Source organism: Drosophila guanche, unplaced genomic scaffold, assembly GCF_900245975.1.
Source record: "Drosophila guanche unplaced genomic scaffold, DGUA_6, whole genome shotgun sequence".
Lineage (NCBI taxonomy): Eukaryota > Metazoa > Arthropoda > Insecta > Diptera > Drosophilidae > Drosophila > Drosophila guanche.
Genome location: NW_022995746.1, coordinates 7,456,501 through 7,527,067, shown reverse-complemented (window position 1 = coordinate 7,527,067; position 70,567 = coordinate 7,456,501). Strand labels below are relative to the sequence as shown.

At 44.0% G+C, this 70,567-nt stretch overlaps 5 protein-coding genes across 9 annotated transcripts in view; 3 read left to right on the top strand and 2 right to left on the bottom strand.

Annotated features, from left to right (window-relative positions):
• Positions 1–19,790: 19,790 nt before the first annotated feature.
• LOC117582520 (serine/threonine-protein kinase MARK1) lies at positions 19,791–24,707 on the top strand. Of its 2 annotated transcripts, none has more exons than XM_034270318.1 (7): positions 19,791–19,994; positions 22,548–22,647; positions 22,713–22,830; positions 22,885–23,041; positions 23,108–23,216; positions 23,277–23,519; positions 23,586–24,382. In XM_034270318.1, the coding sequence occupies exons 3-7, from the start codon at positions 22,775–22,777 to the stop codon at positions 24,380–24,382; spliced, it is 1,362 nt and encodes a 453-aa protein (XP_034126209.1). In that variant the 5' UTR covers positions 19,791–19,994; positions 22,548–22,647; positions 22,713–22,774. The 2 variants fall into 2 exon arrangements, with proteins under 2 accessions (XP_034126209.1, XP_034126208.1); XM_034270317.1 differs by lacking the exon at positions 19,791–19,994 and adding an exon at positions 20,002–20,098 and having other exon boundaries at positions 23,586–24,707.
• A 500-nt stretch (positions 24,708–25,207) lies between these two features.
• On the bottom strand, positions 25,208–27,586 carry LOC117582121 (cysteine protease ATG4B). Of its 2 annotated transcripts, XM_034269699.1 has the most exons (5): positions 27,039–27,586; positions 26,634–26,976; positions 26,494–26,573; positions 25,881–26,426; positions 25,208–25,702 (listed from the first exon to the last, which is right to left on the bottom strand). In XM_034269699.1, exons 1-5 carry the CDS (start codon positions 27,220–27,222, stop codon positions 25,638–25,640), a joined length of 1,218 nt encoding a protein of 405 aa, XP_034125590.1. In that variant the 5' UTR covers positions 27,223–27,586; the 3' UTR covers positions 25,208–25,637. The 2 variants fall into 2 exon arrangements, with proteins under 2 accessions (XP_034125590.1, XP_034125591.1); XM_034269700.1 differs by lacking the exon at positions 27,039–27,586 and having other exon boundaries at positions 26,630–26,754.
• A 645-nt stretch (positions 27,587–28,231) lies between these two features.
• LOC117582136 (protein asteroid) lies at positions 28,232–30,992 on the bottom strand. Its single transcript, XM_034269718.1, has 2 exons — positions 29,911–30,992; positions 28,232–29,850 (listed from the first exon to the last, which is right to left on the bottom strand). Exons 1-2 carry the CDS (start codon positions 30,883–30,885, stop codon positions 28,288–28,290), a joined length of 2,538 nt encoding a protein of 845 aa, XP_034125609.1. The 5' UTR covers positions 30,886–30,992; the 3' UTR covers positions 28,232–28,287.
• Positions 30,993–31,837: 845 nt separating this feature from the next.
• On the top strand, positions 31,838–62,348 carry LOC117582530 (protein Star). Its single transcript, XM_034270335.1, has 5 exons — positions 31,838–32,923; positions 50,218–51,311; positions 60,091–60,566; positions 60,632–60,796; positions 60,856–62,348. Exons 2-5 carry the CDS (start codon positions 50,318–50,320, stop codon positions 61,081–61,083), a joined length of 1,863 nt encoding a protein of 620 aa, XP_034126226.1. The 5' UTR covers positions 31,838–32,923; positions 50,218–50,317; the 3' UTR covers positions 61,084–62,348.
• A 3,822-nt stretch (positions 62,349–66,170) lies between these two features.
• The window catches only part of LOC117582529 (receptor-type tyrosine-protein phosphatase N2), a 32,815-nt gene continuing 28,418 nt past the window's right edge, over positions 66,171–70,567 (top strand). The window contains exon 1 of one of the 3 annotated variants that reach the window (XM_034270331.1): positions 66,171–66,301. Coding sequence is in view for 2 of the 3 variants with exons in the window: in XM_034270332.1 (XP_034126223.1) it covers positions 69,922–69,946 (25 nt within the window). In the remaining variant the exon portion in view is untranslated. Of the gene's footprint in view, positions 66,302–69,673; positions 69,947–70,567 lie in introns of those variants that run through there. The other 2 variants (XM_034270332.1, XM_034270330.1) reach the window with 2 other exon arrangements.

Below are 70,567 nucleotides of genomic sequence, written 5' to 3'. Positions count from 1 at the left end.
TAATTGTGTCTGGCGTGGGACCTTCGTGCGTATGCGTAATATGTGTGTGCCATAACTGTAAGCTCATATATGTAATTCCCACCCGCCACACACCTTTCTCCTACAACTTTTCTCCTTCTCCGCCTGCCCCCTGGGTCATATATTTTTCCGGTGTGCTGAGCATCGGCATTGTATTTTGCGGTTTAATGGAAAAAGTGTGTCGTGCCGGGGCACATCAAATGGGTTATTATCCGTTTTGCCACACTGGAAATGGCCATTTAAATTTATATGCTCATTGCTGCCACACGAGCGTGCGGCACGAGCACTAGGATATAATGGTTAACTCATGATGAGGGCTGATATTCGTATAAGCGTTAGTCCAGAAATTGTTATTATATTTATTTTTGTATTTATGCAGTTTGCGGATTACTTTGTGGTTGCGGCTAAAGTAATTGTTATATTTACTGGGAAATACTACGAAATTGAAGAGGAAACTCTAGGGAAGTGTTAGCCATTAGAAATATCTTTCAAAGATTTCATTTGGGTTCATTGGTTTTGTGTTTAAATTTTAGTCAAAATTGTGGCTGCCCCAGGGTTTGTTATTCATTTGTTATTTGTATTCAAGGTTCTCAATCTGTTTAATAAAATAAGCAAAGGAAAACCAAAGGAAAATTCATACACACCCGCACACATCTTGTATATCCAATGGCATCGTGTAGCCTTTGCTTTGTTTTCTCGTTTGTGGTTCCCAGAAGCGAGCTCTATTAAACTTTGTTTACAAAGCAACCTCTTAGGAATACCATCAAAACACACACACACACACACACACACATTTAAATAGGCATCGAATTTCCAGCATTTCACTTTAATTTAAGTACATAAATAAATACATATTTACATATGTATGTTTTATTATTTGCCCTACGGGGCCTCAACTGGGATGCAACTGTGAGACTGCCATCCTACCGTAGTAGACTTCTCTTAATAAATCTTCCATCCTTAGTTAGTCGTAGAAAAATGCTTGGTGTAATTTTTATGCACAACTTGATCAAGGGGGATATAGACAGCCCTGACTTGCTGAGCCGCATAAACTTTACGATTCCCATTAGACCCACTAGAAACTTTATTCCTTTGTTCCTTCCACTATGTAGATCGAATTATGCCTCACACGAACCCTTTAGGGTTTTATGCTCGGATTATAATTCCCTCTACCACATTATATCCTCAACTAACTCCCTTCCTCTTCTTAAATCTCTTATACTAGCCTACCTCTCCCGTAGTTAGTTTCATTTTAGTTTTGTCTTGTCTCTGATTTTGGTAATTTCTGCTTGCTTAGCTTAGTCTAGTTATGATTAGATCTAATTTTCCTCGAATATTAGCCTAACATCTATCTTTCCTGCATGCTCGCGACCGGTTCGGTTAATCGCGCCGCGCGTCATGCGGCAGCGCCCCTCGGTCGGTTGGGCGGGAGGAGGGCTGCGTTCTGCTAGGTTCCGCGCGTAACAGGCTTTGGCTTGGTGTCGCATGGGCCACTTGATGGTGCAGTCATTGCATATCAACGTCCAGAATNTCGCTTGTTCGTCCGATTTTAGAATACGGCTCATGTGTATGGTGCCCTCAGTACAACATACATCAGGACCGTATTGAATCAGTACAGAAAAACTTTTTATTATTTGCCCTACGGGGCCTCAACTGGGATGCAACTGTGAGACTGCCATCCTACCGTAGTAGACTTCTCTTAATAAATCTTCCATCCTTAGTTAGTCGTAGAAAAATGCTTGGTGTAATTTTTATGCACAACTTGATCAAGGGGGATATAGACAGCCCTGACTTGCTGAGCCGCATAAACTTTACGATTCCCATTAGACCCACTAGAAACTTTATTCCTTTGTTCCTTCCACTATGTAGATCGAATTATGCCTCACACGAACCCTTTAGGGTTTTATGCTCGGATTATAATTCCCTCTACCACATTATATCCTCAACTAACTCCCTTCCTCTTCTTAAATCTCTTATACTAGCCTACCTCTCCCGTAGTTAGTTTCATTTTAGTTTTGTCTTGTCTCTGATTTTGGTAATTTCTGCTTGCTTAGCTTAGTCTAGTTATGATTAGATCTAATTTTCCTCGAATATTAGCCTAACATCTATCTTTCCTGCATGCTCGCGACCGGTTCGGTTAATCGCGCCGCGCGTCATGCGGCAGCGCCCCTCGGTCGGTTGGGCGGGAGGAGGGCTGCGTTCTGCTAGGTTCCGCGCGTAACAGGCTTTGGCTTGGTGTCGCATGGGCCACTTGATGGTGCAGTCATTGCATATCAACGTCCAGAATAAAAAAAAAATATATATTTACATGCTCATCTTTCATCAATGGCCTAGCTGCCAGTCACAGAATTCACTCGAGAGGTCTTTGCCTGTCGGCGCCTTTCTTGGCTCTTATCATTTATCATAGCCCAAAAGTTTCAGTCAGCTGAATAAACTGTAAAAACTGAATAAAATGTCTTCAAAAATATTTATTTATTGCATATTTAATGGGCAGCCGGCAGGCAGCATTCCAGATTATTTTCCATTTCAATGTCATTATGAGGGAATTACGGATTTCATTTTGCATTGTGGCCCAAAAGATAACAAGTCAGCTGAAATGCTGTCACTGAACAACAGTTCTTGACTGCCCCTCGACAGACCACCACCTCGCGTGAGTTGTGGCCATTATCTGGATGGATGACCGGAGTGTTCGGTGGGGGGTGGCAAAGTGGAAATCCAGTCAAGTGCGAGTGCAGGCACAGATTATGCTGTTTTGCCAGCCCACTTTTGGGAGGAGGGGTGGTGGAAATTCCCAGTAAACTATTTATGGCACTCCCACACTCACGTTGCTCCGTTTGTCACTCGAACGCCTGACCTGAGTAATTAGTTTGGCCCCGAAAAACAAGCACAGGAGAGCTTCGTGAACATGAACTTGGAATGTGAAACAGAAGTGAAGACTTTGGGGTTATATTATTTTATGGTGGATATTTAATATATTTAAATCATATAAAATTAATCATTTAAACTAATTACTAAATATTTTTACTGGATATTGACAAGCTCCAATGCTTTTACCTTATTAAGAATGTTTATAAATCTCTATCATTAAATCAGAATAAAATATTCTTGACAAAATTCGGAATATTCAGATTAAGGCCAGCAGCAGCTCATACTTACTCCTGCAGGTCGTGTAGCTCTGATCGAAGTTCCACTGTAATTAGGCCTCTAATAATAAGTCAAAGCTTGAATAATGTTGAGCAAAGAGCTTCGACTGCTGTCCTGCTCGCACGCCTGGCAGCAGCAGCACTCTTCGGATCAAAGCAAACAAACAAACGGTAAGGCGGAAGCTTAGCGTTGACTCTGCCTCGCTCGCGCTCTTCTACTCTCTTAATCTCTTTCCCTCACTCTCCTTCTCGCTCTCTCTCTTCCCTACTCAGCCTGTGACTGCATTGATTTCCACTTTAGCAGTCCGGGTGCCGGGGGGGCTGCGCTCAACTATTTCTCATTCTCGTTCTCTACACCATTGCCGTTATTTATGAATACGAATTAATGTACCGTTAGCATGCACAACAACACTTTGCACCGATTTCCCCCTGGGCAGACCCCAGTCCCTTCTCTACTGCTCGATTCAGGGCCAGGGACAGGGCTACAGCCCGAGCAACACTTCACTTTGTTTGGCTAAATGCGGAGCTGTCGTCCATTTCGGGTGCCATTATTACGACCGTTTCCGCTCAGAGATTTCCGGTGATTATTTCCATGCTGGCCCAGGCCCAAAGGCAAACTCAAACAGTAACCGAGCAGAGGGCCCGGCCCAGGCACAGACCCCGTCCAAGTTGGTGACGCTCGGCCACGGCGACACACTGTGGACGGCAAAGCTTGATTGAATTAAGCCCGCAAATGATCCTGAATCCTGGGCCCAGGCTATGCATAATGACACGCAGCTTAATTACGACCTGCCCTGCGTGTGACTGTAGTTGTGGTTGGAACTGTAGCTGGTCCGGGGGCACCTGCCCCACTTACCCTAATTGAAATTGATTGTGTTGTAGGTTCTGTGGGGCCGCGCACACAGAACAATCAGCCATCCATTCAACCATTCATCCATGCAAGTGTGTATATGACAGATTGTAACTTGTTGGAGAATCAAAATTCAAACGGACAGCCGAAAGCAATCTATGAAAATGAATTTCGTGGCGTACTTCCACCATGCACCATCCACGTATCGATTAAAGTTGCGAACCAGTGCCAAAAAATATAAGTGGGGGGGGGCCTGCCTGGGGCCTCTACAAATTTTTATCGTTTTTTGAAATATTAAACTCATGTCAAACAATGCGCCAAAGGCGGCTCAATACATGTGTGTGGAGCTGTTTGTGGTGGGCAGAATGAAAGCAATTGGAGGTAACGACCCACGAAAGAACAAACAGAGAGAAAGACAAAGATAGAGACAGCGACAGCGAAAGGGAGACAGACACACACTCAAAAGCAGAAGCTAATGCAAAAAGGCACAGAATATCCGAAGCTGCCGGAAATACTAGTGGAAAACAAATAAAAAGAACGGGAAATAGCTAAAAATTAAGTTGACTTTTTTTTTGTTGGGTTCAAAACGAAACATTGAATACACTTTTAAAGTTTAGGCAATGAAAACTACTTTAAGTTATGATTTTTAAATGCATTTTTACTACTACATTTTTACCTGAAAAAGTTCCTCTTGAAAGAATATTTTTTAATGATAAAAAGCGCGATATTAGCTGAGACATCTGAGAACAGACCAAAGGAGCTCTTGGATTGCTCTCTGGCAATGGCTTTTCTTTGTATTTTTGTGGAGAGTTTCCTTAGAAATTACACATCCAAAGAGGTGCCCAAGGAGCATTCGAGAGTTAAAGAACAAATCTAGAAACTTCTATCCCTTCAGCAGCTGCTTTTGCCATTTCTGAATCATGATTTATTATTGCCTGTCTCCACCACTAGCAAGTCACTGTCGTATGCAGAAAAATAAGCTGATTTGCAGTTTATGTACATGATATCCAAAAAAAAAATAAAAAAATAAACCCCATGACATTGATATGTTTTTTCATTGATATTGAATGAACATTTCGATAAAAAGAAATTGTACATCCACTGAAGGGACTCGCTTTAAATGCAGTTTTATGCAGCCCCAAACACTTGTGCACTTTTTGCATACATATAAATTTACATAAATATTTGTTTTGCACTTAAGTTAAACCTCTCGTTGGGCCACGCATCATTTGCATTTTGTTGCGACTTTCATTCAGGGTCGAGCTGAAAGTTCTTTTGACACTTGCTTACACAAATGTTTACATGGCCAAAAGCAACATTGATGCAGTCTCTGACGGGGTCACACAGAGGTTAGAGTATATGAAAATGCTTATATGATAAATTAATCTCGATCATAAAGTCTTCAATCTGCAGACAAAGGGAAAACAGCAGGAAAGTAAAAATTGTAACAAGTTGAACGTGCTGAGCTCTGAGCTCGGAGCTCGGAGCTGCTGAGCATTAATAGGTTTTTGACTTGCCATAAAAAGCAAACACCCTTCCCTGGAACCCTCTTCCCCTTCATGTAGAAGCGCTTGGGAAACAGAAGCCACAGAAACTCAGTTGGCAGTTGGAATGATAGCCGCCAAAAGCCCCTCCTAAGCTCAAGAGTGGACAGAGTCTTGGCAGGGCTAAAATTGCTCGTTGGCCTTTCAAAAATGATTTGTTCAAATTCAGTTCAGGTGGAACACACAATTTTGTTTTTTGGCAGCTTTTGGGGGTCTCTTTTTCCTCTGTGTGTCTTGATTAGGTTTTCGTTTTTGGCCATTGAAGTTGGTCTTGTAATTGGCCTGTTGTGGGACTGGACTGTGGCTAATAGCATTTGCCCGGTAATTGGCCAGCAATGAAGATGCGGGCGTGGGCGGGGGTAGAGATGGGAAATTAATGCGATTCTCCAGAGCGGACACTGCACCGTAGACGTCGCCGTCGCCGTCGCCGTCGCCGTAACCATTGGCATTGCCGTTGCCGTTGCCATGGTGATTAATCATTATCATGGGATTTCATCGTCTGGTGTATTCATCAAAAAGAATTGTCGCTCTGCCAATGGGCAATTAGACGTGGGGTTTATTCACATTAAATATACAATTTCCGACTGTGTAACAGAGACGCCAAAAGACATATTGAAGGGGAAAGTTTGTACAGGCAAATAGGTGGCTAACAGAGACATTTTTGTGCTTAACTTGAAGAAATGTTTCACGGGGCCATAGCGTCTCAACAGGGAAATCTTAAAGTAAAACTATAACTAGCCAAGAAGATTATAAAATCTTGTTAGCATCCCCAAGCACATAATCCTCATTTAATTGCGATCAAATATGCAAAATTCATTTAGTCTTGCAAAAGTTTTTTGGGGCAACTATTTCTCGCACAGTTGACAACCTTCAGTGTCCTTGAGATATGCAGAAGAAAACTTTGCTGCCATTTGATAAGTAATTCAATAGAGTCCCCCAAAGTTCGCTCGCAGCCGAAAGAGAGTGAAAAGAGGAGAGAGGGCAGGTACGCCGCTCTTTCTGCTTGCGGTACTATACGTGTGTGTGTGTGTGTGTGTGTGTGCGTGTGTAGTTTCAGGGTCGCTGGGCTATCCTTCTACCTGTTACATGCTCAGCACAGCACTCTCTTTGTTGCTGCTGTTGTTGTTAGGCCTTGTGCTGCGCTCTGTCGGGTAAACAAATTTGTTATCAGTTTTATTTCTGTGTTGTTCGGGTTTTATTCCATTCATCAGTCTATTCATTTGCTCACAGTATATACTCGTACTACCATAAGTATATAAACTGCCACATACTTATATAAGTAACTGTAACTGTGTGTGTTTGTGTATGTAGTTTTCTTTTCTATTGAGAAACCATTTACATTCCTTCACAGTGCAATCAATTTTCCATGCTATCCTCTGTCCTTCATTTATCTATTCAATCAGAAAGTCGACCTCAGTCATTCAGTCACTCTGCGCTGTTCTCTCCTCCGTTTCCCGCTGCCCTTGCCCATTTCCACTGTTTCCTCTTTGCTTGCCTTACACCATAGCTGACAACTGAACATTTTAAGCTTGTGGAATCGCCTTTACCTTGTCCCAGCCCATCCTTTCGCACCCCGAAAAAAGAACTTGTTGAAAAATTCATTTTTCTCAACATTCTCTATTTACTCAATTGCAGAGCAGCACTTGGGCTTTAACTCTGTGGGTACCCTTTAAAGGGAGTATTAGGATTTGGGTGTGGCTTTGCAGAGCACAGACGAAATCCGTTAATTAGTGATTTGCATCAATCATCTGGCCTGTCAGTCCGTCTGTCTGTTTACGCATTCTATCTGAAATGTTTCCTTATTACATTTCGCTTCTCAAAGCTTATTAGCCCCCAAATAATGCGGGTTATGTGGTCTTTTATTTGGTCCTGTAACTGCCATATAAATAATGGGCAATTCCCTTCCGCTGGCAATCCGTTCACATAATCTTACATTTCCCATAGCAATAACAACTCCTCCAGGGTATCAACAGCTTCTGCACTCAAACTCTCGACTTTCTATCTGTTTTCTGTGTGTTTTGCTTCCTCTTTGCCCATGCACCGTTTGCATTCCGTTTCTCGATTTACATGGCATTTCTTGTTGCTCTTCAGCCTTACCCACGCTCACTCACTCCCGCTCCCGCTCCCGCTCTCACTCTCACTAACCCTCTCTCTGTGCTGCCAACGCTCTAGGAGTGTTTCTCTCTCCCACACTTACATTTCACCGTTCGTTCGTTCGCTTGCTATTTTATTTGCTGATTTAATCGCGTCTTGAAGCTTCCTTCCTGTGACTGTTGCTGCTGACGTTGTCCGAGTGCCCAAGACGCTGCTCTCTCAGGGGGCAGGGAGGGAGGCGGCGCAATGGCAGAGACACGAGCACATAGACCCATAATCAAATGTAATGTTCCGTGGGGCAAATCCCCATAGCCACAGGCCACGAGCCATGCAACAGCTTGCCCCCAAAGAGGAAATGTTAGAAAGACAGTGGCGGGGAAAAGAGAGAGCGCGAATAAGGGCATGAGATTAAGAGATAGCTGGCAAAAATAAAAAAACAAGCAAAATGATTGCGAAACTCAAGTGGCAAAAAAGTGGCCAAACGAGACTTGAAGATGTCTTTGGGCCATAAAAAACTTGCCTGTTATCGGCTGCTCGGACTTGACGGTTTTTTTCATGAATGATTCTGCGAATTTTTGTAGTTCTAGGAAAATAATTGATGTAAGTGATGATTTAATTGGCTAAGTGGAAATTACAGGGAAATTGTGTCGGTGTACATTTTATGGAGATTTTTAGCAATGAAACACGCATTTAATATCAATTTCTGCAGCTTCAAGTGACAAAATCAAAACACAGACAATGCTAACTGCTCGTACAATCGAGTCTGAAAATATGCTAATTCCGCGTGTCAATAGATTTTGGTTTATATAAACAAAGTCTAAAGATATTAGAGGCGAGCCTAATGATTTGAAAATAAATTCCTTAGATGTCTGTTACCGAAAACTCTCTTCATTCAGACTTAATTTAATCAGTCAAAATATAAGGGAATTCTATTTTTTTGTAATAGAAAAGCTCAGATTTTATCTATGGAAACAGCGAAGATCTTTTAATTTCGAAGCACTTCGCATTCAATCAATCACTGAGTAAATCTGAAATAATTTAATTTGTCAAATAAGTAATTGTATTATTTAAATAAGGGCAACAACTTGGGTCTTGGGCAGACACTGGTACACCTTTAACTTCACCTCAATTTACTTCCCAAATCAAATCAATAAGTAATGCCTCAGTTACAAAATCAATTATCGATGCACTCAGCAGGTGTTTTGCATACGCAATAATGCCATTTAACACAACAGTTTATTTGTGTTTGTTTTTTTCTGCCATTACCCCTATTGTATTTGCGCTTTTGTTTGTGCAAAAAAAAAAAAAAAAAACGATTCCATAATCTAATTAAACAGATCAATAGTCGCAGGAATAAAATGCAAGCGGAAAGTGAACAATCGAATTGACTGAACATTTTTCGTGGCAACAATAAATAGATAGGAATAATAATGCCAAACAAGCTACGACCCTCGAGACTTGGGTTCTCTGCAAATTGAGTAAATTTCGAGGCTGGTCAATGCCCAGCAGCAACGGACAATGGAAGTCTTTGACTTGTGTGGGCTCGCTTTCGCCCATTCTGTTTATTTATTTTCACTTTTCACAATTTCCACTTTTCTATTTGCTTGTCTGTAGCCGGACGGATAGACTATAGCCAGAGTGTATTACGTGTGCACAGACATATGGATGTAACTGTGTGCTCTCTCTCTCTCTCTGTCTCCCTCTCGGCATGTCGTCAATGCGGGTGGCCACGGGGCGTATGCCTGTGTCGATGGAAATGTCAATGTGGATGGAATAGATGAATGTTGCTCCATGTGGCTGCCACGCGATTCGACGACAAGTCAAGCGAATGTGTCAAACAGTAATAATCAGCTTCAAGGCAAAAGGCATTGACAAAGCTCACACAGAAGCACCAACAGACACAACACTCAGCTAAAGGATTATGGCTCATCCAACGTTTCCCTGAAGTTTCCCCACTGTCTGCCCGCTACACGTGTCGTATACGTTACAGTCTTTTGGCATTTTGTGCGCATTAAACTCACATTATCGGAAAACTCCTCTTGAATGCATCGAATTTTCCGCCTGCCCAACTGCTAACTGCTAACTGCTGACAAGAGGTTAACCCGGGGTTTGACATAAGCCCCACGGTGATTGCCGCTCGGGGCCAGTCGCCGACGCATTAACATCTGTACGTCAGAGCAGTCTCGTTGATGCTCTGCTCTGTCGTCTCAGTGTCTCGATGTCTCAGTGTGTCTCAGCGTCTTATCAAGCGAATTGAGCTCTCATTCGCACGCAGCGAATATATTTACGAAGAAAATACAAAAAGAAGAATCAGGACTGGGCAAGTCGAAGTGGAAGATACGCTGCTGTGCCATTATTATTGGATTTATGTATGGATGGACTTTTAAGCAGCAGGAAGTTCGCGTTGCTGAGTGAAATGAATTCTTTATTAATCCATTAGCAAGGCCAGAAATAGCCAGAAAGACAGCAACAAACAACATTTTGCCATGTAGCCATTGAAACATAAGTTTCTACACATTAAAGATAATTTCTACGCACATTTAAACAGCACAAAAGTTGCAGCTAAAACTAAAACAAGTCATAAAACTCAAGCGAGAAGAAGTCTGCACAGAAGTCTGTGCAAATAGATGAACACATAAAGGAGACAGCAAAAGCAAAGAACAGATAGACGAACATTAATAGGGATTAGCAGGCAGAAGGCAAAGAAGCTGCAGCCACACATTTATATGATAAAATCCTACGGCACTAAGCCTGGCAAAACTCTTACTTAAGCTTTAGTACCGCACTTTTGAGTGTATAAGCAGCAAAGGCAAATATTTACTAGACACATGTAAAGCCAGAGGGTAGGCTCTGCCATGAGGGTAGTCAGCGGTATTGTCGCTCGTTTGACTGCACTTAATGAAGTCTGTTCCGCGCTGACTAAATTGACTTTATTGTTGTGCAAATAGGCAAGCTCCGAGCAGCAGCCTCTTCACTCGTTAAGTATGTATTATAATAATATATTTACATACTTAAGAGGGTGGCTGGGGGTCTGTCTGCTCTTTGTAGTTAAATGTTATAAATAAATAAAACATGGGCACTACTCTACCTACCTAGCGACACCACACACTTTGTAGACTATAAATATTTCATGGGCCTAACCCCCCTCCATTCCTCACTGCGTCATTTAAATAAATAATTTTCAATAAGGTTTCAATAAATTAAGTGCAAATTGAATTAAATGTGTGCGCTGGCCTGCACTCTGGCTGTGTCGTGTGTGTGGCTTTTGTCGCTTTTGTCGCTGCATCACGCGAGGCACAAAACTAAGTTATGGCTCAGGCCTTTCATGTTTTTCCATTTCCCCACTTTTTTTTTTGCCCCATGTTGGCATGAAAATTCCATAGAAAATAGAGCTTAAAATTGAAGCTTCAGCGTTTCGTCGAAATTTCATTTTGCTGGTTATTGAAACTTGCAACAAAAAACGATGGCAACTATTTTCATAATAAAATTGTATTTATGTAGGTGCAGGGGGAAGGAAGCCAGGCAAATATTTAACTTGTTTAGCGTACAGCGGAAAACATTGATTGAAATGTAGTAAATATAAATATTTTACATTTCATTGTGCAAACATGGAAATTAATTCCATTTTTTATGCTCATGCAAGCGAGAAAATATTTGGCATGTCAAATGATTAAATTGCGAGCATGGAGAGCACAGAATGGTGGAATATATTTATGTTTAAATACATTTTATTTGTTGGCGGTAATTAACGTGGAAGTACATTTTGTGGTAATTAAACTGGACGTGTAGTTTGTGGGTAACATGGATGGGAAATAATGTTTCTGGTCGCCATAAAATAACTTTTAAAGGGTTTTGGACAGGACTGAAAACACTCTAAATGATTCGTTTTCATTACAATTTGATCTCAAATCAGTTTCGTGACTTCATGACAATGTAATTCTATCAAATTTTTCTTCAATTAAATGTTTTATAATTCAACAAAAACACATTTTATATCAACATTTTTTTTACCCTCAAAAAGTCGGCCATTTCCTTATCTAAATTTTATGTTTGATATCCGTAAATCCCCAACCATTTGATATTTACTTTTTTGGCATTATTTTTGGCGCCTATATCAGCTATCCAGGCAATAACACAACAATGTCAAAGCACATCAGATAAGACCCCCACAACCCACTGCCATTTATACACTCCGCTTATCTAAGAGTAATAAATTAAATGGAAACGCCTTTTGTGAATGAAATACATTCAGCGGGGCAAAAAAAAATATATTCTGGGATGGAGAAATGAATATCATTCATTGATCTGGAAATTGTCAATGGAATTGCACATGAAGTCATTTTATTTATAAATAAATAAATATCATTATTGCTAAAAAAGTTACGGTGCGAGTATGTTTGCAGAATGCGGAAGCGGGAAATAATATTTTAACGGTAGGTGTCTGTTTGATTTATTTTATAATCTCCACCCAAATATTTGGTGTAGATAAATTCAAAGCGTGTCCCTTTTGGGTGAATAACTTCTCAGTTTTTTGTGCCCTTACTACATTTTGTCTGCCCAAAACATGTCTTAAAACCAGATGTTCTTTAAGCTTACGGCCTCCACAGATGTTCCTTGTAAATCCATCAATAAATACTCAACAAATTGATCATCTTGCACAATAAAAAATTCTCCATCCGTGAATAAGCAAAAAAATTTGAAATGTTTGATTTAAAAGCGATACATAAATTTAGCCATTTTTTGAGAGGATTATGATGAGTCCTGACATAGGGATATGGATACCACAAAAGAGGTCGGCCGTCCCACGTACAATTTGTGGCAGCAGTCATTAATCTTGAGCATTTCAAATGAATTTTCAGACATTTACAGCCACAGCCAGAAGCAGAGCCACAGCCCGAACCCTTATCAGGAAACATAATCTATAATCCGCAGTAACCCCACAGCCCCCCGTTCACACGTCACAGCTCTAACTTTTCACAGTCGTCGCGACGCTTCGTTCACACGTCAATGCGTGAGGCAAAAGTTGGCCGAAATTGAAACACTTTTCGGTTGAGCTGTGCGCAAGCTTTTAATTAATATTAATTTGCATTCCCTGACACTGACATTGTGACGTAATATGGGCGCGTGGAGAGGAGAGCGAGAGAGGATGAGTGAGGGACAGCTGTTGACCCAACGAATCTATTTGAAAAGGTGACGGAGGTGAAACAACAAAATGATCAATGGACCCAATCACTCTCCTCAAATGCCTGCTCTCCGGCGCGCCGTCACGGCAACCGTGCGTGTAACTGTACATGAGCTCAGCTGAGCGTAAGCGCAAGCTCTCCCCAAAGTGACTTTGAGTGAGGCTTGAGCAAAGTGTCTCACTCCAATTGAAACTCTCCCGTGCATGCTGCCCACTACCTGCTCTATCTCTTTTGAGGGTGTGCATATGCTCTCTGCATACGCATTATGCAAAGAGTTCCAAGGGGTATATTAGTGCGTCGTAATCACTTCGATGAATGGATGCTGTTTCTGTCGCCTTTATATTAATGGTACTAAATAAAGTACTTGCTGGCTGACTTTTGGGGACACTTTTCTAACAAAATGTTATACAAGATTTATGTTTTCCCAACCAATTTTCTTTAAATATTGTAGTAATGGGTATCTGATAGCCTTAAGGCTAGCTTTTTGCTTGTTTACTTTTGGCTTTGCACATTTTTTTTTGTTGATTGCTTTAAATTGCTTAAGCTGTGCTGACAATCGGCGCCAACTGACAGTGTGTGTGGGTGTTGGTATGCGCCTTTTTAATCGCCACAATAGATTTGACATTCAGTTAACAGCCGTAACGTAACGTAGCAGTAGAGTGGCGTCCACAAGCGAAAGAATAATTTCATTTGACTCATTGTCTGGGGATGGCACTTGACGGCGCTTAGTGGTGCGTGGCTCATAATTTACCTTTTTCAGCGGAAATTCCCACAAGGTGGTCTCCCTACCATTACCCCATTCCCCTCCTACTCTACCCTTTTTTCCGGAGCGCCCAAAATGAAGCACACAAATTACACACACGTGGACGAAGAAGACAGCAACAGAAGCAATTTAAAAATTTACGACATTCCACACTCATTACACCTTACGGTTTTTTTTTTGTTTTTGCTGGTATTGTTTTGTGGCCAGCTAGGAGGCGTGGCGCCTTCAGTACGGGCTGCCTGCGTCCATGCGAAATTTCGCATACAACTTCCGCGCGATTTTTTTGGGTTTTTTGTATGCAAATTTTCATTTCTTATTCTTACGTTTTGTTTTTTTCCCTTTTACTGTTTTCCATTCTTGCCTTTTCTTGTATTGTTTTTGCTGGGAATTTGTCGACGCTGTCGTCGTTTATTCATGACTTGGACTTGGGGTTTCGGTTTCGGTTTAAAGCTGTCCGAAAAGAAAATCATAAAAAACAATGGACGAATAAGGTAGAGGCAGAAGGAGAAGCAGAAACAGAAGAAATTTGCTTTCCTTATCGGCTGCGTTGCCCGAGTAGAAGTTATGCACCGCTCCCTGTCCCTTTCTCCCCCTCGCTTACGTTCCTCGGAGTCCGAGTATTTGCATTATTGCTTTTGCCACCACCCACCCTTCCAAGCTCTGACATTGTGGAATTACCTATAATGACGAGCACTTGCGGCTGTTGGGTCTGGTATGTAACAGTTTGCGTCTCCCGCCTGCTGATGGAGTGCTTCCTCTAGGCAGTAATTTCGAGATCATTAAACAGTTGAGCTCTGCTCTGCTCAAATGGGAGAAATAAAATCACATGGTAGACCGTCGTTCTCCCATGACTGTGGAGGAGAAAGATTACATACATAGATTGCAATACTTTTCTTGGGCTTAAAGAATCTCATTTAACTGGCAGACTTTCAAGAGAATTTAAATCTAGCAAAACATACAATTATTTAATCAAGAAAACTATACTTTGAACAACATTTAATTTTAATTAAATTTGCGACGCTGAATTATTTTGCATTCTTTTAGTCTCATTATTTGCGCTCGGCCAAAACTTTTTCTCTTTGCACGGGTGGCCTTTCTCTTCCCAAAAGAGGGAGAGTGAATTTCGTTTGCCCTCTCTTATTTTTGCGAATATTGTCTTGTCTGCTACCTCCCTCACTGGCCAACGCCGCAACTTTCCACCTATTCTCGCGACACCGTTTTTTTCGGTACTCTTCCTTGCGGTACTTTTGCTCTGTGCACTCTTCCTCTCTCCTGTCAACAGCTACCCACTCCACACATTCCCTTATCCCACTTATTCTTATGACTCTTGTTCTCATTGTTGTTCTGGTCATTACTATACACTGCCAGAGGGTACAAATATTTGATCACGAAGTTTGCCATGCAGATTACACCTCAAAGAGCCTTGTGAGCTGCAATAGACCTGCAAATTATAGACCAAATTAATTGCTGCTTAATGGGAAATAATTAAAATTGTATTACCTTCATCCCATTACTGCCATTGGAGCCTCTGTTCCGCAAGGGTATTCACAGTTTTGGTTGCCCAATCTCAACATTCCTTTCCTGTGTTCTCATTGTTGGTCTTGTAAGTAGCTTGAATAGACGAAATGCTCGGCAAAATATTCGTAGAATGGAGTGAATGGCAGGGGAACGGGGAGGTTCAAGTTGAAGGACATAACTGAATTTTGGTTTTTCTTGTTGTTGTTGTTGCTGCCTGTCGCTTTTGCTTTATGAAATTCAAATTGGAACTGTGGTGGGGGGGATTGAAATGGGAATGTCTGAGGCAAGAACCGTAATGACTTCCACGGGCTCCAACTTTTACGGAGCGTAAAAACTAATTAATTACACGTGCAAATTGTGTGATAAATTTCAACCTAACCCACCCACACCCCATGCACCCATTCAACCTAATTATTCAAGTTTTTTTGAGTGCTTTTGCATAGCATTTTCAGGCAGTTTACGTTTTGCCATGCAGATTTGCATCGATTTATGTTTGTTGCAGGCAGCGGGGGGGAAGCAGCAGCAGCATGTTGACCACAACAAGTGTCCTTGGGCCACATGGCTGGCATCCGCTGAGAAATGACACCACCGGCAACTGCAGCGCACATTCTCATATTCTCATTTTGGAGCATTTTTCTATTTATATGCAATGGCCTCTAGCGGTCACAACTGGTCACAGAGAGTCTTCTTCTCCCTCTGCCTCTATTCAGATTAACAATTCGTATTTTTGCGCTGTTTTTGTTATTTTTAATCAGACGACAATCTACGCACTTGTTTCCACGTCTAATTCTGTTCTCTGTGATTCACAGCGCCCAGGGGGCGTCACTTGTCTTGGCTTTGCTCTCTCTTGCACTTTTCAATTCATTTTGAAATTCTAGAGTGCCATGCCAAGTCCTTATAATTAATGTTTGCAATTGAACTTGACCCAAAAAATGTGTTAATAATTCACAGTCGAGAGCAGATGCCAAAGACTAAGAGAAGATAAGTCTCCTGCAGCCTCCTTCGACTAAAATTGCCTTGCACCGACCAAGTCTTACGTTACGAAACTCGAAACCCATTTGTCTGGTGGTAATTTATTGAAAGAACAGAGCTCAAAAATGGGTCAATTGGAGTGCGTTCTAAGCACTACGAGAATTTATGCAATTTACGGCGTGAAGAGTAGGAATTTTGCTATTTGCAGAGGTGGCAAAAAGGTTGCTTGGCAAAGGGTTTATGTGATTATTATGTGATATTTATATTATGTGTAGTATTTATGTCATTAAATTCAGCATCAAACATTTATCAAAATCAACGACCGTAACAATTATATTTAATACTTAATTAATTGTATTAATTTAATTATGCGCTGTACGACAGCTAAATAAGTTTATTTATAGCGAACATTTTCGCTTTAATTTCGACATTTGTTTAATCCTTTGTCACGTTTCAATTATCATACTAATGCTAAGCGAATTGTTATTAATTGAGTTTAGCTGCCAATTTAATATTCATGATGGATAATACAGTATTATATTTATATTTTGTTTGCAAGAGAATTAATTATCATATTTGTGGAAGAAGAATGGTCTGCGGTGTTTTTTTAATGGAATTTTCAGAGCATTTTATTTGAGAGGCGAATGAAAATATGCTTTAATAGCTCTCAAATTGTGTGTTTATTCAATGAAAAATTCCATAATGCAGCCTCGTTAATTGACTTCTTATTATTTCCACTGAAATAAAAAATGTTTTATGTTTGATAATGTATCAGGAAAATAATGGAAATTGTGGCATTGCTTATTATTTTAATGTGTGAATTAATAATATTTAAAAAATATACCTCAAATCACTCAAAATGAAGGACTCTTTCCCCCTTCAACAACAGTCTGCTTTAGGCCTGCTTTCCCTTCTAAGATCCACAATTAACCCCAACAATTGTACAACTTTTGCTTGGAAACTTTTTTGCTAGAAACATTTACCCCTTTTGCTTTTATGCAAACATTTTTGACCCAGTTATGGGTGGGCGGGAATTCCTTTCACATTTTTTGTCGAGCAGAATCCATCTTTGCAGGGGGAAATAAACTTGAAAGGTTTTCGAGTGTGGAACTATCAACTCATTTCATCTCACTTTGCCTCTTGGCTCTTGGCTCCCTTTTGGCTTTCAGAGAGGCTTTCTCCCTCTTTCAGCGCTATATCCTTCCTGCACTCTGGCATTCTGTTTCCATCTGCACAAAGTTGATGTTGCTCCGGCAGTCGTCGCTTCTGTTTTCGTGTGATATCAAATGCATTCATGTTTAGTTTTGTAATTAAACTGTAATTCTAGTACGCACAGAATACAGAGTGGTAGGGGGAGGGGGAGGGGAGAGGGTGTCATTAGCATGCAAATGTATGCCTGACTGCAAGAGGAACCAAACCAAGGTAAACCCCAACTAGCACAGAAACAAACAGAAGAGAGGGGGAACCTGACAGCGCCTGACTTTGTACGATAAGTGCGAAAAATGTGTTAAAGAAAATTGCTGTAAAGGAAGCTACGAGCAGATGGGGTACCTCTTACATGCTAGGGTACATCTGCAAACCAATCAACTGTCTAGCATCATTCCAAAGAAAAGTAAAGACAAGACAAGTGCCGCGTTTCTACATTACTTTTGTGTTGGCCAACAGCGTCATGATTTGTCTCATTTTGATTGTACAATTTATCTTATCAGGCTGATCATTGCAGGTGTAAAACACTACCGAACACTGGCAAATGATTGCTACTAATTAAGGCAAAAGAAGAGGCAACGTAAATAAACAAGATCAGGCGTAGCTCTTGCACCTTCCAAAAGAAGAAGAACCAAAGAAACCAGGCTTAAAGCTCCTTCTCTCATCTGTTACTAATACTGCCCTTATAGCCATCATGCCTTACCAACACTGGCAGTACCTCTTATACAAATTTCATTGCATACTTTTCAACGCCAAAATGAAATTGCGGCTTCCTACTGCCCGCTCCTCGTGGCACATCTGTGACAGCTGTCACAGGAATGTGTTTGTAAATGTGAATTTAATTGTGCTACCCACTCACACACACACACACACACACACACTGGGACACGCAAGCCACAGCTATAAGAGCCGCAAGCCGCGTTGCAGCTGTCAGTCAATCAGAAAGATGGCGTCTCGGTCTCGCCTGTCGCCGACTTGCCCTGAAAAGAAAAGTTGCTTTTAAAATAATTTTCAAATGTTTATAGTGCGAAATGTACGTATTTACATACATATTTACATATTTTCACATTTTATGTATGTATTTTTTTATATGCTGGCATAGATCTGGGCTACTCTGTGGCATATCTCTATAAAGCCGAGTTCAGGCTTAGTTCGCTTGCCTTTTGCTTGCTTCCTTCCTGGGCAACTTCCTGTCACGCTTGAGGGCGGCATACATGTGGGCAGGGCAGGGCAGGGCTGGGGCCGAGGCCGAGGCCGGGGCTATGCACAACCGATTGCTATATAAACATTGCCCATAGCCAGCCCTTTCTGGAGTCTCTCTCCCTCTCCGTCTCTCTATCGTCTTCTACGCTCTGTTTGCCATTTTCTGTGTTCTATTGAAGGCGACGTGCAGGAAATTTGAGCAACGCAGGCACCAGAGAAGCAGCAGCAACAACAAATATTACAAAAATGAAAATGAATTGAGGGGAAAATCCATTTACGTAATTACTTCAACTTAACTTTTGCCGCGCGACCCTTTTGCATATTAAATTATTGAAGAATTGCTTAGTCGCTTATTGGAATCTGTTCTGTAACTAAACCCAGCATGGAACCCCGCTCTACCCCCTTCGATTGCCCCACTGAAACTTTTCTCATTTTGCCAACGCTCTGGAGCCGTTAATTATATTTTACTCGGAATTGGTATTTTCTATACCAGAGAGAGACAGAGAGAGAGAGAGAGATTTTGTTATGCTGAAGGCTCAAGGCAAAAGTGAGTTGAACTTGTTAGAATTAGCATAATTTATGGTCTTAGTTGGTCCTCTGGCAACTGGCCCTGGGGGGGGGTTATTAAAACCCATAAATTTATGATTTCAAGAAAGATGAATTAGGTTCACTTTTAGCTTAGTCTTTTTTGGGAGGTTCCTAAATCATTTTAATTATAATTTGATACAAAATACATCAAAAATGTACCAACAATACGCTGAAGATTTTTCTCCCCACAGCGGTCCAAAGTTTCACCACTAAACGAATCAATTACTCAACTTATATTGTTGTTTAAACTTTTGCCCATAAGTAACACAATCCGCTTAGATCTGTTCAATTTATTTGTATCGCCACAACAATAAGAGAAAATCGACTTCCATGGAACTTTGCTCACTCTCTTCACCCAAAAGTTTTGCTTCTTTCTATTTGCAGGCGTGGCCCCCGAAAGCATTTAATAATGTAAGGCGATTCCGAGACTAAGACTAGAACTTGCCACACGCTGTAATTACACACGAGAGTTCAGCACGAGCAACAGGAAGGAACAGGAGGGAAGCAGTACAAGAACGTCCAACAAGTTGTCTCCAGAACGCAACACCCCGGGCTCGAACTCAAACTCAAACACTACTCAAATCCCCCACACACATACACACGCTCTCGCTGTCCGTTGCGTCGCGTCGCTCTTTGACTTGCACACAAGCAACAGCAACAACAACAACCCAAACGGGACTCAACATAGAGGAGAGAGAGTAAGCAGCAAAAACGGCCACCGTGGATACCAAAGCGCTGCGCAGTTCAGCCGCCACTGTGAAAGCGACAGAGACGCCGTCGTCGCTGTCGCTGCCGCCGGCATCGGCACCGGCACCGGCATTGTCGCTGGCAATCTGTCAGCCGCCCCCACCCACACCGCCCTATCAGCGGCTAACCAAAGCGCTGCAATGCGATCCCCGCTGCGGACACGAGGTGAGTGCAATCTGAGGTGGGTGGGCGTGAGGCGGGAGTTAATGGGCAGGGGCCAACAAGGCACAACTACCGCTAACAGGCGATTCTCTAGCAGCAAATTTGAGGTAAAGTAAACATAATTGTATCAAACTCTGTACTCTTAATTGTACTCTTAACTAAGTGTAAAACGGGAAGAGGGAAGGGGAAATGTGTAGATTTGTAAGTGATTTTTAGAAGGGAACAATTCAATTCTACAGTTCTAGTTCCTAAGGTGCTTCTGTGCATCGGCTTAACATTTCACACAAACAATATCAAGTCTGCACAGAACATCAAACTGATTTAGATGTGCTTTGAGCTTTCAGCTATGTCTGTCTCGTTCTGCCCGTTTGACCAATGCTGCATGCAAAGTTCTGCAGCTGCAGCGGCCCTCTCTCTCTGAGAAAGCGCCTGAGTTACTCTCTCAGCTTTGCGTGCGCTACCTGCGTGCGGAGCAGCGCGATCAACGGGTATAAAGAGAGGTGAATGGGCTTTGCTCTGTGCTTTAAGCCGTTACATATTTATTCTTATTAGGATCCAATGATTATTTTCTGGGAAGCAAGCCATAAGTCTTTGACTTTACTTCAAGTACTAAAAGAATGTTCAAATTTGATTAGTTTTCAGCTCAAGTTTTTCTGCCAAAACCATGTGAACACATGTGAAAAGTTTTCAACAATAAAGACAAGTTATATAAGTAAAAAGTTGACAGAGTTTTCAAAATATTTTACTCAATACAAAAGTTTTACAAGAGCTCGCATGGTCAAAGTCAAAAGTTTAGAGAGTGGAACGAGATGGAAATTTGTATAAAATTGCAACAATTTGAAGTCGGAAATTAGAGAGGTTTCATGAGGAATATGAAGAAAAAATCAGCTTAAAAAATTAAATCTTTTAAAACTATAAGCTCTTAATGCAATTATTAAATGAAAGCACTTTCATGTGTCCACACACGTTAGCTCGAGGATTTCTAATCTTTCTAATCTAGAGTAAAGCGTTTTCAGGCAGATTCCTTCCACAATTTCTAAGCATTCATCGCCCAACAAATAAATTTCCACTTGGCCCAGTTTTCTGGTGTCAAAAGCATCTAAATTGGTAGGGACACAAAGTCCATGTCATGTCGTGGAATGGCCACGGGCACGGGAACGGGGAACGGGAAACTTATTGTGCCAGATTTTCGTGTCCTTGCCGATGATGAATGGGTGCCGCTCATACGAGTATGCAGGAGACCTGGCACAAAAAGAGTTCACCTCTGACATGCTGACGTCACAGCGGCAGACTAGGCCAGACCAGGCCCAGTCCAGGCTCCATGTGCAGCGTGCAGCTCCTGGCCATTGTCGCCTTTGCTTTGTGTTAGCTAATGCACAAACCATCGGCAGCAGCAGCGCTGCAATTATGCGGCGGAGGTTCAAGGCTAATTTGCTTGTGCACCAATGGTTGGCTTTGAAATGAACACGAGGGGGCGTGGCAGGGATTACACTCCCTGTATGTGTGAGCGCAGGGGCAGGGGTGTGGCTGTGGGTTTTGTTTGTGCGCGTGTGACCGAATGCAAGGCAACCGCATTACGTATACGCCGCGTTTCGCCTTAATTAACGCCCACACTGCCGCCTCTCGATGGCTTAAAAGGTGGATTAAGCTACACAGAGAGAGCGGCAATAAAATAAAAACAAGAAGCGGAGAAGCGTTGGAGGCTTTTAGTACACTTGGAGAAAAAGAACAAAATGTGCGGCATCAGTGAATAATATTTTATAAATATTATTTGAAAGCAAAGTTTCCATAATTTGATTGCTCAAACATTTTCCCATGCCAGTTACAAGGGAATACTCTTGATTTACATTTACTTGCATTAGCTTTGCCATCAATCACTTCTCTTTGCACACATCAGGACATACTTTTTAGCAACTGCAAATGTTACTCCTGACATATCCACGTACCACTCAGAAAAGTGTACAACAAAAAGGCAACAATCAAAAATAGCAAACTGAAACCCACAGCAAAGCAACAAGCCAAGTGGCAAGTGGCAAGTTCAAATTACATTAACAAACAAAACAAAAAAAAACAAAAAATGCGACCCCCTTGACCTTGACTAATTGTGAGTGCAGCAAACAAGAGCGTTGAAGGCGATAGCGAGGCGCACACTCAAAATGGGGAATAAATTACGTATACGGCCCACAAGTTTCGGGCTTGCTGGGGCAGTCAATGTTAATTGCTACAACATGTGGACACAACACACAACAAATATGAGTATAATCGCTGCCAGCTCAAGGTGCCGCTGGAGCATTTGTCCCTGATGGAAATCAAACAAGGAAATTTCTCAGACTTTGCTTCACTTGCAGAAAAGCGGAGCGTGTGCTTTGGGCAAGCAATTAATTGAATGTGAAATTTATGCTACTCGTAGACTAATTTATTATGGTTGTGGGACTTTCCTTTAGCTATTAGATAGATAGATAGAAATCTACAAAATATTGCTATAATTTGTATTAAACGTACAACAATGTTCCAGCCCTCCTAATCATTATTTTCCCTCACGCTTCTATCTTCCAGGTGACCATTGGCCGTCGCATTGGTCTCTACAGATTCTGTGGCGACATCGGTCGCGGCAATTTCTCAAAAGTCAAGTTGGCTGTGCATCAGCTGACGCGTGGTAAGCGCTGGAACAAAGTGCATTCAATTGCTTAATATTATATTAGTAAACATTTGATTTGGCAGACAAAGTGGCCATTAAGGTGGTGGATCTGGATCGTGCTGGACTCGATGCCAAGGCGCTGCGCATGCTGTCCAGCGAGATAGCCACACTCGAGTGTGTTCATCATCCAAATATATTGAGGTAAGTGCTCGACAAATGTGCAGTTGCCTCTCTAACAGCTCCAGCTCCCCTTAGGCTCTTTGAGGTGGTGGAGACCTTGGGCCGTGTCTATTTGGTCACCGAGTGGATACGCGGCGGCGAGCTGTACAATCACATCACCCAAGGCGGTCCACTGAGGGAGATACACGCGGCGCCGCTCTTCAAGCAGCTGCTGCTGGCTGTTAAGCATATGGTGAGTGAGAAAACTAAGCCCTAACAGAGATTTATGAATAGCTTTAGCCACGATTTACACTTACAGCACAGTCTCGGCTATGTGCATCGCGATATTAAGGCGGAGAATGTGCTGCTGCTGTCCGAGGATCGCCTCAAGCTGGCCGACTTTGGTTTCAGCACACAACTCATCAACGGCAAGTCCATTTGCAAACAAACTTTAAACACACACTCAGCCATTTGTAACGCTCCTTCAGGTGCCAATCAAAAGCTGGACACATTTTGTGGCTCACCGCCCTATGCCGCGCCCGAGCTCTTCTCCGATGACCATTATATAGGCGCACCCGTGGATGTCTGGGCTTTGGGCATTCTGCTGTACTTCATGGTCGTTGGGAATATGCCTTTCCGGGCACCCACCATACCCGGCCTCAAGTCAGCTATACTTAAGGGCGATTATCTGCTGCCGGGACAACTCAGTTTGCCCTGCATAAGACTAATACGTGAGCTGCTTCAAGAGAGAGAGTTTTCCCGCTCAAATTTATGTATTTCTCCCTTGCCCCACACAGAGCGCGTTCTGATACACATACCCGCCCAGCGGCCCACCATTGATGACATGCTGAACAGTCAGTTTGTGACGTGCCCCAAACTCAGCGCCGATCTCATGCAGCACGAGATTAATTTGCACAGCAAGCCCGTCAAGCGTTCCATCTTTTGGGTGCGCACCAAGTCGCATCGCTTGCGGAAGTCCGCCTCGTTGCGCGATCGCTATGCGGAGGTGGTCAAGAAGCCGGCCATTAGCATGAACACGCGACAGCAGGACGAAATGTTTGTGCAGAACTTCCTGCAGCCCATTGAGCTGGGACATGAGCTGCTGCTGCAGCCGCCAAACCATCTAAAGGAAGCCACCGCGGAGCCCGTTAAGCGTCCCGCCAGGCGCTATCTGCTCTGCGGCACGCTCAAAAAGAAGGTCACGCCCATGGAAACGGAGCCCGAGAAGCAGCTCTCAACTGCAGCTAAGATAAATCCCTGGAATGTGGAGGTGGCCGAGGATTGTCCGCTGTTCAAGAACTACGACGCGGAGACGGGCAGCTGTGTGATGCTGCCCACAGCCACCGAAGATCTCAGCCAGTTGGGCGCCCTCGAGTTCGAGGCGCGACAGCTGCTGTCCGAGCTGGGACTCTCCTCCGAGATGCTGCTCAATGCGCGACAGAGTGGCCCACGTTCGGACATCATTGGCGCCTATCGCATTGTGGTGAATCGACTGCAAAAACAATCCTGGCTGGCGCGCAAGCACGTGGAAATGGCGCTGCACAGTGAGCCCAAGGTGGAGAAGCGCATCGAACGCTCCTGCTGCATACTCTAAAAAGGGTTTTCTGCTGGAAAAACCTGTTGAATGTTTATAAATTACTCAAATGGTTCTGCGGAGAGCTGAAGAAGGTTTCCTAAACCCCTGTAGAAAGTTAAACTTGACTTTTCATAGCATACTTAGTGGGGCAGCAGAGGAATTTATGTGGAAATTAGTACGTGAAGGAAAGGGCAAAAATGTTCCAAAATAGATTTGTTTTTATAGAAAAGAATGCTCAACATTTCATGCACTTTAGAGTATCAATTGGCGTGGAAAAACCACTTAAAATAGCAAAAAAATCTCAGACAGATCTGCCAATCTGAGCTGCACTGCCCCAAAGAAACAACAGNAACACAAGACCAGCGCCTGGGGCGCGAGCCCGAAGATTTCCGAGTAGCGTAGGGGGGGGGGGGGGGGGGGGGGAAGGAACGTCTCAGCCACAGAACCTGCCACAGGCCATGCCCAATTAGTGTCAATTTTTGCCCCAGCTGCAGCTGCAGCTGCAGTCGGTAGAAGAAGTTCTTACGGTTATTGTTAGTGTTAGACAACACCCGATTTTCCTTCCTTGGTTTCGTTCCTCATGACGGCGCAGCATAGCGAGAAAAGTTCCTTATTTTGTGTAGGTTTTTGTGTTCTGTTACAGCCGCAGGCGATTAGTGAAAATTGGTCTAAAAATAAAATACATAAATATACATATTACATACATATAGTTATTACCATACATATACATAACATACATATATATAATATATAGTCCAAGTATTATGTATTTAGTTGTTGGTCCATTTTTGAGCATAAATATACAGAAATATGAATTATAAACCCCCCGCTCCATGTACAACGTTTGCATAAAAATGTTTTTAATTTGATCATCAAGAAGCATGTGTCTGCCCACCTCGTGGAGTATAAAGCAGCATTTTTATGAAAAGAAATCGTATATTGGTAGAAATCGGAAACAATAGCTAAGTCTCAAACCTCAACGTGTCATCGTTGTCGGCAAAGGTGTATTCATGTGGTGTGAGTCTTTGCTCTGCTTGTGGCTTTGCCTCACACCCCTACCATATGCACACACCTTGCACGCACTCTATTTAGCCTTATTTTATTGCATTTACAGCATCCGCCAGGCGCTCTGCTCGCTCCGCCGCTAACGCCACCTGCGCTCTGCTCTGCCGCTATCGCTGCTCCACTTTCGCGCTTATTGTTGTTGCTTTTGTTCTGTTTTGGCGCAGGCGTCGACTGAGGCGCGCGCTCTCTCTCTCTCTCTCTCTCTCTCTCAAACGGCGGCTCTCTCACTGGTTTTGCTGCTGCTGGCAGCGTCGCCTTCTCTTGCGCTTTCTTCTGTGGAGTATAACGGGATTGATAAGACATTGAATGTTGAGTGAAAATGTTGAGTGAGAATGTTGCAGAAGAATGGAAATCGTGTGAGAATGTTGCTAATTTTTAGACTTTTGATATGTAGAACATAACAAAAAATAGTTGCATAATGATGAACTCCCTTATTCCACCTCACACTCACCCACTATGGCAAACGAATCTGAATCTGAGGCGCCAGCCGGCCAGTCAATATCCGGCATTGTTGGCCACTCAATATCCTCCGCCGTATCCCAGTCCACGGCGCGCGTTTGACTGATCTCAAAGAGCGCCGGCGTGCACATGCCGAGCACCTCCTGCCGCAGTTTGTCGAGCAGCTGCTGAAAGCTGTCACTGGTCTTGCACAGAAAGCAAACGGCCAGCGAGGGATCCATGGCGGAGAAGCTCAGCCGCGCTGCATGCTTCTGATGGTAGGTCTCGTCGTGTTCTTGCTCGCCCGGCCTGAGTTTCTGCCCCACTACGCCCGTCCGCTGGGTGGTGTGTGGATCGAGGTAGAGCACTTCATCCTCAACGTAACCCAGGAAGTACAGAGCCTGATTTGGACGGCCACCGATCATGCCACAGCTGGTGTCCAGCTCGAGGCAGCGCTTTAGCGCTGGTATATAAATGGGATTAATGTCGCTGATGCCCAGTCGGAGAGGGATGATGAGTAGCAGTGGCTTCCAGGCATCGCCCTCGAGGCAGAGGGAATCTGTGGACCAAGAGGAGAGGCATAAGTTTGGTTGCTCGGCGTAACTCCTTCTCTGGCATTCACTCACAGACATCATCGAGCACCACGGTGCTGTCCATGGCCACATGGACCAGCAGCGAACACCAGTCATCGAAGAGCACGAGTTTTCTGCAAGGAACAAGCTCAGATTAGAGTCTCTCCATCGTGATTCTACCTCCCCAAACTCACTTGAGAATCTGCGCCACTGTATTCGGTCCCAGCCACTCGCCCACCGCCTTGTTCTGCGACTCACCCATCAGCGCAATCTGATGTATGGAGTAGTAGCTCTTGCGCACATCTTCAAAGCGATTTACAATCTTGAGGTAGGTGGCATCCTGGCACTCGGGTGTCCAGAACCAGTCGCGTCCCAGGTGCAGCTCAATCAGCGCCTGAGCGAGCACCATCTGGCCGCAGCGCAGCATGCAGCCCCAGCCTTTGTCCGTGGTTAGTTGCACCTCACCCAAAGGCATGAAACCATGGCGATAGGTGCACCACAGACGGGACTGTATGTCCCTGCGGATGACATCGAGTTCTGGGGAGAGTCAAAGATAAAAATGATTCCCTTTTGAGTTGTTTCCTCTAGCTGCCACTCACCCTGTATGGCATTGTAGCGCTTGCCCAGCACCCACACATCTGTATTCCTTTTGGGAATATCCTCTGGCTCGCCGCTGCCCACTGCCTGGCCAACGGCACTGGCCAGAACGCTGTCCGGCCCTAGATACGCCTCAAAGACGCTCTCCATGATACGCGTTAGCTGATCGGCGAGGATAACCAGCATGGATGGAGGCGCAGTGCTAGAAATCCGCTGCCAGCGTCAGTCGTTTCCACTTCCGTTGCGTTTTCCGTTAATTGCCTGCCAATGACGTATCGGTTTGATGCTGCCTCTGCCTGCTGCGAGATGCGTGCTGCCTGCTGCTGCCTTTGTTTTGGCCTTTTGTTGACGCCTCCGCTGCGCCCTGCTCCCAACAGCCTGATGCTGTCACAGCAAATGCATTGGTTTTTGGCAGTGTCTGGCGCTAATTACAAACGTAACAAAACACCTTTTACTCGTATTTTCTGCATAAACTTTGTATTTTTTTTTCTACGACTGAATTGATTATAACGATAACAACAGCGACGTCGCTGCGCTGCCACGCATACCCGCACAGTACCGCAACCCTCAAAAATATACCATCACATTTCTAAAATATACCGTAATTATACCGAGTCCTAAATCATTTTTCTCGATTTTGATATTCCATTGATTATTAATAGGCAACTATAACTCTCAGTGCTAATACTATAATTTTATCCGATTGATGAGTTAATTACTCACAAATTGGCTAGGTTTTAGAGCTTCCATTTATTGGATTTTTTACAACATAAGGTTCAAACCAAAAAGGTGAGTAGAAAATATATTAGCAGAAAACGTAAAATGTAACGTAATTGGTCACGTTATTTGACTACTTGTTGCTTGCCACGGGGGTGGCCTTTTTAAACCAAATTTTCATTAATTAATGTTACTGATAAGTTTTTCCACCACGAAAAGGAGAAAAAAAGTCCCACGAGAGAAATTAATTTCGTGGTTGAAATATTCCTAAGAGTAAAATACCGTTAATGGTCACCCCGATAGCAACAGCAACAGCTGTGACGTCGCACCACAAAGTGTTGGACAACGTCGTTTTGCTATCACAGCAGCGCGCCAACACACACAAAGTGTGCCCTGAGAAATTGTCGTGTCAAGCACTGGCTGTTTGAAAAAAACAGAAATCACTTATTAGGTCACTGGTGAAAGTAACATCGAAACATTTTCAAGAGCAAATTTCTTTAATAAATCATCTAGAACTAACAACAAACATCAGCATTAGCACACTTTCAGTGCACAGAATTTGTTATTCAAATCGTAAAAATCATCCTCCGGCTCGGCATTGGCAGCTGCTGTGGCAGTCTCTGTGGCATCAGTCGCTGCTGTGGCTGTTGCCGCCGCTTTCCTAGCCGCCTGACGCTCCTTTTTGTAGCGCTTCTTTTGCTGCACTTTGAGGGCAGCTTGATCCACCTGCGACTGCTTCCAGCTGGGTATGAAATCCGCACACCAATCGAACAGAAAGCAATAAAAATCAAACATCAACTGGGAGTCGGAGAGGAGATAGTGCTGCACGTGGTAGCGCACATCCGGGCGATGCCTCAGCAGATCATAGAGATTGTAGAGCAAAGCGCCGCAGTAGAGCTGATTCATGCGAGGACTCGCCAGTGGGTGATCCAGCAGCGAGTTCAGGCCGTTCAGCTGATAGACAACCGCCTGAAACTCCGCGAAGGCATGCAGCACCGTCGTGGAGTACAGATCGAACTTCTTCTTGAAGATCTCCTGCATGTGAAAGTGGGGCAGCAGACGCTCCTGCACCAGATAACAGTCCGACTTGGGCACCTGCGACATCCGCTCGGGCACGGGCAGCTCCAAGAGCGCCTCCTTCACTCCACGCTTGATGCCCTCGGCCGCCTCCCTGTCCCGCACGGCACGCTCCTGCTTGAGTATCTTGCCGAAACGTCGATGGAAAGCTTTGACCTCACGCTCGGCGGGTATGGTGACATCGATGGTGCGCAGCACAACCAAACAGAGCAGCAGGGCATGCAGATGCAGCAGATCGCAGTGCTCCGAGCGATGCAACCAGTAGACAATGGCCAGAAAGTACAGTCGCAGATCCTCCGGCAGGCATTCCAGCCGCTGAAACAGTTGCTCCGTCTGCGCGTGCGGCACTTTAGAGTCGAAGATCGCTCTCAGATGCCGGGCATCCGGTGCGGCAGGCACAAACTTATACGCAGGCGGCTCCTCGATGGGCATCTTGTAATATCTCACATTGGTCACCCGCACAGCACGCGTCATGTAGGTGTACTCAATGGGTTGGACGACACCCTCAGCATTCACGCGCGGCTTTGTCTCCGCGCCCTCCACATGATGCAGCAACGCAAAGACATAGTTGAGTATGGGCAGCGCGAGCTCATTGGAGTCGTGGTGGGGAAAGTGTTCGATCTGCGGGTTATTTATGTACTTGCGCAGGTGCAGCAGGTCCACAAAGAAGCGGGACAGATGCACGGGATAGAGCTTGTCGAGGAACCATTGCGGGAACATTAATGTTTTGTCTTCCACTTCCACTTCGAGTTCGGGTTCCGGTTCCGCTTCTTCGTCCTCGCTGTGCGATTTGGCAGCTGCCTCGTTGTGCTCCTCTTCCTGATCCTCCTCTACATCTGACAAATCCCCATCCAATTCCAGCGCTTCCTCTTCGTCGCTCTCTTCCGCCCCACTCACTGGCTCTATGTAGGGAAAAGCATTCTCGTAGTGCGCCTCAAAGAAGTCGTAGGCATGGCACAGCTCATTGGAGTAACCCTCAATGGCTGCATGCACCTGCGCCACCAGCGAATCCCTTTGCGACTGCCAGAAAAACAAAAGTCAATTAAGAAATCTCGAGCAATTCCGCAGCGAAAAACAAACCTTTTTCAGCCTGGATAGAACCTTGCCCAATGCCGACTCCGCTGTCTCGCCGCGCAGCCACTGGAGGGTCACCCGAATGCGTCGCTGTTGCTGTTTCAGCTTCTTGCTGCGTCCCGCCTTGCCCATGCCAGCGGCAAAGAAGTTTCTAAACGCCGAGCGGGCTATGTAATCGTTGCCCAAAAGCGCCGCAAACAGCGGCAGCTTCTCCGCACTGAGCGTGCCACGACCGCACAGATGCTCCACGCGGTAGATGCAGCAATCGAGGTAGTTGTAGGTCTTGCCGGGCTTAGCTGGAGGAGCAGCAGCACCGGGAGTCGTGCTCTGCATGCCACCCACAATTTTGTTGGCCTTCGCGCGCTTCTCCATGTGCTTGGCCTGAGCGCGACGCAGGTCCCGCGCATCCTTGGGCTTCGAGTGAGCCTTCAGCTGCTTCGTCAGCACCTTGACGGTGAGCGTGATCAGCGGGATGTACTTGACGTTGTGAATGTAGAAATCCGAGTCGTACGAGAGCACGGGACAGTTGAGTTTCCGGGCCAGCGCTGCCAGCTCGTCATCCGCCTCGAAGACGCAGCGCATGATGGGCACGCCACAGTCCTTGACGGCATCCACGAACACCTCTTTCAGGTGCAGTGGAAACAGCGTAATCGAAGCATTCGGATTGATCCGCTTGATGACGGAGATTTTGCCCCTCAGACGCTTGCCGACGGTTCGCAGTTTGCGCTCCTCGTAGCCACCATCCATGAGCACATAGGGGCGTATGTTGCACTCGTCCAGCACCTGGAAGAACTGCACCACAGCGCGATAGAAGTCATCGTAGTCGCCGCCAAAGGCCGAGTAGCAGCCGGTGACATCTTTGTACAGATTGCAGGCCAAGTTGTCGCCATCGATGACCAGGGCGGTGGAGTGCAGCTCGAACGGCTTCAGATAGATCTCAGCGCGTTGCGCTATATAGCTGGTAAGGCCGCGTACTCCCATAATCCCTGCACTTGTTGCGTGCTGATTGCAATTTTTGTTTATTTTCGTTTTTTTCTCAGCTGTAGCGAGCGCGTGTTGGGAGGCAGTGGGACCGTTTGGGTAGCGATAATAGATACTGTCCAAAAGAAATACTAGATAAGCGTGTGCATATTTTCAATTAAAAATACCATTAAACGTACATTTTTTTTTAAATTTATTATTTGATAATATGTTTTGAAGAAAATAGTTGGCTTTTACAGTCCTGTACATATATAACTAGAGCTGGATAGCTGTTTTTCTGTTTTTCATCTTTTTGAACTCTTGCAGAGTGAGCGAAGACAACGAGGTAGCTAGCTCACTTCAAGTTAAGACAGCAAGACCAGATATATTCGTTTATATGTTTGGTAACCATATATATATATTCAAATTCTAAAACCAAGCGAGCTGAACACCGTTTAATATGTTTGCGATTACTCTCATTCCCGGATATTTTGTTTTAACCTTTCTCTAAACTCATAGTTGTAACGGAAAACTGAGCATTGAGATCACTAGTCCCCCTTTCTGAATAGGTAAACGAGAAATAAAAAACAAGTTGGCTTGTTTTATAATATTAATTTAAGGAAATACACACTTTTTTATGTTTTTGACACATTTGTAGAAATGGTGTAGAAATACTGTGTAGCACCATGTAAACTATATAACATTTTCCTTCCCCTTTTTATTTAAACCTTATTTCATAAACAATCCAGTAAATGGAGTTCCGCAAATTATCTGGTCTATAGGAAATTGACCCATTAATAGGGTAAAACTATATTTTCATTGCGTTGATACCAACATAACTTGTAATATTAAATGGAATATCAATATTTATCAATATGATGTTCATCACTCTGCTTACGGTATATTTCAAAATTGAAATGGTATATTTCCGAGGGCCAGCCGCTTTATTCCGTATTGTTGCATCCACGGTCACACTGTTCACAATAACCCGCAGCGAATGTTCAGCAACGCGCAACGTAACAAAAAAAATTTCATTGTGACTGCGCTACCGACGAGTAAAAAATCATCCATCAATTTAAAAACCAAATTAATAATTGTGCACTGTTTGAGCCAACTGAGAAAACACACACACGAAAAATATCACAAAAATGTATAAAATGAAAGTGTAATTTGGAAACGCCGTCGAAAATCGTCGAGCGCGTGCATATATACGGGTTCCGTTGGTTGGTTTTTTTTTCTGCTGCCTGTGCTACCACTTTACCTTTACGTTTACCTTAACGCAGCAGCAGCAACACACTCATTTTGTTCGTGTTAATAACTTTTTTTGTGCGTCTTTGCTTTGTGGTCGCCATTCATTTCATATAGTATTATTTTTCTCTTGGATTTTTCTTCATTCGGCCGCAACAACTACAACAAAAACAACAGTAGGAGCAGCAAAAGCAGCAGCAGCAGTAGCAGAGAAACAGCAACAAGCAGACAACATGGATGAAAGAGCGAGCGCGAAGATCATCATATACTTACCGTAATCGTATCGTGAATGAATATTTTGTCTATGTGTGAGAGGCGTGCTCTGCGTGTGCGTATGCGTATGCGTTTGTGTGTGTCTAAGTGTGTGTGAGAGTGGGAGACCGACCCCCCAAAGCATTTAATAAATAATCGTGTGTGCAAATAAATGTTCCAAAAAGAAATTGGCCAAAACGTAGCAAAGAAAAAGTGTGAAAATTTATACCCGACTTGGATCAATCGACAATCGCCATTAAGTGCACAATCGTGTGTGGAAAAGCTCTCTCACTTTCGGTCCATCTCTCTCTCTCTCTCTCCCCTACTCACTCTGTCTCTCGAAAGTGTGTGTTCGTTCTCAGGCGATCCGTTTACTGTTTCCCGTGAGTGCGCCGTGTCTACGTTTGTGTGAGTGTCTGTCCCAATCTGTCCCGAAATTTAGACAGAGTATTCCCCGTACACATCTCTCTTTGTGGAGTTGTGGAGCTGCCTCAACCTACTCATTTCTTGGATACGGATCTTGCGGACTTCCATCAGCGTCAGGATCTTTTTGCAAAAGGTGCGTTATAGTGTAATAGAAATTGCATTCCCATTGGCCTGTTATCCAAGGCCACTTCCAGGAATGCGACACGGGGTTCGATGGGACTACTCCTCTCTATCACGTTTCCTGTCTTCCGCACATTTTCACACGTTTCTATTTCTTTTCCTGCAATTGCAATTTTTCGTCGCTTTTTCTTTTTTGATGATTCCCACGCCTTCCGGAGGCCTTGGGCGCAGGTTTTCAGGTAGTCGAAATTGAAAAAAAAAAAAAAAAACAACCCGAAAAACTCTCATTTCGTTGAAAGATTCCAGTCGGCTGAATGCCACCGTAGGTGGCCCTCTAGCCATAGAGAAAATCCCAAGAGAGAAAAGAATTGAAATGCTTTCTGGGACAGGAGGAGAAAATTAGACACACAGCAGCGAAAATTGAGTAAAATTAGCCACCCGCTGATACGCTGAGCCAAATCGCTGGAAAAATATGAAAAAACACACACGAACGAACACACACATGCTCAGGATATAAATCATCGTTATTATCATCTGAAAGTGCAGCAGCAGCAGCGGCAGCGGCAATTTGGCATCAATTTGGATTAAACGCCAGGCGGTCGGGTCGGTCGATGCTGATTCAGTATCTTGGATTGCTCCCATTTTTCCGAAAAACCCATTATGTAATTTTCCCCAAGTTGCTGCTGCTGCCAAATCAGGTTGATTGCAACAAACACATGAGGTTGAAGGGTGCAAAAAGGAGGAGCAGTAGGGGAAGTGCGACGACGATCTGGCGACCGCCGACAGTTGCCAGCAATTTCCGGCGCTTATATTTTTTGTTTGGCAACTCGAAAGAATTGAGCACAAAAGTTCATTCCAGGAGTTTCCAAATGGATAAAATGGGAGCGAATAGGCGTCGTGTCGCCACAGAGTGCCGTCTATCCTTATTCCATATTCCATTTTCCCCCCTCAACCATTTCCCAAAGTGGTTTATAGTTGTTCCTACAGCTGCTTTTGGCTGCGATTTTTATGATTTTTAGTACTAACCCTTGGGAGAGAAGTGCAACGCAAGAAGTCGACCTATTGATACCTTGGGCGGGAAAATGGCTTTAAATGCACTTCTGGTAACCATTGGAAACGAAGCGTAAAATATCTACAAAATTATTTCGGGAAACCTGAAAAGCGTTTATAATTATTACAAATAATAAACATTTTCTCTTCGTTGCATATTAATTCCAATTGCAATAACACCCTTGATACCCTCTGATTGCTGGGTACCATAAAAAGAGTTTGAATTTCAAATAAAATCCACACACATATGCGTGGAGCAGCAGCTGCCGCTGTTTTGCTGCATTTGTCTGCCTGTGTGCGTGTGTGTGTGTGTGTGTTTGTGTTTATGTCTCAAATGACACTTGCGCCAACGTCGCTGCTGCGCTGCACAATATTTCTGTAGAATTTCATAGTAGGAAGTGCAGAACCACCAGCAGCAGCAGCAGCAGCAACAACAACAACAACGCACTTGACAATTGTCCGGGACAGTGGTGGTGCTATTGTTGTCCCACTCTCACCTGCCCGCCCTGCCCAAGCAAATAGTGAGCTAGACAAAGAGAAATGTAGAGGATGGATGCGCCAGGGCAGAGTCTTAAGCCGTGTAGGTGTCGTCTCTCGGATATGCAGAGAATGCAAAGATGGAAGCGATCCATCTGCAAGGGTATAAAAAGCTTCGGCTCTCGTCTGTCGTAGCTAAACTTCCTCTCGTTGGTTTGCAATTTCCTTGTTTCTTACTTCAGTTATTTGGCTCAATTGAGCAGCAGCCCGGCAATTATTCAATTGTCTTTGATTAAATGTGCAAATTTGTCTAATGTTCTCTCTCCATCTGTCTAGCTCTTCCCGCAGTGGATTAGCGGATGTCGTCGCTTAAAGCTGCAACTAATTGCGATCCATAATTTGTCACTGATCTCACTTTCTCAATTGTGATTTGTCTGCAGTGGGACAGAGTTGGCCAGAGGGAGAGTGAGGGAGAGCAATTATGACTCATTACGCAGTACACACATGTTCATTTACCGTTGTGGTACGTATCTAACGCCTGTATGCAATAAAGAAAAGAAGAAAAAACAACCATTGCAACACTCTCCAACACAAGAAGAAACCTTTGGTTCTGCTTCTTGACCTACAAGCCAGCAGCAGCGAGCGACTACGCAGCCAGCTCCCAGTTCCCAGCATTTCCTGCCCATTTTTATGTACTGTTAATTATTGTTTATTTTAAATATATATGGGCAGAGAGCGGGTGTGATGGAGCGGTACGAGGCGGGACGGACCAGATTGGGCATTAGCTAATAAAAGCTTGCAAACAATATTCCAAATTTCCAAATTGTTTGAAATGCAGGCCCCAGCTGGCAACAGACAACTCACACGCACACACACACACGCAAACTCGAAAAACCAACAAATAAAGTAATTATTTCCTTTCACAAGCTCCAAAATCGGAAAAACATAAAGAAACAGAGGGAAAACCAAAGAAGCCTCAAACCAAAAATAACATTCAATATACCCGCCCACCCCCATATACGCCACTGTGTCGGCATCGACTTTTGTAGTTGTGTGTTGTTGTTGTTGTTGTTGCTGCTGCTGCAGCGGATCCAACACGTGCAGACGCAGGCAAAATACAGTGAGCGAGTGCAAGAGAGTGCAAGCGAGAGAGCAACCAAAGCAAAGAGAGGGAGTCCAAAGCGTGAGCGGAGTTTTGCATTGATCTGCGAAAATGCAAATAGAGAAAGAGAGAGAAAAAGTGTTGAGAGCCGAAGCTTTGCATACACTTACAGGCGCTAGCACCAAACATCTTGATGTAATAGAAATAGATGAACAGCAAAAACAGCATACTCTTTGAAAGAGTAGCAGTGCAAACGGAACTCTGCGATTTGATTGACAAGTTTCGTATGCGCGTCTGTGTGTTTGAATGGAGTAAAGTAAGTGGAGTGAGTAAATGAGTGAGTAGAATGTGCTTTGTGAATGAACCACAGCCACTGCCTCACGTACTATGCATTTCTATGATTGATTCATGCAAAATATGTGGTTATTTATAGACCAACAAGATGACTAAATTGGCTAGTGTGGTGGCACCTTTCCATATCCGTTATGACCGTTGCTCTGCCACTCCTTTTATCTATATTTGGCCGCGGCCTTGCCTACGCTTTAGCTGCGCCATTCTTTACCTTATCGTTATGTTTGGACAGGCATTGATCATGCTTGTGGTGTACTCTCGTTACCTTTATCGATTGACAAACCGGAACCCCATCTTTCGCTTATGCTTATGCTTATGCTTTCCCTCCTCTTTTTCACTCTCTGGGTCTCTCTCCTGTGTTTGTGTGCGGGTGTGCGGCGACGCCAGCGTCTTGAGTTGTAATTTCGCCAGTCGTATCTGTCTCTCCCTGTCTGCTGCCCATAAATCATGCGTTTTGCACTCAAGTTTAATTTTTTTTTCTCCTCTTTTTGCCTATTTATGCGACGCAGCGGCTACCGTGAGCGATGGCGCTTACGTCATGGGCCGGCTACCGTACATATTTGGCCATGTTTTACTGTTGTCAATTGGCCAAATGAGAGCCAAACATCTCGCCCAGCGTCAGTCAATACAAAATGTTGAAAGTAGGTAAAGATCGTTGGCACCGACAGCAGCCTATTCCGATTGAGTCATCGTATTCATATTTTCTTCTACAATTGTGAAATCGCCGCACTCTGTGGGACTGCTCCACACATTTTTGTAATTAATAATATTGAATAAACAGCTGGAGAAGAGAGACAGCTAGGCAATATATCCATCTTACTCTCTTTGTCATCCGTTCGCCATTAATTCCATTTCCTTTTGGCTCCCCTTTTTCACTGGAATTTTTCAAAATTTTTGGCCAACTTTTTTGCATAATTCAATAAATTTGTGTACAAATTGCCTCGTTAAACGCAAAATTATAACAACTCTTTCAATCGCATCGATCGTCTCCTCATAAATCTCCTTTTATATAGACATTCGACATTTGTTTTGATTTGCTTACGTTCTGTATGGCATATAAATGGAGGAGCATTCATGAATGGGTTGGGAAATGGGCAATTGCTTATGTTTTTGCTTCTGTTTTTTTTTCTTTCTTTACACTTGTCTGCGGTCGATTTTGCGGTGTGTGACGTCAGGGCTAGAGCGCCAGAGTAGGGCTATAATTTCAATAGTTTTTTTGTAATTCTTTGATGGCTGGAACGATGTAAAAGATGAGATGTAATGGGCATGTACATATGTAGATCAATCCACAGTGGAATAAGAATATTTTTGTCGATCCGCTCATTTGTTGCTCCCCAATTCCATTCGCTCAGTTTAACATAAGTTGAATTGCGTTTTAAGGAAAGTATCCTTTCGCTTATGGGACATTTGTTAACGAAATATTATTCAAAGAATTTCCAAGAGCTCTGCCCGCTTATTCATCAGATATTTTTCTACAGATACAAATATTATTCATAAGTTTTCCCTGCAATTTCTTGAAGAAATATTCCTAATGAGTCAACACTTCTGGGTCTCCTCGTAGCACCCTTCAAATTTCTCTCGAATGAATTCCATTTACCTCTCCAACAAAAAGTACATATGATTAACCGAATATATTCACAGCCATTCAGCCGAAAACCCACTCATCATAACAGCCACAGCCAAACAGCTGACTAACCCCACGACACGTAAGATCGATCCAGTACTCCGGGGTACTGTTGGGTGGGTGTTTTCTATAGAGTATATTACGAGGTAGATCCAATATTTAAACTACATTGATGGACACACAATACAGACAGGCAATATGTTTACCTAGTTTTGTGGGAGGGAGAGTCGGTTCTGTTCTGAGCTGAATGTTCTCTCTATGGGAGGATCTTTTAGCTTATTTATTTATTTATTTATGTGTATAGATATTTTGTTGCTATTTATAACTAGCATACTAATTTGTAATTTGTTTAATGATTCACTTAGCGCTCACTTTATGAAGTGTGGGAATTTCGGAGAGCTCAGAGGAGGGCTCCACCATCCCTATCTATACGATATTTCTGGTTATCCGTTAAGGCAAGAGCTTCACAAGAGTGTTGACCCAACGAGTTATGCCTGATAAGATTATTTCCAAGAAGTTCATAAAGAATAAAGAATGGAAGAATGGCATGGGGGGAGGGAGGAGTCACTGCTCTGCTCTGCTTTGCTGCCTCAATCAATCAGCATTACCTGCCGCTGCGTTTTCCATCTATTTCCGAATGTAAACAATGTCTGGCATGCGGTATGATGGGCTAGCTCTAGGATCTCTCTCGCTCTCTGCTGGAAAATAAACAACTAATTTCAATGGGGCCATCAAACATTTATTCGCAATTACTGGATACCCAGTTTAATTTTTTTTGGCAGAGCTTTTACACGTTCCCAGACTCGGGATTTCTTATCAACGAATTAAATCAATGGGGATGTCTCTCCCGCTCCAGCAGAACCAGTTTTCGACAGGTTTCCTTTACCACAAAACCCAAGTGAAAACCACAATAATAATTCCCATAATTATAACAATGCCCCACAACAAGCAGCTACAGATACAGAAATCCAACCAACAAAAAAGAAGATATCCCAAGTGTCGCCGGCCCAAAAAAAAAGCAAACCATAACCAAAAACCACAACAAAGCAACAGACACGAAAAAAGAGAGAAGAGCAAGCCAAAAAGAAGACCAAGCAGAAGACGCAAGTAGAATCAGAGTGTGGTCTGGTTTGCGCTTTGAAATACAAACTTTTGTGGTTACAAGCCATTTTCTAGACCACAGAGAAACTGTCTCTGTCTCTCGGTTATTTCTTTCATTCTTTTTTCACGGGCAAAGCCAAAGAAGTTGTCAAAGCCAAAAGCGAGAGCAAAAACATGAGGAGATGTGTGGCTTGGATACCCTTTTTGGGGAAAGAAAAACTAAAATTTAAGTCACAAACTCTATAAACAACCGAGAAGCACTGCTGCATGTCGCAATTTTCTACAATTTACAAACAAAATAATAATCTGTGGAATGTTTTCGGATATTTAGATAGCTTCGAACTTTGGCTAAGCGCCTCCCCAATCCTGTGCTGACTCAAACCTAGGAATACCCTCTAAAAACAGGGTACACTCAATGCAAGAACAACAACTACAACAAATACAGAGAAGAAAGATACGGAGAAGACGAAAAAAGAAGGTGTGTTGTGTGTAGGAAATGATATGGATACAAAGCGACGCAAAAGTCGGAAGAGGAATTATTCCGCAGCAACAAAAAAAGAAGTTGACGAAGAAAGAGGAAAACAGTCGCAGAAGCGGAGCAAAAGTTTTATCAGTTCTTCTTGTTGTTGTTGTTTCCGCTCGCGGTGGTAAAACTTTAACAACTTCTTGAGAGTTGGAGGAGGAATGGGAAACGAGAGACGGCAGACCCCCAAAGGAAAATCAAGTTTCAGCCCGGAGAGATAAACGACAGAATGGAACAATCCAACAATCATACGACAATGACAAAGCAGAATGGAGCAGCATTTAAAATTTGTGGGCAAAGTTTTGTGAAGGAAAAATGTGCCGTTAGTAGAGTTTAAGCTCAATTAAAGTTCCATTCCAGCAGGCAGGCAGCGGCACCATTCACATTCGCAGATGCGACAACGTTTACGCGTGACTGGCAAAAACCACCACAACAATAATAACAACAGCAGTGAATTTAGTGCTGTAATTTCTCCAAACACTTTGTGATCCGCTAATAATAATAATAATAATAATTTTTTCCCAAATTCCGCTTATTTCCGATATTTTTCCGATTAACGAGAAAATTTTCATGGCATTTACATATATTGGAATGGAAAATGAGTATTTCGCGTTAAACCCTACAATTGTAGTTGTTCCATTCCATTCGTTTCTCTCCACTTCCATTCGTTTCAAACCACTTCCATTAATTTCAGATCAGTTGGAACAAAAGTTCCCCTCTACACAAATCCGAATATTTTCATAATTTTGAGTTAACTTTTTACTCGTAAAGTGAATCCCACAAAACAGAAATTCGAATGTGGAACAGAGGAAATATTCAACTACATGCAATTAAGACTCGTCGTTGTCGCTGTCGACCATTTTGGCTTTAACTTCCATTTCAATTACCGGCAACAAAAAGAATGGTCTTGCCACTTGATGACACTTGTTGGAGAGGGGGACACAGACAGACGGGAGGGGGCACTATGCTGCAGTTACGTTTCGTTTCGCTCCAGAAAAAAAGACCCCGTAAAAATGTGTCATGGCTGGCAGTTGAACTAAATTACTTTTTGGCTCGAAGCTTGCCGCCGCTCTCCGCCGACTCTGCTCTCGACTCACAATCCATTGGACATCGTCGTCGTCGTCGCACCTGATGAGTGTTTGAGTGTTGTGTGGCCCGTAATTTGTTGGCTTCCTGCTTCTGCAACAAGCCGCTGCACATGCACCGCTTGGCTACACTTTATTTTAGCCCTGCCCCCCGCACTCATTCACTCGCTCCCTCCCTCCCTCTATCTGCCGTTTGGGTTCAATGCGCCCCCAGGTGCTTGGAGGCAGGCTCCTGCCTGCTGCTGCTGCTGCTGCCGTCTGCCACGCGCAAAAATTGATAAAGCAAATCCATCATGTCCTTCGCTTTTTTCTCTTTTATTTAATTCCTTTTTTTGGGCAAATTAAGGTGCCGCTCGTTGTCTGACACGACAACGCCCCGAGGCAGGGGCGGCGTCATTCATGCCACTAATTACGCCCACCCACAACTTTTTAGCCAAAGTTGAATGCCTCCGAAGAGCACAACGACGCACGTGCCTTCATATGTTTCCCAAAGCAAAAAGGTTAGGAAAAACTTAAATGTGTGCAAAGATGGTGGCAAAGAAAGGGCTAAGATTGTGGTTTTGAAAGCATAAAATACCCTGGGACAATTATTATTTGTGCTCTGAAAATCATCCAAACATAATGGAAATCATGCAGAAGGCAGCATTTATGATTCTCTTAAACAGCGGTGGGACCGCCGTCCCTCAGCGATATTCGAGTCAAGCAGCAATGTTAGGCCTAGTCATGCACTCGTAATGTATTTTGTTCATTTAATTATAATTAGCCAGTTTCGTTTGTGTAACTCGAGTCAGCTGGGTTTTAGCTGGGACTTGCCCAGCCCTGCTCTAAATGGCAGAAATATTTCCTCTCATAAACTCCCCCAAAAGTACACCCCCTTAGTCATAACCCGCCTCTTTCCAACACTCCATTACACGGTATTTAAACGAAGTTTTGTTTGAGTTTTGTTTCTTTCCTCACTGGCTTTCAGAGTTTTGTTTTCTTGCCCTCCTCCTACTACTCCTCCTCCTCCTCCATGGCTGCTCTGTCACTCTTTTGTAATCCGCACGTAAACCGTTTTACTTTTCCCAGCAAGAGTTTTATGCGAATTTCATAGTTGTTTTTTACCCTTTAACTTAATGTTTCGCACACGTCAAGCTACAATAAAAAATAAAAAAACAAGCGCAGAAGAAAGAAGCAACAAAATTGAATAAAAAGGCGCAGAAGCAGCCCAAAGAGGTTACAAAAGCGTCAGAAAAGGTCACACACCTTGATTTCTTGTCTGATGGCTCGTTTCATTCCCAAAACGTTTCCCCCACCATGTGTATGAAGATTTGCTTTGCTGATTTGCACAAAAAGTAAGAGAGGTTGAAAAACCAGTCCACAGCAAAACAGGACGACAGGGCGAAAGGACGACACCCTGTGCGCAGGTGCAGCACCTCTTCGTTTAACCCTTTTCCGCGTGCGGCGGTGTCCGCTTCAATTTCAATTTTGTAAATTGAGTTTATATTTCGATTTATTGACACGACGACCAGACCAGTCGCGACTGCTGACTTCAATTACGACTGTCCTTCTGTGCTCCTCCTGTACGCTGCTCTCCCTCTCCCTCTTTCTCCTTTCTGCTTTGCTCCTTGACTGACATTTATTACCATTTGTGCTCTGAGCTTCCTGGCGCTTTCGCGATTTATGCAATGCGCAGAGCAATCGATGAACAACAATGGCGTCCCCCCAGGGTACAGTTAGCACAGGGCTCAGGGGTTTGTGTGTGTAAAGGGTAAGGATGGATGAGTGGCAATTGTTTGGGTTTTTGAGTAGAAAGTGGAAGTGGAGAAGCTTTAGCAGATGGAAGATTGATTTTTCAATAAATATTAAAACCTTTCAAATAAATATTCGTAATACTTTTCAGTGCAGAATTCGAGGAGCTCTTTGCAGACTTTTCTCTTGAAAATTTCACCAAAAAGACTGATAACATCATGGAAATCATGAAACCAACTTCCTTCGTCCTGCTCATTTGAATTTTCTACGGCGAAAAGCATTTCCTGGTAAATCCCTGGCATTATATTGTTTTTTTTTTGAGCAATTCCTTTGAGTAGAAAAAAATCAAAAGAAAAATGTGAAATGTCATGCTGCACTCTCGTGTTTGTGGCCGTCAGGCCAACAACAGCAGCGAACGTGTGGCTAACAAAAAGCAAAGAGAAGTGCACATGCAAACACTGCCCAAAAACCATTCCGGATCGCATCGGCATCGCATTCGGATCTTTCCATTTTGAAGGGAAAATTTTCCACTTGAGTTTTTCCTGTGTGGACCCATTCATGCATACCAAAGTCCCTCTTCCGTTTTTCGGTCCAAAAGAAAAGAAAAGAGCGACATGTGTTTGAGATGTTGTGGAATGGAAGTGTCTGGAAGGAGGTGGAGTAGGAGGCGGAGGCGGAGGAGGAATTTGAAAAGTAAGGGGAGATTTTCTGTTAAACATAATCTCAATTTTCATTTTTCACCTGCCGCCTGCCCGCATCCACTTACCGATTTTCTCTCCCTCTCTCATTGTCTGCCTGCTGCTGCTGCTGCTGCTTATCAGCGGCAAAACGGGCAACAATTTGTCTATTATCGGGTCTGGGCCAATTTTCGGTTTTCTTTCCTTTATTCTCTGTATTTCTGCTCTTTCTCTTGTTTGTCTTTTACCGCCGCTGATGATGCTGCTGGCTGATAAATGTCCAGCGTCAGTAAATCCGCTCAAGCCTGATTAAGTGAATTATTATGCTAGGCTCCTCTCTCGGGATCTCTCTCGCTGGCTCTTTCTGTTCTGCCTCTCTCTTTGCCATTCGTCATGCAAGAAAAACAACACTGCAGCAAATGCCGAAGCGTTGCTCGCCAGACCCACTGCATCATCATGCATTTGTTATACCCTGTAATGTGGATGGTGGTCGGGATTGCCATATAAGAACATGTAACAGATATTGATCAAGTTTTGTTTCAATATATTTGAGCATATCCTGAGGCATAAAGATGCAATTTTGATCAAAAATAGAATACAGCTTGAAAACTCCTCTTGTCTATAGCATTCTCCTAAGAGAAAACTGCATACCCTACGTAACCAGCAAAACAAGAAGCAACGGCACTCATCAAATATTGTTTATGTTACACACACTCGCACGCACACTCATTCGGTTCGAATGCTGAGAGAGCGATGCGTTGCGATCCTCTCTCCCGACACGCACATTGCACTCTTTCTAATCAGCCGAGCGAGCGAGCGCTTGTTGCATTTGTACCTGCTTGACCTGCTGTTGTTGCGCGCTCTCCTTTTTTGTCTCTCTCCTATACTGTTGCTCTTGATCCATTTCCATTTCTATGCATTTTGTGCGTGATGCTCATTACGCATCTCTCTCCCTCTCCCTCTCTCTCTCTTTTGCTTTTTGGAGTGTTGTTTTTGTTTGCTGCTGCCGCTGCTTCATTGAGCTTTGGTTGGCTGCAGTCACGTCAGCAGAAACAGAAGCAGCGGCAACAACAGCAGCTGCTGTGCTGGAGGTGGAACACCCTGGAAGTATGTATCGTGGAAGTGGGGAAGGGGTATTTGGTACAAATTAATATAACGTTCTCTGGTTCCATGGAAATGCGAGTACGCGCTAGCAATTGACGGGCAAGATCATGTGAAGTAGATTATGGACTTGTGGTTTAATGGCGAAATTATCCCAAGAATTGCATAATTATCTAGTGGCAGGCATCAGCAGCTGATTTAATTTGCAGTTAACTTGGAAAGAAAAATAGTTCGCTGGCGGCGTAGTTTTGTGGAAATATGGGGAAATGTTTATGGATATTTTTCGAGGGAATATCTGGAAAGTCACCCCAAAAATAGTGCTCCCCCCGAAAATGTAATAAGAAATCAATTAAATGCAGAAAATTTACTTAAAAACAAAAAATAAATCCAAAAATGCATCTCTAAATATTTCACTTAATTTTCCTATCCAAAAATAAACACTGAAAACTGTTCTCCTTCTCCAATAAATTCAAAATTTAATTAGAAATGCATTGGAAACTTTTCTTGTCTAAACAAAATGTCATTGGGGGGATCCAAAACGAAAATAAGTTTCCCTCAGCAAAGTCATAACGATTGAAATCTATTGATAAACGAAAGGAATCAACGGACAGCAATCTATTGATATGGAAAAGTGAACAAATCGAAGGCAGACACAGCAGCGAACGTACCGAAAGTAAACAATCGTGAGGCACTGTAATGCCAAGTAATTGGCCGACCAACTCCCACATTTTTATGGACTAATGGCCATAAATTTATTGGCTATCTGCGGCATAGCTTTAGCTGCATTTTTGGTGTAATATTTAGTGGGAAAACCATCCTGCCTCAACTGCTGGCAGATTGTGTGGCATGCAACCCCAGACACGTCAACTTCTCATTAAGATAAGGCATTGCCAGAGGAATCAGAGCAGTTCCTACCAGGTTACTTCTGGAAATCAAAGTGGAAATTGTCGCATGCAATGCCTGACAAAAGGAATTGCACTTTTTCGGGTACGTTGACGCCTGGAGGGGTCCTGTAGTCCTGGAGCTCTGTCCTGCGCGCTTTTGGCACACGCCATCTGTCGTCCCTCGACTGGGGAGCCCAGCCAACTGCCAAATGCAGTCAAGCCGATCCTTTAGGACCTCCTGCTACTTGTGCTCCTTCTGCTGCTACTTCTTTTTTTCTTCCTTTTTTTTGGGTAATAAATTCCCAACATGCAAAGGCGAAATGCAGCAATAAAATAGCAGCAGTCGGCAGCAGTAGACACATTTGCCACTCCATTTTCCTCTCCCCCGCCCCACCACTTTACCCTAGATTCGCTCTTTACGTCCGCTCTTATTTGGCAACTTTCCAGCCGCATTTCCCATTTTTTTTTTATGTGCTAATTTACTAGAACGACTTGCTGACTGAAATAACTGTTGGTAGAGGAGGGTGAGAGCGGGTGGTGGCTCTGTGGCAAAACTCCTACAAGCCAAACGTCGCGACGGACGCCTTCGGCACAAACAATTAAAACGCCGGCGACGAGCAGACCAACTCGAACGACCGATGGCCGTACGTTTCTACGATAAACAAGTCAAGATAAGACGACGACGACGACGACGACGACGACGACCACACAGGTCCCACCACCACCACATTCATCCCACCAAACATTCCCGAAGCGAAGCGAACCCATTCGCAGGTCTCTCAAGTCTGCAGCAGCAGCATATGGCTGCACATTTTTTTGTGCTACCAATAAATTTCCGAAATACTTACCTTCTTAACGTTAACGGTTACCTGTGTGACCAAGACACGAGCGAGAGAGGGCGAAAGTGCAAAGCAATTTTTTCATTAGCGCGTTCGGCAAACGACAGGCTTGGGGGTAGCTGCTTGGGCTCTAAGTAGTAGCTGGCAAAGGTCCTCGTTGAAGGAGGGTCGAGTCCTGTGGCAATTGCTGCAATTTTTGCAATTGGAAGAATTTCAACAACTTTTTAGTGACCCAGGCACGGACACGAGGGGTGCTGGAAGAGTTTCATGAGGGAAGTAATGTGGAAAATTATCTAGTATGGGAGACAAATTATGGGTAAGGGAGAGGTGATCGAAACTGAATAATATTTGGTACACGCTAGGAAAGAAATACACAAATTAGCAAGCCAAGATGAAAGACCATGAAAAACCTTCGCAAATTCAGATTTCTTACAGAATATTAAGGCATTTTAAGCAATTTTCAACACAAGTTACTCTTAGGATGACCGTTGCCAAGTGCCAAGCAACCCTCGCTTTTTGGCAGCACTCCACCGATGGTCACCCATTTCGTAATCAACATCATCGCCTCTTTACTTGGATCGTTTGTATGATCGCTCTTCATTCCAGAGTGCAGAAGACTCGTCGCTGGAGGTGAACAGGGGGAAAAAAACGTATAAGAATTCCTCGGTGCAACGTGCAACGTTCGTTGAGTTGTTGTTTGTTGTTGGCTCGGTTTTTTAGAATTGCATTTTTATTGTCTGCCACTTTGTTGTTACCAATGTTGAACGCCGCTTGCCGCTGCTCGCTGCCTCTGCTGCTGTTGCCTTTTTGTATAAATAAACCATATGGTTAAAAGCGTAGCAGAATAATTCTACGAGTCCGCCTGCCTCTGCCTGCCTCTTCTTTTTTACGTCTCATAGCCAACATATCCGCATAGTCTTCGTCCCTTGTCTCCCGTTGGCCATCATCATCGTGTCCAGTCCACATCGTGGTTCTGTTTCTCTGTTGCTCTCACTTCTTTTCTCTTTTGTTCCTCTTCTGCTGTGGTTCTGTGTAGTTTCTGCTGTGTTGTGTGGTGGCTCGAGATGAATGATGGAGAGTTGTGCTTCAGTGCGTTTGTAAATGTTTTATCAAAATGTCTTGTGCCGTTCCGTTCGCCCTTCCCTGCCATGCCACTCGCTCTCTTTCTTTTATTAGAGGGTAGATGAAGGTGTTTTGGTAGTGATGTAACATAAAGTACATTAATTCCAGGAGGAATTTATTTTAGAGTATATTTGTTGTATGTTCCTTATGTTCAGAAATATTGTATTCATTTATTCCGTTTACAGGGTATCCCCACAGTCTTCACACTCTCCTCTAAACATTCGTTGGAGCTTCTCTCTCTCCTTTCTTTGCATTTGTTTTTGTTGTTGCTGCTTTTTTGTTACATTTCCTACGTTCATCGCATTTTACGATCATTAACCGCAAAACATTATTGTGGCATGTTCTCGCTCGCTGGTGGGTTCTTCCACCGACACCAACACCAACACTGCTGCCACTTGTAGTGGTGCCCCACGCCACCTCTCCGCCACCTCTGGTGCTTACCTTTCGTTTTGATGTTCCTGGAAATTGGCCTGCGCCACAGAGAAATGTGCTGAAAATTGGCGGGGTCTACGCCTCCTCGCTGCCTGCCTAAGCTCCAAAAATTGTTTTTTGGTGACCTCCGAAGGGCTTGGATGCTGTTGCCAAGTGAGCAATTTCCCAGACAGCAAGCAGACACTAAAGAAAGGGGGCAGGCAGGCAGGCAGCATCAATGAAAAGCGCACACACAAGATATATAGATACAGTGCCAGATACAGATACGAATACAATCGAAAGATATACAGATATAGCTGCAAAGATACAGCATTCGTGCGCTTGTCGGCTTCCTCTGATTTTATACATATATTTTTTTATACCTTTTTTTCTTTTTTTATAATCGATCGATTTCATGCGCTGTGCGACAAGCCGTAAATCACACGCCAGACACAGACGCAGCCACAAGATACTTTATCTCCTGCCCTCCTCATTTCTAACTCTTTGTTTCTCTCTTGTATTTCGATTTCATGGCGCTTTATATACGCACACCACAAATCAAATGGCATTTCCAGCTAATTACTGAATCAAAAGCACATTAAACTCGTCAATAAAGTTGGCAGGGTCTGGGCCAAGTCGCTTCTGCTGCATCTTAATTGTTCCAAATGTTCGTTCCCAATGGGTTTAGGGCTTACAATTGTTTGCCATCATCAAAATTATTTGCCAGAAAGTGTAGCGAATGCGATTGAAAGTCTGAGCCATGTGGGAAACTCTTTTTTTTTTTTGGAAAAAAAGTTGATGGTAATGGATTTTCTTTTAAATGAAATTGTGAAGTGGCCATCACCATAATTCTTCAAGAACATGCAAAATAATCATAAAATCTTATATTAAAAACATATTTAAATGGTTCTGCAAATTGTATGCCAAAGTTTTGGATTTCATGTTTATGATCTCCAAAAAAAATCTCCTAATTGGTTAATAACAAAATGAATAACTATTAAATGGGCTACACCCCTCGGAAGGCAGGGGCTTTGATTGGCAACCCACAAGCCACAACTTACAATTGCAACAAGAAGCAGCAGCAGCAGCAGCAGCAGGAGCAGCCAGCATAAGATAGGGTTCCATTTTAGATGCCTCCTCTTTGCCTGGATGATCACATTCCAAGAACCATATCGTTTAAAGAACGCACTTCCGAGGGAGTGGGGGAAGATTGCAGAGGGGAGTACGAAGTATCATTAAAGCAGCAACAGCAGCAGCAGGGCATTTAATCACAGGTTCTCTCTGGCCCCGGCTTTGCTGGGAATATGTTTCAATAAATTCCAAGCAAATCAAAACATACAAAACATATCCCCAGCTACAGAGAAGAGAAACACAGAGAACGAGGGAGAGGGAGAGGAAGAATCTGAGAACTGGGAGCACGCGTAATGGCTAATGAATGCGCGAATGCCCTGCGGCATCCATCTCCCCACATAAGTCAATGTGCAACCCAGAGCAGACTGGTCAGCGATCTGTTGCTGCAGCAGCCTTGCCCTCAGCGCAAAAGGAGCCTCAGAGGCAGCAGTGGTATGGGATGGATATTATGGATGATATGTTGGAGGAGGGTAAGCCCAAAGACGGTTATGGTTCATAAAGCAAAAACTACAGAAAATGAAAAAAAATTACATGGAAATTGAATTTGGGAGTAAACTGAAAGTTTGAATACTCTTTAAGAGAGAATATAGAAATGGTAATCGTACATCCTACTTGTCGAGTCTCTTTCTCCTACACTACTCTTCCACCACAAATCTCTTGTTAATTTGTCAATGCCCTTTTATGCAGGGTAAGGGCATGCTGCATTGAGTGAGTGAGTGAGTGAGAGAGAGGAAGAACAAGAGACAGGCGGCAACAGCCGCCAAACATTGAGAAAAACATCTGCTGCGCGCTGCCGCTGCCGCTGCCTCTGCTGCCAGTTGATGAACTCGATTCCACTTGCTTGCCATCTCGCTTGCACCTAACAAAGCATGGCTTCTCTTCGCCTCTTCTACTTAGTTTTTTTGCTGCTTCGTTCGTCTGTTGCGCAGGCGCACAAGTACTACGGTGGAGTACACACACAAACACACACACAGACACACATGAGCACATGAAACGGCTGGCACTCACTTCCCCTGCGATCTTCTCGCTCTTTATTGCGCTGTGCAGCGTCTTCAATCGTTTCTGATACCCTGGCAAAGAGAGAGCGTATTATTATGTTGAGCAGGTGTGTGGCTGTGCTTAGGAAGAGAGCGTAAATAATATAATAAAAATAATGATTATAAAATCATATCAAAAAACAAATTTTGTTTGTAAGCTAAGAATATTTCAAATAACTTCGTGTCATCAAATTGTATAAAAATCTGTTCCTAATTCGCTTTGTTAGGATATCACCAGGTGCGGCAGTCTAACCTGCGCTTCACGTATTCCATTTATAATTCTCATGCCTTGCTGCAATGCAGTTTTCACCCCCCGTTCTGAGCGCGGCTCAGGTTCAGGCCTCTGTCTTTGCTCGCTCTCGCACTCACTTCTTGCTTCGTCTCGCACTCCTTCCCCCTCGCTCTGGTTGCGTCTCTTTTAATTTGGTTCACAAAATACCTTGCGTTGTTGTTGAAATTCTTTAGCAATCATTCTGGGCCTTCTTCGCTCATGCACTTTGTCTCTGTCGCTCCCTGCTGTCTGCCTGTAGAGTCTGTGTCTGTCAGTGCTCTCTCTGTGTGTGTATGTCTCTCTCACTCTCTCTCTCTCTGTCTTTTGTCTGGCAGCAGTCTCTCTCTCGATTTTTGACAGGTGGTGGAGTTTTTGTATTCAATTTCTTTTTGGAGCGACTTTTGCTCTTGGTTTCGTTTTTGGGCTGCTCCGTTCTTCGCTGCTTCGTGTGTTTTTTGTTGTTGTTGTTGGTTGTGTTTGCCTATTCATAAAAATGAAAATGTGTGCAGGCAGACAGCAGCAGCAGCAGCAGCAGGAGCAGAAGTTGGAGAAGGAGCAACAAGAGGAGGTATGGGGTATGGGCATGGGTAGAAGGACCAAAACGCCAGACAAAAGATTTGCCCCAGACAGACATATGGAGAGCAGAAGCAGAGAAGCAGCCAGCACATATGAAGGATGCTGTGGGTCTTCCTCGTCCCTTAGTTCAATGCACTCTTTGAAATTAGTTTTTGTGTTTTTTTTTTCTTCTCAAGACTAATTGGATTCTCTTTGCTGTCTTTCGCTCTTTCAGTTGAAACGCTGCCTGGCCAGGATGCGGCTCTAAAAGGAGAAGAAGAAGGAGAAGCAGGAGACAATTCTCAACCCCAAAAAGAGTAGAAAAACCAAAAGCGATGTCCAAGCAAGTGTTCTCGGCGCATCCAGCGCTGGCCGTGGAGCAGCTGCAGCAGGCCGAACAGGAGAAGATTAGCAGCTGTAATCCTCACCAGCAGCAGCAGCAGCAGCGATCAACCACAGCGCCGCAGAGCAGGCGGCATGGCAAGGCCACGCCCAAAAAGTATACCATAAGCAGAAGCTGTGCCGGCAGCACCACAGTACATCAGCCCACAGCAGCCGCAGCAACTGCAACAACGATACCCGCCATCAGTAGTCCACCGGCAGCAGGAAACAGCAGGAAGACGCTGCCCGCGCGAACCAACTACGCGGCCGTCGATGATGATGATGACATCGAGTGCGAGGACGTGGATGAGGTAAACTTTGGACAGATGCGCGATGAGGCGGAGACTAGGCAACAAAACACCAAAGACTGTGGCGCGGATGAGACGGATCATGTGCAGCAGCGGCACAAGCGGCATCCACACAGCAGCAGCACCAGCACCAGCAGCAGCAGTAGGCAACATCCACAGCTGGAAGATGTGGGAGGTGGAGCAGCCAGAGCAGCGGCTGGGGATGAGAGCGATTTGAGTAGCGTTCTTAGCTCACCGTCGGTCAGTACGGTCTCCTCGCCACTGTCGACGCCCACGCGGCTGCCACAGCCACTGCAGCAGTTGCATTGCTGCCAAAAGGTGGCAGGATCGGGCGCGTGCATAGCTCCGGGTCAGGGGCTGCAGCATTCTGCACATCGTCAGCATCATCATCACCATCATCATCATCATGCCAATGGGTCAGCGGGTTGTCCAGCAGCGGCAGCGGCAGCGGCAGGAGGTAATGGCGGTGCTGCTGCTGCTGCTGCTGCTGCTGCTGCAGCCAGTGGTTCCTGCAACAAGAACAAGAAGCTCGATCCACGACTGAGTCCATCGCCGTATCGCCAGCTCTTGCCCATAGCACTGTGCCTGCTCTCGTTTGCGACAGTCTTTGCCACATTGATTGTCTACATGGATACGACAGGTGAGTGTCTCCCTCCTGCCACATCCTTAAACCTACCTACAGACCTTCTACCTAACTGTGTTTGTATTTAAATTTGATATCTTTTGGCATATGCCTCTCGAGTTTTTTCTTTATTTTCTCTCTTTTTTGTCTCTACCGGATGTAGGCTGTGTTTGCCCTGTTCCTTTCCCGGCTAATGGGCACACTTTTAAGATTAGTTTACGCATCATCTACACTGTCCACTGTGCCCATGGATGATGCCATCTTTTGTCATAGATCGTCTGTATGCCAATCTCCTCTCGCTCTTCTCTTTTCTTTTTTTTTGGCGTGGGCGTGTGTTTAGTGGCGCTTCCTGTCTGGCAACATCACTTGGCAACAGGCGCAGCTGTCGCTGTCCCCAAAACGTTGCCCCTGCCACTGGCCTGCCCAGCGACACGTGCTGCCTGCCACAAAGACAGCCGCCTACACGTCAAAGGAATATCTAATTGCCATTCATAAGAATGGAAAGTCTGAAGTCTAGCGAAGGAGAAGGGAGAGCTACTCTTGGAATAGTTTTCAAACCAAATGGGCAGAGTAACGGCCCCAGACCCAGACAGTGGGTTAAAAAGTGACAAAATAATTATCTTTGCATGTAGACAACAAATATAAATGCCACAAATATTTGCAGCAGATAAAAATCTATCTAAAGCCTCGATAAGACACGACAAAAGATTATGCGATTATTTGTCTACAATTTCCAAGCAAAAGCCTTCCCTTGAATGATAGCGAGACACAGAGAGAGAGAGAGAGAGAGCGAAGACAACCTTGTCACTTGTAGATCTTTAGTACTGAGATGACTCATCGCAGAATAGTCGCTGTCAATGTTGGCTAGGCCATCTATCCAGATCCACAGACAAAACACAAACTGTCGGATGAGGCAATTTCTTTTAATTCGCTAAAATACAAGCGACACACGACAGACGACGAGCCCAAGTGGAACCCGGAGTAAAGTACAGCACAAAATGTACTTAATGAAAGCGGAAAGCGCCGTTCTACAAGCGAAAATTAGTTTGTTTTGCATATGAAATGTGTGCTGGCTCCGTGACTCATTCGTGCAGCCAAAAAAAAAAAAAACAACAAGAGAAGAGTGACTAAGGGCCAGAAAGATATAGAGAGAAATCAATGTCATTGATTGCTGTGGCAGCTGTTCCAAGTTGTTCGACTCCTCCCCGGGACGGGACTGGAGGAGACAGTTTAAAAATTCCACTCAAGTGTTGGCAATTTTCTCTGCACTTCCTTTGGAGCTGCCTCCGGTAGCCTCTTCCGTAGCGCCAACATTTCTTTCCTTTTCGTTTTTGCTTTTGCTTTTGTTTTGTGTGGAATATTTTTGTCTTCACTGTCGGCTGCCGCACTGAAGAATATGCAAATTCCATGCAAAGCCTCAGCATTTTCAAAGTGTCATTTGTCAGCTGATGCAAATGGAGCCACCGAAACGTACGAAAAGGAGCAAGTAGCGGGATGGCAGGCTATTTGGAGAACACGTTCTATTCCTTACACTCCAGAGTAATAATTTTCCTGTGTGTTTAAACTTCAAGTTAGTATTGAAGTAAAGGCCCTGAAATGGTTAACTCTGGTAATTACTTATCAGTGATTATTACACGAGTTTGCATGCCACTTTGGAGTGGTGAAATCTCCCGTCTTTGTCAGGTGTGATGGATGATTAACAATGTTAACGAGTGAAATGAGTGGCCCTCACATTCCTTTCTTACTCATTCGATAGAAATGCGCAACAGATTGCTGGTGCAAATTGGCATCTAGATATCGAAAGGTATCCCTTATGCTACTTGGAAAAAATAAAACATCAAGAGCTCTTTCGATGTTAATTTCATCATTCATAAATTGTTTATGCATCTGTCATTCATTTACCCAAGAAACTCGATATGAAAATGATTATTTCCAATGGTTTCTGGTCATAAATGCAGACAGCAATGCAAATAAAGCTTTTGTTGAGGTATCATCAAATCCATATAAAAATGCGACTGCTGCTGATGATGATTTCTGTGCCATAAATTTGTCATTTCATTTGCACAGTTAAGTACCCAAAGGGGTTATATATCATACTCTGATTGGTGGATAATACTGCTCTTTTGTTTCTCATCAACGCGCGGTTGTCGTCGTCGCCAGTTCGACTAGACAGGCAGACTAGACTAGACTGCCACTGGACTTGGACTTGGACTTGGAGTTGAAGCTAAAGTTGGGCGTGTCCCAGAACCAGAACACCAGAAACAGACTCAGAGCCAGTCTCATTTGTATGGCTCATTGATGGCTCTATTAGGTTTATACGAGCGAACGGATTGATTCATAAACGAAATATAATCATAAATTAGTCAGGCAGGCAGCCATTCCACCTTCTGCTGGGAGAACAAAAGCGACTGCATCGAAATTTAACACGTTCCAGCAATCGAGGGGACAAAGGTTGAGGCCAAAGATAGGAGCTTTGTCCCAAAAATATTTCCTCAAATCATGCACTTGACAGACGGAAAGAAAACCTCAAGAGAAGTAAGCCGAAACCCCGAAGAAAATGTATACGAAAAAACCAAATCAAAGTGATCAGAAATACCTCAAGAAAAGTGATCAAAAAAATACAAAAAGCAAAATGAAAAATGAGAAAACCACCGAAACAAAATGCGCTTATTAAAGTGACAAATTTTGTTGGTTTGTTGGTGGCTCTGGTCGCGACCTGATCATAAGTAGACATGCCCCAACTCCATTTCCCAAGCTGCTAAAAAATACCTTTTGGGCCCATGGATGACTCTCCAAAAACCCAACAAATTCCGACTCTGACAATTTGATTTTTCTTCTTCTGTGTCTCTGTCGCTGTCGCTGTCTTCTCTTCTGTTTTGTTACACATGCCCTCGGCCGCTTTTCAACTTTATTTTTTGCTGCTGACTTCTTCAGAAATGGTTGGTCTTGATGGTTAGAAGGGCCCCCAAAATATATTACAATCCCTGGATTTGTTGTAAGCGTCACGTTTTTGTGGACTTGAATTGTTGCAATGACCCAAGCACTTTTTGATGGTGATGGTCTGTCGGTCTGTGGCTGGGTGAAGATTTGGAATCGGAAATTGCATTTGATGTTTGGCGGCAAACATTTATTGTGTGTGCGGTGCGAAGGGTAGAAGGAGAGTTGATCCTTGAGGGATAGTTTGGGGATTTGATAGAAAAAGGATGAGGAAATAGAGCAACAGCAGTAACTAAAATCTCTCTCAACGCAGCTCTCAATGTATTTTCCTCGGCATTTGCTGTTTACGTTTCACTTTTGTTTTTGTCGACTACATCCAGTGTCAAAAGTGGAGGCTAATGACACGGCAGCACCTGCTGCCTGCTGTCTGCTGTCTGCTGCCTGCTGCCACCCTCTGGGCAATCATTCGAAAAAAGAAAAGCACGAGCCATCCATGTGTCAATAGCAACAACAAGAGAAGTGCGGCAACGTTGCGTGGCATGATTGCAGGCAATGGGCAAGACGACAACGGTGAAAGCTGACTGCCTGCCAGCCATCAGCTAATCGATGACTAAGTAATCGCATGGCGTCGATAAGTAGGCTATGTTTGGATTATGACACAAAATGGTGCAAGCAGAATGGAGTGGCCGGGGCAGGCGTGCCACAAACTGAATTATGTGTGAGGCGAACGGCACGACACGTTGTATTTGGGGTAGCAAAAACTGATATTGGGGTTATGCTTTAAGGTAGGAAAAGTATTCCCAGTACACGTGTATTTGACAGTTAAGATAAATGGTTACAGAATTGATGGAATTGGTTGTGTAAAAGGATACAGTGGGCTAGAAAGTAAGACGTACTTTAGGTACTTTATGGGGTAAATGGAACTGTGGCAATGTTTATTGAAGAAAACAGTAAAAGGGGGAACAAAAATTGAAGATAAATCATGACAAATAACGGGAAATAGTTACAATCCCCAGGGAAGTGCCTTCCAATGGCCAACGCGTCATGCAGCAGCGCTTGTCGGCCACATTTTTAGCGAAATTCTCTCACAATATTAGAACAGCGGTTGACAGAATGCTCTGTCTCTGGCTTTCTGTCGCCGGGGCATTAATCATGTCAAGAAGGAATTATCTTTGCACTTGAAGCAGGCGATTACAGGCCTGTCACATTGTCTGTCTATCAGCCTTGTTGGCTGTCTGGATGCCGTTGGTGACAATTTGCAAATTGCAACTTTAATTGAAATTCACAGACACAAACACACACAAACAAATACAAGTGCCACAACCACTACTAAGACTAATGACTTAATTCCCGTTAAGCACGCAGCGACAAGCCCCTCTTTGGGACTGCTTCTAAGCAGTTTTTACTAGCCACCCGCCCTGCGAGAGCCATCCACCGGATGTCATTCAGTGCACAGGCCCGCCCGCCTCCAACTCCTCGTCTGCCATGTGATTCATAATTTCGTGTGTGCAACATTGTGTTGCATGGCTTTCAAGAGAAAATCCACCCCCGCAGCGTCTGCTGTGTCATGGCAGTGGTGCCCGTTCCCTGCTGGCGACTCCCTCTCGCTCTATCTGGAGATCAACGAGTAGGGCCTCCCCCCCCCCCAGCCAAAGCGCAGCGAGTGCTCAATTTGAAAAGCAAAGCTCAAATGGCATTATCACAGCATGCGCCAAGAGTAGAAGAGACGCTGCCACAACCACCACGCGACTTCTCATGGCCTTCCTATGGGCACGGCTGGTGCTGCCACCCGCATTTGTGTCTCAGGTTTTTGCAACCCTCCCTGCCAATTGCGCAATTTATGCTTCGTCTTCGTGTGTGGTTCAGTTCGACAGGGAAAACTGATGAAAAACTGCCCTCGAGGGCGATTTTGTTGAGAGATATTTCACTGATAAATGCCAAAGAAACGTTTGCGCAACGAAGGTTGCGTCGTTAGTCAACACTGTTTTGGGGGAAGGCAACTTTTAGCGCTGTTCCAGCTTGATTCGTTTCGTTTGTTTCTAATGGAATTGTGGCATGAAACGTCTGACAAGCTTGTAAGCTTGTTCCTTATGTTTATCCCCATAAATACATTTAGTAAAAAAGAGTTTCCACAGGTACAGCCTCGCACAGAGTTCCAATTGTTCCATTTACCACATGTTCCTATGCCTCAGCATTCTTTTTTCAACAGCAAATAGAACACGTCACTCCTTTAGCATTTTTATCCAACCCACAGCAAAGCCACTTTATCGTGTGGTCTTGATAAAGTTGTTCCCTCTTCAGTTGCTGTGTGTGTTTCCCCCCTTCAAAAGTGCAGTTTCACACTTGATCACGTGACGCAGAAGTTTGCCCTGCATTGCCCTTTTGTATTTTGCCACTCTTTAATGGGCAGGCCTTGTGCTTGTGCCAGGCGGTGATTAAGATCCGACCCACATAGATTAGGCACACATTCGCACAGTGCCTGGGGGCGGGGAACACAATTGTGCTAATAAATCTGAGCTGTCGCTGGTTCTGTTCTGGTTCTGCTGCAAGCACACATCACCATTTGCCAATATACACAATCGCGTACAGCAGGGAAATGGCCCATTTATAATACAGGCACCAAACAGGCAATTATACCACCAGATAGACCCTAGAGAGCGAACCAAAGCGTTGCACAAATCAATAACACAACTAGGCATTAGGCAATGGGAATATTTATAATAGAAAATGTTGTAATACGGCAGGAGGAATAGCCCCCGAAAGCAGAACACGCAATTTCAGGCTCGGGGTTCTGGTTTGGGACAGGGGTTAAACTTCTGAAACGAAAACTTCCCTCAAAAAGTAAACAAAGTGGTTAAAACACTTAACAAGGTGCAATTTAATGTTCTTTGAAACAAATTAAAACAATTCAAAGAAAAGAAAAAGAAATAATCTCTCCCGAAACAAATTTTTAATCAAAACTGCGCTAAACCAATGGAAAACGAGTGCACAAATTTCCCCTAATCGACCGGACATTCGTTTCATTGTGGCATTGAAACGCTGTCCAATATGTCCTCTCTGTCAAGCGTGCTCTTCTCCTGACCGCGAGTGTACTTTTATTTTGTTTTTTCAACAACTTTTATACGTAATTGAAAATGTATAAAACTTTTGTGGGTTTTACTTGCGCCAGAGAGCTCCTTCTGGGTTCCCGTTTTCTTTATTTGCCTTTCCTTTTGTTGAATTATTGAATAGGGCGTGCATGCACCGGCGACTGCTACCCCTGGAAATAATCTGAATAAGTCAGCGCCTTGGGACGGACGAGGACTCTCCGTTAAAGTTTTTATGCCGCCGCTTAACCGCAATTAAACGTTGTGTGTTCGCTCGGGTGTGTGTGCTGTGTGTGTGCCTCTCAGCCGCCATTGAATATAATTTTCGGTGCCCTGCCATTTGTCTTGACTGCCACCCTGAACGGCCCTGACGACCGTCGGGCACTGAGGGACTGGCAAACCAAACCGGTGACCCCTTGTGCAAATTGGAAATGTCAGCTTTTGACACCGAAATTGCCGCTGCCCGACCCCGAGGGCAGATTTTGTTTGGGTACACCAATTTCTTCAGTTCCTTTTTATCGGATTTACATGCGCCGTTTTAAGCGCTTTGGCTTTTATTGCACAGCTGCTTAAGCTGTCAGGGGTAACCGAACGAGCGACTCGAGCGATCATTATATAATGTTTTGTTCCTCCATTTGCCATTAACCTTTTTTCGGGGCACGCTCTCGGAATCCCCATGCTGGTAGACAAACGATTCAATAATTCTCTTGACTTCTAATGGGCCTCGTAATACGCTGAAAACTGAGACGCAGACACAGCAGACAGACGCTATCAGATTTCCCTTGGTGTACATTTTCCATCGTTTTTCTTTCAGTTTTGGGCACACTTTCCCTACCAGTTCGTCGGGGGCTGTGGCGTTAATTAGTCAAGGTTTTCACTTGGAAATTTACTGAAATGTCCATGCCGTTCAGCTAAATGATGACCCACCATGGCCTGTTCGTTGTAATAAACTTTATGGCCATTTTGTGACCGGCACATACAAAAAGTTGTAGTCGCAAAAATTTGCATGGCACATTTGGGACAACAAAAAATAGATATACAAAAAATATATGCAAAACGGCTGGGGTTAGTTGGGTGAGGCGATAACGATGGGAATTTGCTTTTGATGAGTCGACAAGACTGAGGGAAAATAGATGAAAAATAGAAGTATAAGTGGCCGAAATGCATTTTTTTAATGGGAATTTTAATACTAAGCCCGATAAAAATATTTCTGTTAAATGATTTGGAAATAAAAAAGAATATAAATAAATGTAATTTCCATTTCCATTCAGAGCTAAAATCTAAAACGTTTTTTGCTTCATTTCCACACGTTCCCAACGACACAAATGAACGCAACTGTACCTGCCATAAGCTTCATTCATTCAAATAAATTATTACAAAAGCATTCCTAATACGAAAACATTCCTCTTTTAAGTGTTCCAATCCCGCACATACCTAAGCTCACACTCCAGAGGCTTTCATTATTGTATAATTCGAGCAAAAGCCGCCCTTCTTTTTTTGGCTGACCAAAGCCACGCCCATTCAGTGCCACAAATTGCTGCAAGTACATTTGATGGCTATTTTAATTTCTTTTGGCCGGCTTTTATAACGGTTTTGTTGTTGTTTCCTCAGCCGGAGGGCAGGCAAAACGAAACAAAAAGTGGAAATTGGCACAAGGAAAGTGTGAAAAGCAAATAAAACCAAGTGTGTGTGTGTGTGTGTGTGGAGTGTGTGGCAACTGAAACAAAGCTACGTCAAATCGTTGACTTTTTGTTGCTATGGTTTATGGACGGACAGGTTGGGCCGGTCCCCGCAGGCCCTGTTAAGCGTCCAGTGGGGTTTGGCTGTGCCTGGTCATGTGCTAAATATCAAAGGCCGTGCGCTCATTATAGTTTATGGGGCGGCATAGGCTGGCTTCGTTTCAAGGTGAGGTCGTCGTGGGCTGCCAAGTCGGATGTTGCCTCTCGACCTTCGATGGGGGTCTGGTCGCCCCACGTTTTACACTTTTTCACCTTTGGAACATGTCATGGCATTGGCAAACGTTCTGCAATTTACGATTTATTTGTATGCATTAATATTTCACTTTCCTGTTCCTAACCCCTCACATTTCTCGATGTTCTAACAAAGGACGCGTCAATCCTACAATCGATTTCCCTGCACTTCTTCTTATTAATAGTTGATTGGCCTTTAATTTGCATTGAATTCCTCATTATTTTCACCCTTTAATCTTGTTCCGGAACTCACTCTCAGTTGTTCCATTCCCATGTGTTCCTAACCTCACAATTATCGACCTTCAATGGCTGATAGCTTTAATATTTCATCTAAATTGCCCCTTTGTTCATTAACACCCCACTCTTTAAGTGTTCCATTCCACGCGGTTTCTAACCTCACACGCAGATTATTGCTCTTTGTCGCTGTTGCTCGCACTCCTATCAATCCTCGCTCCATCACTTTCTCCTGCCTCAACATATCATGACACTTGGCAATATTTGGCCGAGCCCTTGGCTTAATATCTACTCCCCCTGGTAGCTGCTCGACCTGCATGTTTGTACGATTGAAGTGCCCTCAATTTACCGAATGCAAATGTGGTGGTCAATGCGCTCCAATTGGCAGCGAAGCGTGGCCAAAACGCTGCACGTCACGCCATGTCTCCACCGACTGCGACTGCGACTCCCACTCCCACTCCAGTGGTGCAACAAGTTTTAATTGAATCCAATTACCCAGCAACGTAGAAACAATATTACTTACTCCGCCATAACTGACTAATCTTTGAATATATGTTTTTGTCTTCACAGAGATACGCCATCAGCAGTTCCGCCTGAGCATGTCGCGCGACTACGAGCTGAATGGCGTTGCGCAAGACGATCCCAAACTCATTGCATTCCTGCGCCATTTCGAAATGGGCAAATATATGGGCAAGCCCTCGGCCAAGTCAGCGGCGGCAGCGTCACAGTCCAACGTTGGAGTGCCAACAGCAGCGACAGCTGGAGGAGGCTCCTTTGGCAACAGCAGCGGCAGCACAGCCGATCAGTTGGCCCACTATGTGGCCGATCTGCTGGGTGGCAAGATGGATGGAGCGGTCATCCAATCGCTGAGTGGTCCGCTGGCCCATCTGATCACAGCGCCCTGGCTGAGCGAGCATCTCAATTGGATGGGTGTGCTGGTGGAGCCGGAGCCACGTTGGTATTTCACGTTGCGCAAACAGAATGCACAACGGGCGCGTATGCAGGTGGTGCAGGCATGTGTCTCACCCAACACGTACCCCAAAGAGGTGAGCAAACAAACAAACAATCGAAATATAATGAAGACTTAAAGCAAAACTCTGTCTCGCTGTAGATCACCATACACAACGAGGATGTGCGCATCAATAGTCTGCACGATGAGGAGACCTCGTGGTTTAATTCGCGTGTCAAATGCTTTCCGCTCTACACAATCATGCTGGCATGTGAGCGCACCGAATACGATTTGCTCAGTCTGGGCGTGCAGGGGCATGAGCTGGAGGTAAGTGAACTCGCATCAAATAAAACTGAACTTTCACTAAATAACACATTTTGCTGCAGATCTTGCAGACGCTGCCCTTTGACAAGGTGAAAATCCAAGTGATATCGATACACTTGCTGGAGGATCATGAGGATGTGCACGACTATGTGCTGGACATAACGCGGTTTCTGGCGAGCAAATCCTACAAGCTGCAACGACGCATGGGACGCAATTACTTCTATCAGCGTCTGAATGTGGGTGCCACGCGTACGCGCAAGAAAGACATTCTACTGCTGAAGACGCCCTAGACAAGCCACTGAATGAATAAATCGAACGAGCGATCGATCAACGAACAACGACTTAGGGCCCTCAATTGTTGCTCTCTCGGCTAAAACTTTATGTTCTAATGATAATTACTACTATTACCCCCCATACGCTCTACACACCATATACATGTTGAATATATGATTATGTAAACGCTATAAAACATATGCATAGATATATATATATGGACCTACTGTATACCGCGATTGTAGGACTCTCTTAGTTTTTGTAAAACTCAAATTTCTCCTCTTTATGTTTATTATTTTTGTGTCGAAAATTTGTTTACCACTTATGAATACAATAACTATACATAAAAGATATGCACATACAATATAATGTATTATGATTTTGCTATAAGCTATGCTCGATATATATATATGGAATGTTAGGCCTAAGCCATGTGTGCGCCACCCCTTTCGATGTATAAATTATATAAATTGCAAGGAGAGAGAGGACACTGCTCTGCGCTGCTCTGCTATTAGTTGTAGTCCATCTATAGCTCTACCTATATCTCTATCTATATGCTGTAATGCAAGTCTATATGTTATATCGAATGCTTTATCTAGATAATCCCTAAGTGAATTTATAGCTAAGCGCCCGCAAGCGAAGCGATGAATGTTGAATGAGAAATGAGCGCCAGACTACATAAACAACACATTTAAATTATATTAAATTATTGAACCAAAACGAAGCACATCCACACACACACACACACACACACAAGCGCAAGCAAATAAATATATAGAAGAAAAAAAAACTAAAAAATCATTTGCAAAAATCTGCTTTCAAACTCATCTCATAAATCATAGTTAAAACATAAGAGAACAAACCACACAACACAATATTAAATGAAAAGAAAAAGAGAATCATGCAGCACACACACACACACACACGCACACCCACATACACTCATGCACATTTTATATGTACTAGAAAATAAATCAATAAATAAATAAAATAAATGTAAATGATGCAAGCGATAATTAAATGTAAAAAAAAAACCAATTCGTATTTCAATTACATTTTAGTAATTAATAATGTATTATTATTTTTTATATATATTAAATGAATGCACACTGAAATATATACAGAGAGAGAGAGAGAGAGAGAGATAGAGTCAACGGTGTGAACTCGTTGCACCTCGCCTTAAGAGAAAAACTCCCATTAGAACCGAGACATAGACACAGATCCACACACAGAACGAGATTGAAGTAGAGAATCAGTGCCTTCGACTTAGACTTGAATAAAAGAAAGTAAAAAGAAAAAACCAAAATCTAAGCAACTACTCATAGAAAACTCAGTTGAAAATTTGTTGTACATATAGGAGAGCACCCCACACAAGCAGCAGTACTAACCAGAATTGAACACTAACTAACTAGTTGCCGTCTTGTTAAACTTGCCTTAACCCACAACGGTAGGAGAGGATGAACCAACCAAAAACCAAACTTAAATCCGTCACAAATCGAATAAAACAAACGAAAACTCACATCACACACACCCCACTTAAATCTTAAGTACAGTGCTAATGTCTGTTTTTTTTTAAGCCTAATTCTTAATGATTAGTTGTATCTTGTGTAAATTAGCGTTTAAACCAAATTTTAAGTAGGCTATTATGATAACTTGTCTTTGATTTGGCCTCTACCCGCCCATACCATGCCGCATTGCATCACTCCCTCACATCTACATACACACGAAAAAAAGGCTAACTCATTGCTAAGCTCGAGAGAGATCATCTAGAAATTGTATTTAAAAGCGAGCGTTAACACGTAAGAGAACAAAACAACAATTTATAGTTAAAATACAAAAATAAAGAATACACAAAATTATGAAAAATGCAGCGACTTTTTGTTTTGAGCCCATCAATTCGCGGTTTACTTTTCAGTTTACCCTACCCAAACTATATCTATGGAAACTATGCCCCAAAAACAATTGTTTATCTTATGAAATTGACTTGAAAACTGTGTGCAAAACACACACAGTGATACGAGCACATATTCTAAGCTACTATTTATCCTAAAGGAAAGAGAACTAATGAAAGCTAATGGAAACTTTGAATGGCAGCAAAAAATGTGCTACTGATAGTTAGATATTTGCTAACAAATTGCATGATAAAGCCGGCAAACTGCATACCATGGAAGCGTAACTAAAGAATAACAAACAAAATTTACACAAATTCAATGAATGAAATAAAGATTTACATGAAATGTAAGAAATATTTAACAAATGGAGTGTTTGTTGTGGAATAATGGGATATGATGATGGGCTCCTGTCCATCGAAGAAGGTTTTTGGAACGAATACTCAATTTTGTGCTAGCGAGAGATGATTGCATTCTATTTGAGACTTTTCTTTAGTCAACTTTTGCTTCATAAATACATAAATTCTTGTGTGTTTTGGCTAAACAACTTTTCATTGTGCTCGATTTCTACACATTTTCCATGGTAACAACATTTCCTGGATGGAAAATGGCTGCCACAATGGCTGCTGGTCACCCTTTAGCCACAGCCAATGGCCAACCTGTTGCAAATGCTGCCCTCAACCCTTAACCATGCCAACGTCCTCCCCAACGCACGAGCAAAAGCCAAAGTGCAAAGCTCAACATTTACAGTGACTCGAGTGCTTAGTCTGGTAATCCTTTGCTATCCGGCGGAAGCATCGCACAACTCATTAAAACGGCATTAGCATGCAGCTCGCTTTTTATGTCGAGCGATCAAATTAAAATGCCATGAGGACGAGCAGTGGCGGGGCAGGGGCATAATGTAATGTGGCACACGGTCATTGTCTAGGCCTGGGGGGTGATTGTGCAACGGGTTTTGCTGAGGACAGATGCATTGGCGCCGCCTGCAGAAGGGTCAGAGGTGCCGCCTACGTCTGCAACAGGCTGTTGTTGCTGCCTGGAGGAGCTTTTTAGTGTCTCCCAGCCCCAGCCTAAGCCCCAGCCCCCACACACACACGCAGAGGAAGCCCAGCGCAGGCGCCTCACTGACACACTAACACAAATGCAAGGGACAGGCGCATTATGGCACTGAGACTGGACTCTGCTTTCGGTTCGGTTATGTGCACGAAAGTGAAAGCTGCGACTTTCAAACTGTTGCGTCTCGTCCAGGCAGGCTCGGGACTTCGAGCAAAATCAATAGCAATCAAGTTGGGGCCTCCAAAAATCAGGCAAACAGCTGTCAACCTACGTCAAAGGCAGCGCAGGCAGACATTGTTGTTGCTCCAACTAAGCTTTTGGAGCTGGCTGCGGTACAACGTTCGAGGTATTTCTGTAACTATAGACAGTTGGAGGGCATTAAAAATAGATGAGCAGAGCTTTGTTAGGATATTTCCAAGATAAATTGGAAATTTCTCTTTTGTTTTTGTGTGTTCTTAATAGGTGCGCTCACTTTTTGGGACGCGACTGTTTGACAAATGACATTTAAAGTTCACACAAACACGCACCCACATAGGCAGCTGGCAGCTGGAGCTTTTCAAAGCTTTTACCTTAATAATGCGTGTGCCCTAACCTACAGCACTCACACACACCAGCACACATACAGTTACAGCCGTAAGCGAAATGCGTAGGAATTTGAATACTTTTGTTGCATGAATTGACGCTCACATATGGGCATGGACTGTGTGTGTGTGTGTGTGTCCGAAGAACCGCGACCGAGGGCGAGAGAGAGACTGAGGCGACCGAGACCCCAACAGAGAAAGCTGCTTCCAAACGAACGGCTTTTTCAGTAGGACAGGCAGTCCTTCGGCTGACGGTCAAACGCGAGCGACAAGACACACCACAGTGGGAGCAAGAATACTAGTACCAGCAGCAGCGGCAGCAGCAGCAGCAGCAAGAGCAAACAGCAACGAAACAGAATCCAACAGTGGCGGTAGAGCAGAGCAGAGCGGAGCGGAGCAGTGTGTGTGCAAGAAAATCAAAAAATTAAAATGTAATAAACCACACACCAAATGGCTGTTACATAGCAAAACATTTAATAATATTTAGTGGAAAAGCGAAAGCGAACGCAAACACCCAACAAATATGGCGACACTTGAAAGCTCTTTTATTTTTTTTGGGACTGAATTCGTGACAAAAATTGCCTCCAGCTAAAATTGTGTGCTGGCTGTGTGCGTGTTTTTGGTGAAAAAACGAAAATTTGACACTGAACTTCATTCAAAACGCGCTTATATATAGAAATATACCTATGTATATGTATAAGTGTATGTGTTTGAGTGGTTTTCTTGTTGTTCTTGTGTGTGACAGCAGCATAAAAGCAGTGCCACAGACAGGATGCTATTTAAAGTGACAGCCCAGTAGCATGCTACAGAAAAACACCATATGCTGGGTGGCAGCCAGCAGGCAGCACTGTGCTTTGCCCGTTGTTTTCGTTGTTGGTGGGCGTCGCTTTCTTGAAGATATGACGGCACAGCAGCATGCAGCTTGGCGTTCTCCTTTTATTTCTGTTTTACATGTTACAAGCCAAAAACGGTCAACTTTTGGCCCGTGCCTGTGTGTGTCTTATTGCGTCGTTAGCCTGGCTAGCTGGCTGGCTCGCAGGCGTGGGTTCAATTTGTGTTGTTGTAGAAGCATAAAGAAAATAAACTTCAAACATGTTGGTTGGGCCGTATCAACAGCGAGGCGGCAATTAGACGCCAACACAGCGCCTACCAATCGCACGTCATCCGTGCGCCTGCGAACACCTGCGCTGCCCACAGCCACACACAGCCAGAGTGAGAGAGAGAGAGAGAGAGGCAGCGACCAGCACAGCCACCCACACACAAACAACTATTACCGGTGCTCTCGCAAGCTCCGCTACTTACGCTCTCGCTCCCTCTCTCTCTCCAGCTCCACACGCTCTCTCTCTCTTTTGCGTGCTCTCTCGCTCCCAACATCTTTTTTCCGTACGGCTTTCTGCTGTCGTCAGTCATCAGTCGCTGACGTTATTTGTGCGTCAAACTCCGAAGTTTTCCGGCCTAGCTAATAGAATCCTCCTACTCGAGTAACATTTTTATGGACAATTTATTTAACTTCGTCTCATGTTGCGACTCTTTCCAGTACGTTTCCATTCATAAAACCCACCAGAAAAAAAAACGAGCGACTCCCCCGGCAGCCAGAAAACGAGAGAAAATTCCTTAAAGCATTCCCCACACAAACATCAAGTATTTGCATGTCTTCGTTCGTTTGCGCTGAACAACTACATGAGCCACGCCATAAATGTCAAACTGAGGTAAGTTACAGCAATTTGCCTGCATATATCATACATCTATAGAGCAAAGAGTAAAAGAGCACCCATTAAACGTAACTCAACACTCGCCGACTTGGCCAAGTGTTTTGACCTTTTCGGTATATGACTGGCAACAGGTGCCTGACTCTACCTCAGCGGAAGGTACATGAATGCAATGGAAAGCAATTAACGGCGCGTGTCCCTCGATTACGAAAGTTCCCGAAGCGTGTAATTCGTAATATTCAATTAGAGTATAAGCAAGGGATTAAATAAGTTTTATTTGGGATTGTGGTTGGGAAATACTTATTAGCGGAGCACCTTTCTGGTTGCAACCCATTGCAAGTGGTTTATCTATGGTTTTTTAGGGATTTTCTTGAAGATTCGGCTGTGGCTTCTTGTGTCTGAGATACTCAAGAGGGATTGGGATAGGCATTGGAATGTGAAATGTAATGCGCAGACTGTGCAGTTGTGTCTTAAAAAGGACAAAGAATGGCTCCAATTTAATGGTAGTTCTGGCACTTTTTTAATTGGTTTTTTTATCCCACGATTATGTACTCCAAAGTTGTTGCATATTTTCCTGCTTAGCCCTAGCTCGACTCTGCATAAGGCCACATCCTGTCTCATAAATCTCATTTATATTGTTATATTGTTTGTTTATATGAGGTGCACATTGATAAGTTATCTTCACAGCGCGTTGTTTACAAATGATAAGCAGGATACACAATATGTGAGTCAACAAGTTCCCGTACTAGATTCTTCGTGGAATTCCTTTAACGACTTTGTTTGTGTGCCCGGGAGGACACGTCACTTATTGTCTTCAGGTGGCAGGACATGGGGACGTGGCTGTAATTTGAGTGTGAATGCCGTTGGCACTGACGTGTGCGATGACTTTGATGACAGAGCGGAGCGTCATGTAATGGAATGGAATGCCTGGAGCAGCCAGCATTTATTCATCAATCGGTGGGAGGCCTGCTGGGCCTGGGCTTTGTGTCGGCTTCATTGCGTTTGATTGAATGCTATTGACATATGCAGCAGGCTGAATCCGGGAGCAGGAGCAGCGGCAGCGGCAGCCACAAGTGCGTTAAATATAGCCTGGCCCTGGCATCCCGATCCGACGCAGAGACCACTTCTCTGGCTATAAATGTCACACAAAAGCCCGCTGTTTGATTAAGAGCTGCGTAAACAGCCGGAAGCGATGCCAGGACATAGGCGGATGGCGTTGGACAGCCACTAAAAATGAAACGAAAATATTATTTCGCGTAAACATAAACCAAAAGTCGGCGAATACATAAAAGTGAATTGAATAAGCGCACCAAAACTCGTATAAAAACGCGCAGCAAGAAGAACTTAAGAGGCGACGAGGCCACTTTAGTGTAATATTAAGCAAACACAGGAAAAAAAGAAACAAAAACACCAAGAAACACCCAGTTATAAATGCGTGAATCCAACATTCATATTTTGATGGCCTGCACAAACATTTCGACAGCAAACACCCAAAGCAGCCAATGAAATGGACTACAATTCGAGTGGATTTCAGCAGCTTTAACTTTAAGAGAGAAAACTTTTTGGGATTTATGGGGGCTAGACAGATTAGGTGGCTATTTATTTAGCTTTAAAGTGCTTCAAGTATTTTGCAAATCAGCAGCTACCATTTTTGGTAACTTTAACTCTAACCATTGCTTTCGATAGGTTTCCCCCAAAGAATACCTTTGTCTGCCATCAACTGCTACTCTGACCCTTTGAGTCGCCAGTGTCCCGTAGTGGACCCGCAAATATCCCAAGTAAATTCCCATAAATTAAACATAATGAGGGATTGTAACTTGATAAAATATGAACGGAGAGCAGTGCAGAAAGTAAACTAATTTTGTTTCCTTCTAGCGCATAAATTTGAAATTATAACCAGAAAAAGTTGCTCTAAATTCCCCAAGAATATTCCCCCAATGAAGGTGCTCATAATAATCCTTGTCATACCCCAAGCAGTCATCATTTGGCATTAATTTATATTATTTTTAATAGTGTTAGAGAAGAAAAGTGCAAATTCCTTTATTTACCTACTTTATTCGCAAGCGACTGCAAAACCAACTGAATCCCAATTTAATTACCAGCTTAGGCCCTCTTTGTCCGGGAAAGTCAATTCAATGCCGACTGGGATCCACCGCTCCTCCATCTGAGTGCAAATAAATGGTGGTTCGGGTTGGGGGTCGGTGGGTTCATCTAGGATCAGGTTAGGGTCTGCTACCGAATGCAATTAATTTTAAACTAAACAAATATTAGTCATAATTCCCTTCCCCATGGCACGTAGGGAGGACACACCCGCACGCACACAGTGACATCAGAGTAGGGTCCTGTAAGGCCGTCATATGGACAAATGTCTGTATTACAAAAACCTCGACGACGACGACGACAATCCATTTACTTAATGAGATTGCAAGCGTTTTGGTGACATTGAAAACGCGTTTATTAGGGTTGTCAGCCCCACCAGCTCCCAGTAGCTCCTAAATCATACATAGCTGGGTGCATGCAACGTGCCACCACCCAATGCTTATGTGAGCCAAGTTCATTCATAAAAGGAGCGCTGCGTCAGGCCCAAGAGCGAAAAAGTGTGAAAAGAAAACAGGGAGAGGCAACAAAACTTGATGGTGGCAGCCCTGGGGCTACACCCAGAAAAGAAAAAGCTATAAATAGCACAGGCAGAGCCAGGGCAGCGCGTGTGTGTGTGTGTGTGTGGAGGGGATATCAAGTTATAAATTTTCGGTAAAAACGTATAAATCAGTGGGTGGCAGAGGGGAGAGAGCAAAGAGGAATTGGCAGATGGGAGACAGTGGCTGCTCCTATCCATTGCCTCTGCGGTCGCTTAAGCTTAGCTCAACAACTGACTTGGCACTTGCTTGGTCACACAGCAAGTAGCAAGGGAACTTTTAGGCAAAATAGAATGTGACTAGGGTGCGGGGGGTGATGGCGCACAGAAAGTTCGCGCTGTTGCTATTTTTGGACAGCCAGCCATGCCAGAGAGAGAGAGAGAGAGCGAAACGCAGAAGTTTCGCGAAGCGCCGCCTACGCAGAAAGCTTCGCGTGCATAGCTTTTGCGTCGCGTGGGCGTCGCTGTCGCAGTCGCTGCCAACGCAACAGGAGCGCCAGGCAACAGCAGCAGCAGCAGCTGGCGAAGCAACAGTGAAAGCTTTGGGAGCTTTCACCACTTCCCCAGGCCAGGCGCAACTTCCAAGCTGGAGCACTGGAAAAGTCTTCGGCACATGGTCGGCTGCGTGCGTGGGCTTCGTGGGGAGCCTCGGTGCTGCTGTCGCTGCCTTTGTCGCTGCCGCTGCGTGTACTGTCTGTTGCTACCTGATGCTCGGATGCGATTCGACTTTTGGTTTTCAGTTCAACCTGGGGAGCGCAGCGGAGTGAACGCTGGGCCGAGTGTTGAGCGGTTAAATAAGAAAAGTGCCTGAAAATCCCAGCTAGTGTTCTGCGCCAGCTACTTCATTGCCAGCTGCGGACCAGAGCGTCGAGTCTGCCCCAACGACTCTGGTGTGTGCCCGTGCCTGTGCCTGCTACTGCTCCCATCCTGATAAGCAGCCCGTCGACAGCCCCGTGTAAGCCTAACATATGGCCAGCCAGCATCGATGCCAGCCCTCGGCACTTCATATGGTGAGTGGGGGGGAAACAAGTAACCAAAAAGTAACCAAAAAGTAAAGGGGCAAAAATATTAAAGGCAAAAGTTTTGCAACTAAATATATGCAAATATTTTCTCGAGTGCTGGCCCTGAGAGCGTGTGCACATACTTTTTCAGTTAAGTGTTGAAGCACACAGCGCTGGGCAGGGCAGGGCAGGGCTGCAGCGAAATAACGGTGATCTGCGATGACAGCTGCGCTGCAAAGTAGGCAACTGTACTTCAGGCAGACGCGATTCGACTCAATTATAAAATGTAAATGAATGTCCCTCCCCCCTTCGCTTCGATTCGATGACAATTGCTGCACGGAAAATTGTACAAAATTAATATGAAATTGCGCAGCCAAATGAATGCTAATTTGATTGGAAACTATGCAAAACAGAACGCCAGTTAATGAACAGACACAATAAATACTTGTGACAAGCTGAAAATGAATTATCAGCTAGATACGCGCTCCGACTGATGGATACAGATACGACTGTAGGCAGACAATACGCAAATTTATGTACACGCCGACAGGCAGGAGTGGGTGTGTGCTGAAAGGCAAAGTGCAACAGTATCCGGTATCCACAGCACACCTTTTGGCCTGTTATTTTCAC

Coding starts and splice junctions, on each gene's coding strand:
- LOC117582121 (XM_034269699.1), bottom strand. CDS start 27,222: ATGCTGGTTATCCTCGCCGATCAGCTAACGCGTATCATGGAGAGCGTC. Junction 26,574..26,633: donor ACAGTGGCGCAGATTCTCAA/GTGAGTTTGGGG, acceptor TGTTCCTTGCAG/AAAACTCGTGCTCTTCGATG. Junction 25,703..25,880: donor AGATTCGTTTGCCATAGTGG/GTGAGTGTGAGG, acceptor TATACTCCACAG/AAGAAAGCGCAAGAGAAGGC.
- LOC117582136 (XM_034269718.1), bottom strand. CDS start 30,885: ATGGGAGTACGCGGCCTTACCAGCTATATAGCGCAACGCGCTGAGATC. Junction 29,851..29,910: donor TTCTATCCAGGCTGAAAAAG/GTTTGTTTTTCG, acceptor TTTTTCTGGCAG/TCGCAAAGGGATTCGCTGGT.
- LOC117582530 (XM_034270335.1), top strand. CDS start 50,318: ATGTCCAAGCAAGTGTTCTCGGCGCATCCAGCGCTGGCCGTGGAGCAG. Junction 51,312..60,090: donor TGTCTACATGGATACGACAG/GTGAGTGTCTCC, acceptor TTGTCTTCACAG/AGATACGCCATCAGCAGTTC. Junction 60,797..60,855: donor TGCAGGGGCATGAGCTGGAG/GTAAGTGAACTC, acceptor ATTTTGCTGCAG/ATCTTGCAGACGCTGCCCTT.
- LOC117582520 (XM_034270317.1), top strand. CDS start 20,036: ATGGGCAGGGGCCAACAAGGCACAACTACCGCTAACAGGCGATTCTCT. Junction 22,831..22,884: donor CATCATCCAAATATATTGAG/GTAAGTGCTCGA, acceptor AGCTCCCCTTAG/GCTCTTTGAGGTGGTGGAGA. Junction 23,520..23,585: donor GCCCTGCATAAGACTAATAC/GTGAGCTGCTTC, acceptor TGCCCCACACAG/AGCGCGTTCTGATACACATA.